The sequence below is a fragment of the Arvicanthis niloticus genome, unplaced genomic scaffold, assembly GCF_011762505.2.
Source record: "Arvicanthis niloticus isolate mArvNil1 unplaced genomic scaffold, mArvNil1.pat.X pat_scaffold_67_arrow_ctg1, whole genome shotgun sequence".
Taxonomy (NCBI): Eukaryota; Metazoa; Chordata; class Mammalia; order Rodentia; family Muridae; genus Arvicanthis; species Arvicanthis niloticus.
The window spans coordinates 1-54,991 of record NW_023046292.1 but is presented as its reverse complement, the minus strand read 5'-3'; the positions used below and the strand labels follow the sequence as shown (position 1 = coordinate 54,991).

Sequence of the window (54,991 nt, the reverse complement as noted above, 5' to 3'; positions counted from 1 at the left end):
ATGAACTTTTAGAAACAAAAAAAGATGGCCGCTGACCCAAAGGGGGTATCTACCACATTTGACCCCAGAACAACTTCAGCAGAGCATACAGTCTGAGGAATTAACCACCACACCACAAGAAGATTTGATAGACTGTAGGAGTCTAATTCCTGAAACCCTGGTGGAAAGTACGAAAGTTGGTGAGTTGACCACACATTTTTATGTAGTGAAATCTGCAGATGTGAGCCTCAAGTCAAGTTGTTCTTTCCCAGAAACTGAAGGGCTGACAGAACAGCAACAAGCCTCAGAACAAGGGTGACCTCTGACCCTTGTCATCAGGTGAAAGAATCTGCTGAGTTGACACAGTCATCAGCAGGAATGACTCCAGCACCTCTGAGCCAAACCTCAGAATCTATGGAGATGAGCTTACCACCACTCCAAGATACTCTTGGAATCAGGACTGAGGTTGTAAAAGAGATGAAGGAGACTCCAGAATTGGAGTCTTTGACATTGCCTGAAGTTGATGATACACAGGGGACTATTGTAGAAACAGAGTTAGAAGTGCCCACCATAAACCCAGAAGGGATGGCCCCAGAACCACAGTCCCCGGATATGAACATTGTTCATGTGACGATAGAATCATGTTCAGAAGTTACTAACAAATCAACAATAAGTGTATGTGAATACACAGAAAGCACCGAATTGACATTGCCTGAAGTTGATGATACACAGGGGACTATTGTAGAAACAGATTCAGAGATGGGATCTCAGGGGTTGAATCTAGAACCAAAAGTGCAAATCGAGGAATCAGAGTCTTTGGCAGAAAATTGAAATTTGAAGAATTAACCTCTGAACCATCTGTACTAGTTGTAGAACCTGTAGAGTTTAACTACAGAACCCACACCACATATTATAGATGTGATCCCAGGGCCACAGCTCCACAATGTACAGTCTATGCAAATAGATCCAGGACTAGAGTTACAAAGTGAGATATCTGTGGATTTAGTACAACAGTCATCTATTGGAGTGGTAGATCCGGAAAAGGCAAAACCAGAGCCAGGGCCACAGAGTTTTATCACCAAAGGAGTCAGTTGAAGGGACACGGATTCCAAATGTGAAATCTGTGGATTTGAATCTGGGCCAAGAGCAGCCAATTGTCAAGTCAGGATTAATCCCAGGGCCACAACTGCAAAGTGTCAGATTATCAAAGTTACATCAAGGGCAACTTCTTCAAGGGGAAAATTCACATTATAGTGTGAAATCGGATGAAGCAATATCACATTCCCCAATACCAGAAATCAGATCATCTGTTTTTATTCCGGGTCCAAAGGTTCCAGAACCACAACCACAACTTGTGAAATCTATGGAAGTAAATCTAGGACCATGTTTACAAGATGTGAGATTTTCTGATTCCATCTCAAAACCCAAGCACCAAGATTTCAAATATACACAGTTCGTACCAGGTTTTCCGCTTCAAGAGAGGACGTCTCAGGGATTTATGCCAGAATCATTTTCGCCAAAAAGCCAAGAGCCCAGGTTCAAATATAGGAAGCTTGCTCTGCCTACACAAGGATCAGAGTTTCACAGCACGAAATTTGTAACACAAACCTCTGAACTAGAGCATCCACACGTGATATCTGAGGTGGTCAACACAGGACCTCAGAAACAAGATACTAAATCTTCTGAGCTGGCTTCAAGACCAAAACTTCAAGGGGTCAAATTTGGGGAGCAAATCTCAGGATCCATGTTTGTTAGTGGAAGTTCTATGACTCCAGAGTTAGGGATACAGGATCCAAAAGTAACAAAGATGACTCCAGGGCTACAGGATACAAAGCAGGGATGTTTTAACTCAGGGCCATGGCTGCAAGATGTCCAATTTTTGGATATAATACCAGGAATTCAACCTCAAGGTATGAAAACTTCAGAGGTAAACTTGGAGCCACACTTAGAATGTATAAAAATTTTTGAGTTGACCACACAGCCAGAGACACAAGGGATAAAGCCAGAACTGACAGTACATGAGTCCCTGTTTCAAGATGTAAAATATGTCACAGGGAATCAAGTACCAAGCTTTGAAGACAAAATGTCTTATAAAGTGGGAGCTGAGCCACAGGCACCAATGGTGGAAACAATGAAGTTGGCTCCTGGGAGACACTTAGCAAATGTAGATCGTTCTGAGTTGATCAGAAGACCACAGACCCAAGGCATGGCATCTTCTGAATTGATCGAAGGACAGCTTTCGGGACATATGAAACCTGTGGAGAAGAGCACAGTTTCAAAGCAAGAAGCTCTGACATCTGTGGAATTAACACCAGGGGCAATTTTGGGAGGAGAAAAATCCACAAATTAAAGTCAAAGTCAGAGCTGGAGCATGTCAGATCAATGCTGTCAACCCCAGGGATGCAAGCAGGAGATAGGAAACTTGAGCTGCCTCTAGGCACCAGCTTGAAGGGTTTAAAACCACAGTTACTACTTTCAAAGCCAAAAGTTGAAGATAGGAAATCTGTGACCTTAACTGTAGAAGAATGTCTCAAGAGGATAAAATCTACTGTGGTATCCCCAAGTAGTTCCCTGAGAGGAGATATGAAGTCTGTCAAGTTGATTCCAGGTCCAAGAATTCAAGATGTGAAAACTAAGGGGTTGGCCCATAGTACCTATGTTCAAGATGTAAATGCCATGGACTTGAAACCTGAACCAAAGAAGCAAGGGGAGAGTCCTGTGACTTTTATACCAAGGATGTTGTTTCAAGAAAAGTCTATGGAGGTGTTTCAAGGGCCTCAACTGCAAAGTATAAAACCCAAGGGACTGACTTCACAGCCACAAACGCAAGACAGGAAACCTGTGATCTCCCCATGTTGGAAACAGCAAAGACTAAAACCTCCAACTGTAGTCAAAACACAAGGGATCCGAGGAGTAAAATTTGTAGATTTCACCTCAAACACAACAAGGGCCTCAAGGGATGGCACCCAGGAACTTAACTCTTAAGTCTAGACAGGATGACCAGATAACTGTAAAGTCACTAGAGTGGAAAGGTGGGATTTTTGACCAACAGAAAAAAACAGCTTGAATCAGAAAATACATTGCCCATGGAGTCAGATCAAGAACCCAAACTTGCAGATATGAAACCCATAGAGATCAACTCTCAGTTACCATTCAAAGATACAACCTCATGTGAATTGGCTCCTGAGCCAGTTGTTCAAAGTGTAAAAGCTGAAGAGTTCCAACATGAAGTACAGGTGCCAAGTCTGAAACCTTGCCAGTTGACTCCAGGGTCCCAGATACAACAAGAGAAAGCCTTGGAGTCAACGTTGGACCCACAGCTTCAAGGTATGAAAACTGAGGCACTGAATACAGAACCCCAAACTGGAAGCACAAAATCTATTCAATGGATACCAATATCTCAGTTTAAAACTGAGAAAGGTATAGGGTTAAGCTCAAGGTCACGGTCTCAAAATGCCACACCTACAGAACTGAAGCTTCCTATGCTATGGAGAGGTGTGAGGTCATCTGAACTGACTGGCAGGTCAAAAATTCAAGAAGAAAAATCTGTGGCATTGCATCTTGAGCCACAATTACAGGGCGTAAAGACCTCTCCATTAGCAATAGGGTTGCAGGAACCCAAAACTTTTAACTTGACTACAGAAGGTAAAGAACTTTCCAGGTCAGTCCAGCAATGCTTGTCTCATGGGTTCAAAAGTATTGGCAGTAAATCGGAGCTGCCATTTACAAGTATGAAAACATGTGACCCAACCTTACGATCAATGATCAGTAATATAAAACAAATGACATTCAAACCCGGGTTCCATAAAGAAGACAGGAGCTCTCTAGAATTGACCCCTGGGACACAATCACAAGAAGGGAAACCATTAAAGCCATCCCCAGGAATACAACAGCCTCAAGATTTGACATCTTCAGTGTTTAAACAAGAGTCACAGTCTTCAGAAGTGAAATCTGGGGTATTAGGCCAAGGGTCACAGTCAGAAAACAATAAAAATACAGGGTTGAAAACTGAAAAATCCTCTGAGTTGGCACTTCAGACAAAACCTCAAGGTATGAAATCTGAGATGAAGTCTGAGCCCCAGAGACAAAGTGCAAAATGTTCTGACTTGACACCCGAACAAAGTCCCAGAATATGAAATTTAAGTTAAGTCCCAGCTTACAGTTAAAAGAAAAACATTTAGTAATTTAAACATGGGGACCAATATCCGAAGGGTCAAGCTAGACTCTAAACCTGGACCACCATCCCAAGTTATAAAATTGGATTCAGTTCTGAAGACAAAGCCTCAAGAAATGGAGATGGAAAACTGTGAATCAGGCCCACAGTTACAAGATCTGAAATCTTTGAGGACGATCCTGGGTGTAAAAGTCCAAAATGTCAAATCTATGGGCTTCAGTCCTAGACCACAATTCGAACGTGTGCCATCTGAAGTCATTACAGAGAAGAATGTTCATGGTATGGAATCAGTAGAAATCAAACCTAGTCCAAAATTACAAGGTGAGGAACCTGAGTTCACCCCAAGGAAGTTGTTTTTAGGCACACTATCTATAGGGATAGATTCAGACTTTAACTTGCAAGATTTGAAATATCCCCAGCTTATCATGGGCAAGAAACTTCAAGATGTAGACTCTATGGAACAACACTTGACAAGTAGGAAACCTTCTGAGGTGATCACACAGATAAACTCTCAAGGTGTAACAGCAGTGGACTTCAATTCTGAACCACAGACGCAAAATAAAAAGCCTTGTGAGTTGTTTCAAGGAGAAAAGCTCCAAGATATGGAATCTATAGAGCTTAATCAGGGCCCAAAGTTACAAAGGATGACTGTGGAGTCAATAGCAGAGACAAAGCCCCAACATGGAAAATCTGTAAAGGTAAGCTCAGGCCCTCAGTTACAAGATAAGAAATATTCTATATCAGTTTTGCGGACAGAGCTTCAAGATGGAAGACCTCCAGAGATCAATTCTGGCCCACAATTACAGGGTGTAAAGTCTTCAGAAGGGATTTCAGGAGACACGGTTCAAAAAGAAAAACCCATGGCCCTTGTGTATCAGCCACTTGGGCAAGATGTAGACTCTTTTAAATGGAATTTCTCAAAGGCACTTGATGGGAAACCTTTGCAGTTCAAGATACCCTCTGAGTTACAGAAAAGGAAGCTATCTACGTTAAAAACAGAATTACACCTTCAAGGTATGGAGCCTGAGGCTTTCAACCCTGGATTAAAGTTGGAAGAGGTGAAATCTGAGTTCACATATCCACAAACAACAAAGGATAAGGAGGTCAATTATGATGCAGACTTACAGGTTGTGGGATTCTCAGAGTTGGCCTCGCCAATTTATAATGTGGTACCTTTTGGACTCAAAGCCAGAAATCAGAAGCAAGATGTGAAACCTCACAAATTAAGTCAAAAGCAACAGCCTCAATATATGAAATCAACAGAGTTCAGTCATGGGCCACATTTGCAATATACCAAGTCATCAGACTTGTGCACAACACTTCAAGACCTGAAATCGATGGAATTCAACCCAGAGCAACGGTTGCAAGATGTGAAGTCCTCTGAGTTGGGCCTGGGAGCAGGTACACAGTCTTTAGGGTTCAACCCTGGGCCACAGTTACAAGAGATAAAACCTTCTTCAGTGACCACAGAGGTCAAGCTGCTGGAAGAGTCATCTCCAAAATTCAGTCATGAACCTACATTGCAATGTAGGAAATCCTGTGCCTGGAGTCACAGTAAAAATGTTATGGCACCCAACACCGGGATACAAGATGTAGAATCATCTAAGTTGCACCCTGATCCAGACCTTCAGGGTGTAAAATCTAAGGTGCTCTGCCCTGGGTCACACTTGGAAGATGTGAATTCTGCATGTACTCCCAATGTAAATTCTCAATATGCAAATTCCAGTAGGTATATATCTGGGCCATATTTGCAAGATACAAATTCCTCTGCATGCATTCCAGATCCAAACACTCGGTGTATAATCTCTGAGTGCAATACTGGAATACATTTGCCTGGAAAGAATCCTTCTTCATGCTTTTCAGGATCAAAATTGCAATGTGTAGATTCGACTGGGAGCAACCCTAAGTCACATTTGCAAGACATAAATTCTACTGAATGCACCCCAGAGCCAAGTTCTCAGTGTGCAAATTCTTCTGCATGCTCCCCAGAGCCAAGTCCTCCATGTGTAAATTCTACTGAGTGCAATCCCGAATCACATTTGCAAGGTGTGAATTCTTTTGTATACACTCCAGGGCAAAATCCTCTGTGTGAAAGTTCTAATAGATATAATCTTGGGCCACTTTTTCAAGGTATGAACTTCTGTAAATTTCCACCACCACAAATTCTGCATGTCAATCCTGTTTGGTGCAATACCAGAATACATTTGCAAGATATAAGTTCTCCTGCATGTACTCTAAATCAAGAATCTCAGTCTGAAAATTCTATTGGCTACTACCCTGGGCCACATTTACAAGCTCCAAAACTTCAAGAACAACACTTGAAAGATTTGAAGTCTGAATTAACTCCAGAGTCAAACGATTTGGGTATAGCACCTGTGGAATACAACCCTGGTCCACAACATCAAGGTATGAATGGTATGAATTCTTCTGGGTTTAATCCTGAGTCAAAACCTCAATGCAAACGGTCTGTAAAGTCCAGTTCAGGGCCACAGTTACAAAACATTAAGTCCTTTGACTTGACCCCTGGCTTAGAGTCTCAAAGTATAAAATCTGTTCTGTTAAACTCTGAATCACCTTCTCAAGGTGTGAACTCATCTAACTTAATGATAGGGGCAAAGTCTGAAAAGGCCCCATCTTTGAAGAACTGGCTTGGGTCATGGCAGCAAAGTGCACCACCTATATTTACTTTGAGGCCTCAGTCAAATAGTTTGAATTCTGTGGTTTTACCAGAATCGCCTCCTGAAGATAGAGAGTTTCCAGAGAAGACTACACAGACTATGTTCTGTGAAAGTGATGTAGAACTGACTCCTGGCTGTGGTCTGAATGACCTGAGAAGTAAGGCGTTTTTGCCAGACCCTTGTTTTCAAACTGTTCATGCTGTGCAGTTGAAATTAGGGTCACAGTCTCAAAGCATCAGTTCTTCTGAATTGACGTCATGCCATAGTTCACAGCATCCTATGTCTTCCCTCCCACCAAAGCCATGTTTCCAAGATACAAATCCTCAGCAGCTGAGGATAGGATCCGAACAGCAAAGTCTGAATTGCCAATTGTTTCCTTCAGAGGAGAAAACAATGATGGCATCAGGACCACAGTCCACCAAGAAGCTCTTAGAAGGACCAGAACTGACTAGTGTCAAATTTTCAAATTTGTCACTGAAATCACAGCAGCAAAATATGAAATCTTTGGCATTTACTTCAGAGCCAAAGTGGCAAGGTGTAAAACATGTGAAATTGACATCAGTATGTCTACCAGAACCTGGAAAATCTGTGGAGTTACCACCAAAGTCAATTCTTCAAAATATGAAATCTGGGAACCTAATGGCACAGACAATTGATCCAGTCACAAAATCGACTAAAGCCACATATATACCAGAGCGACAGGTGGTGGACTTAGCAGAAATGATCATGAAGCCTAGGTTTCAGGTCCCTAAATCGGTGAACTTTACTTCACCACCAATTTATCAAGATGTGGAATCTTTAGAAAGGACAAAGGGATTGGGACAGAAAAGCACAGAAATGATGGAGAAATCTATGGAGTTGAGCTTTAAACCAACAGATAATGTCATAGACTCATTAGATAAAGTCTTAGAATCATTACAGATGCCCCTGAAGCTAGATCTTCAAGTACCAGAATTTGTTGATCTGACTCCAACACTAAGTGATCAAGATTCAAAATCCTCAGAGCCAAACCTACAGAAAAGCTACCAGATCCCAAAAACTCCGGAGTTACATTCTTGGTTATGGCCTCAATTTGAAGAATTCAAGAAGTTACAGACAAAGGAAGTTACAGCACCTGATAGAATGACCCTCGACTTGAAGAATCACGTTGCAGACAAGATAGAGCTGACTTGTGAAGCAAGACAGCAAGGGAAAGAATTTCTTAGAATGACTCCAGAGCCAGTAAATAGAGAGACTGGATTTACAGAAAAATCTCCAAGGTCATGTCCTCAAGACTCAGGACCTCTGGGGTTGAGCTGTAAGAAAAGATCTCAAAGGGAACAATCTGTAGTATCAACACCAAGGTCATTCTGTCTTGTCCCAGATTCTGCTTCAGGAATAACACCAGGGCCAGGACCTCAGACTCCCCAATCTAAAAATTTAGCCTCTATGCTGTGGCTACAGAAAGAATCCTCTGAGTTATCATGCAAGCAAGCCAGTCAAGTGGTGGGAAATACTGACTCTGTAGAGCTCACTTTTGCTACACGGCAGCCAGGAGGGGTAGCAGCTAAGCTAACAAAACCTCAGAATCTGAGCCAGGAGAATGCAAGCATCACTCCAATAGAATCGCTGGATCAAATGATAAACTTTGTAGGGGTTAGTCCAAAGCCGCGAGATCAAGTGACAGAATCTGCAAAGACACAGCTTCCAGTTCCTCAATCAGTTGTCCTCCAAAAAGTTTCTGAAACTGTACAAGTGATCCCTGGACCGCCACTTCAAATTATAAAGTCTGAGATGATTCCAGAGAGTATCCCTCAAGAATCAAAATACAATGATTTGACTCCCAAAATACATGATGTGGTAAGTTCAGAATTTGTTCCAAGCCTTTGTCTACAAAATGTGCAATCCAAGAAATTAATCATAGATCCAACACATCAGGTTTTAAAAATAAAACGCCGGCCAGGCTTTCAAATGATAAAGACTTCATTAACTCCCAAACCACTGGTTCTGATGGTAAAATCTGAAGAAGTGGCACCAGGACCATGTCCTCAGACTGTAGAACTAATAGGACTCACCACGAGATCTAGCATTAAAGTAAGAGAATGTTTGAATTTACACCCAAGACCACATCTTCAAGACCTGGTAAAACCTATGGAGTTAACTCCAAGGGCAGATATTCAAGTGACTTCTGCAGAATTAGTATTTCAGCAAACATCTACCCTTAAGGAACCTACAGTGTTAACTCATGAGCAAAGGCTTCAGGCTGGAAAATCTCTAGGCCTCAAACCAGAATCTCCCAAAGTAATGAAAATTGAGGATTCCAATCAAGGATGGGTGTGTCAGAATAAAGACTCAGAGATGATCACATCGGCAAAGTTACAGGCAGAGGACTACTTATCTACGTTAATACATAGCCCTCCAATCCCATTTCTCTCAAGCGTTGACAAAACAACCGAATTAGAGCACCTTCAGGGTTCTGGGGTGCCAGAAGTTTCAAGAGCTTTTGGTATGAAAAACCTTGGTGTTGGTATTTTGCAGTCTTCAAAGTCCTATACAGACACTATTATGATAAAATCTTCAGTTCTTCCTTTGGTCCTTCCAAATCTACCCTCTGATAAGACAGGGGACACCAAGGAAGCCCCATATCCTGAGATCTGGAGCATGAATATCTTATCTAAGGAAGAAAGCGAAAAGGAGAAGATGGAGGAATTCCAGAGGTATTCTTCATATTCATTAAGATTACTATCTGAAGAGTTTCAGGAAGGATTAGGGGCTCGAAGAAGCTCTATCCGTTCTTTCCCAGGCATAAAACAGAATGCCTGGGAAAGTCATGTCTGTAGGCAGCGACTGCCTAGGAAATACCTCTCCAATATGTTACTGCTGGGGAATGTCCTGGGAACCACTCAAACTATGCATAATTTGTTTGGGGTTCCAGCTGAACTGATGGAATTTTCTCAAAGCCTGCTAGAGAGGGTTCCAAAGACCATTTCTCAGACTTCAGTGGTTAAAAACTATATTCAGAGACATATTTTATGTCACAGTAATACAAAAAAAATACCTTTAAAGATGTGGACACGTGCCTCCACGTCTTCCATAATACAGCAATACTCTGGTATTAAGTTAAAAGTAAAGAAAAAAAGCTCAAAGCTCAGCGATCTATTCCAGGAAGTCACTGAGCATGTGTCTGTGTCATGTACCGGGGCCCGGATTCCTGCCTTGATGAAGAAATCAGACTCTACTCTTGAGATACTTTACACTAGGGAAGATTCTGTTTCCAGGGAGCAGAGTAAAATCTCACCATGTGGCTCACCAACTAGGACATTTGAGTCTCAGCCTTCCCTCAAGACAAGTTCTCTCTCCCAGTCCAAGACCGAGATCTCAAAACAGGAACTGCTAAGAGAACTAGAGCTAAAACTGGCAGGAAGACTCATAAACCAAATACCCCACAATGTCCCTCCACCTCTAGAGTCAGGTCTTGTTCTAAAGTATCCCGTATGCCTAGAATGTGGCCGATGTTCAGGATTCAATTGCTGTCATAAGTCACAGTCTACTTTTGGGCCGTACCTTCTTATCTACCCACAGCTCCACCTTTTAAGCACCCCTGAAGGCCGTGGTGAGACTCGGTTGCATCTTGGATTTAGATTACAAACTGGGGAAAGACCTCGAGTCTCAAACCATTCTGCACAAAACAGAGCAGATCCACGGAAGAGTGCTCAAAGGACAGCTAGATACTCTCCGCCAGCTTCCAAGAGTCCTAGTTCTAGCAGTTTCCAGTCCAGATCTTCCCTGTCTCCTGCTTCTGTACAAGTTCACACTCAACAAAAGCAATGGGATAGCCACTCTGGTGTGACAGAAGAAACAACAGCCAAAGACTATGTGTTCTCTCAGGTTCACTCCGTATCAGAGAGTGACTATCAGGATGAAAAATGGGTTAAATCAAGCCCCAGAAAAACCTATCACGTAACATATCCAGTGAAGACAACCACCAAGGGACCTAAGAAAGAAACCACAAGGCTCTACAAACTCATTCATCCTAGAACACTGAGAAGCAGAATTCAAACCACCCAAGCAAGCACTGTTTCTTCCAAGAGACCTAAGAAATCCTCCCAGCCCAAATTCATCCAACTGCTTTCTCACAGCCTAAGGCAGGCATTTCTAGCAACACATAGAGTGGTGACTTCCATGAAACAGAAACTTTTGGACAACATGAGGCCAGGCAATTTGCACTGTAGACAAGCTCAACAGCCCAAACAAGCGAGCCCTTTCCTACCCAGACCCTTGCAATTGCAGGAGATCCTGGTTTGTGGAAGAGATGTCTTTAACCAAGCTACATCAGTCCCAGAACCTTTGAACAGAGTTCAAAATGTCTACAGTAGAGCAAAGAAAGGCTGTAGTAGTGAAATATTCAATCTAGAGTCTAAAAAACGCTTCTACAGTAGGAGCCAAATTTCAGGCCCAAGAGAGGATTGTATCTAACCCACTCTTGAAAGGAATCCTAGGGAGTCACTTGGGAAAGAAACCCATATCAAAAGAAGAACAAGGCTTCTTCAGGGAGAGAACCCTATGTAATAAGCCATTTGAAAGGACCCTTCGCAGGCTTCCTCAGAGAAGTTATCGGAGAAGTCTCTCTGAGAGTAGAGATCATAGTCCTTGGAGAAGCAGTTCCTCTGACAGAACCCTCTCTGAGAGGAGTCATTGCCACTTCTTTAAGGAGAGAGGCCACAGTCCCTCAAGGAGGACCCTTCCCAGTCCCTCAAGGAGAAGAGCTCGAAGACCCTCAGTGAGGGGTCCTCACAGGCGCTCAGGGAGGAGCTCTGACAGGCACTCAGGGAGGAGCCCTGACAGATGCTCATGGAGGAGCCCTGACAGGCGCTCATGGAGGAGCCCTGACAGGCGATCAGGGAGGAGCCCTGACAGGCGATCAGGGAGGAGCCCTGACAGGTGCTCAGGGAGGAGCCCTCACAGGCGCTCAGGGAGGAGCCCTCACAGGCGATCAGGGAGGAGCCCTCACAGGCGATCAGGGAGGAGCCCTCACAGGCGGTCAGGGAGGAGCCCTCACAGGCGCTCAGAGAGAAGCCCTTATAGCCTTCTCAAGAGAAGAGGACACAGTTCCTATATGAGCAACAGTCTACACAGTGGGTCCGGGTGGACCCACTTCTATTAAGTGTATTTCTGCTCAGCCACTGCCTGCACCCTCAGCAATGAAAGAGCTATCTGCCAGGGAAGAGGAAGAGAATGTGTCTGTAATCAGATCAATAAAGGGGCGATTTGAACTCCATTTGCCTCTGTAAGACCACTTGTGGGATGGGTGGGACGCTGCTTCACCAGGAGCCCTTAAATCTTCAGACTCCACATTTGGTCCAACCCTCTGGCCCTGAAGGTCTCCCTATTCCCCAGTTGAGATGGGGGCGGGGTCTGAATGGAGGCTGAAGATGAGTCTTCACCTGACTCCTTTCCCACCACAGCCCCCTCGGAAGCCAAGTCGCCAGGCAGAAGTAGATGTTCAGAACAGAACTAGTCAAACAGCTGGAGAGACCACATCTGGGAGAGGCGAGGCGAGCAGAAGTGGCTTTGGTCTGGCCAGAGCCCTTGGGTGAAATTGTTAGGTGTGGAGACTTATTTATATGTTTGTTGTTCTCACATAAATGTGTGCACCACAGACCCATGGAGGTCAGAAGAGGCCATTGGATCTCCTGGACCTGGAGTTACAGGTGATTGCGAAGCTCCATGTGGGTGCTGGGAATCAAGTCTAGGTCCTCTGCAGAAACAAGTGCTCTTAAGCACTGAGCCTTGCCTTCAGCACCAGGAATACTCACTCATTCTTAATTATCTTCTTAGGAGATTGCAAAGTTTGAGAGCTGATGGTTTGACGTGAGACCTGAGAAGAGAGGGAAAGTATGGAATATATTACTCTTTAAAGATAAGTCGAATAGGAAAAGACTAAAAGGCTGCCAAAAAAAAAAAAAATGAAATCTACATATTTGTACTTAGAAGAATGGGCTATGAAGCAGTGGTTCTCAACCTTCCCAATGCTGTGACCCTCTAATACAGATCCTCATGTTGTGGTGACCCCCAACCATAACACCATTTTCATTGCTATTTCATAACTGCTATTTTGCTTATGTTATGAATCCTAAAGTAAATATCTGATATGCTACCCCTGTGAAAGGATCGTTGAACTTCCAAAGGGGTCACGACTCACAGGTAATAGACAGTTGTGTGCCACCTGATGTAAGTGCTAGGATTCGAACTCAGGTCCTCTGGAAGTAGAGCAAGCGCTCTTAAACTCTCGACCATTTCTCTAGCCCCTGTACATACGTTTTAGCTAGATGACAAGAGTTTTGAACGTTTTCATCACAGAGGAATGATAAGCTAGATGGGCTTAGCCTGATTCAAACATTACAATACACATATATATGAATATATATGTAAATATCCTATGAGTCCCCTAAATATGGCCATGTGTGTGCATGGGCACACAGTGCTGGGATCTGCTATAATTTAGATCTGGAATGTTCTTCAAAGCCCCATAAACTGAAGGCCTACTTCTGAGCTTGGTATTGAGAAGTGGTGCAAGACCCGAGGCTAAGTAACCAAAGGGTCCGGTCACTGGGGCCTGATTTCCCCTGAAGACACTGAGACTCTGGCCTCCTCCGAGCTCTGTTAACTTTCTGGCCACTATGAAGTTAGCAGCTTCCTTACCACTTTCCACTACAGTGCAGCCAAAACAATGGGGCCCACTGACCATAGACAGAAACCGCTAAACTTTTGAGTCAATAAATCTTTTCTTTTTTTTTTTTTTTTGTTTGATTTTTCGAGACAGGGTTTCTCTGTGTAGTTCTGTCTGTCCTGGAACTCACTCTGTAGACCAGGCTGGCCTCGAACTCAGAAATCTGCCTGCCTCTGCCTCCCAAGTGCTGGGATTAAAGGTGTGTGCCACCACTGCCCGGCCTATCACAGATTTTTAATGTAGCAATAGAGAACTAAGTAACATAGAGACTGATGTAGGGCATCAGGTGTGTCAAGAATATACTTGACCACTGAGCTATAACAACCCAGCCTCAAATATCTATTTTAGCTAACAAGTGGCAACTTTTCATTAACCTGAGGTTAGGAGGATGTGTGGATGTATAAAGTATATGTATATGTACATGTACATGTATATGACATATGGGAAAGAACAGACATGACCTTTTGTAACATGAGTAATTCCAACCATGTAAACAAGTACATAGAACAGGTATCAAGACAACATTTGTTATGGCTAGCTATATTTATGGCTAGCTATATTTTCAGATTCCCTAGAAGAATTGTTACTCTTAGCAGCAGTAATGGACAATAAAAGTCATTTTTAAAAAATTAAGCTTTCTTTAAATTAACAAGCACTGTTCTCAAGCTATGAGGCGTTAAGTTTTTGTTTATTTGATTTTTTTTTGCCTCTTTTCATAAATGAAGAGGCAAAGAGGGTAGGGAAATGGCTCAGAGGGCAAAATGTATCTTGCCATGCAAAGGGGAAGACTTGAGTTCAAGTCTCCCAAACCTACTACATACATACAGCTAGGCATGGCGGCATATAACTGTAACCCCCACATTCTTAAGGTGAGATGGGAGTCAGAGATAAGATGACCCTAGAAGCGCCCAGGCCAGCTGGCCTGGCACACACAGGGCTGTGGTAGACAAGATGAGGTGGGCGGGAGGCGAGGGCTCTCACCTGACGCTATCCTCTGACCTCCATACATGCACCATGGCATGTGTGGGTGCCCTAACACACCCCACACACCATAAACACATATATCATACATACACATGCAAACAAAATAAAGAAGCAATAAAGAACCGAGGAAAGGAGAAAAATGGGGCAACTCTCGTTCAAGTTAATTTCAACAGTGAGGTGGGCATTCTCTTCAGAGCGTGTGAATGTGTGCATGCGTGCTAAGAAAGCTCCAGTTGAAGGTTACCTGAGGGGAAGAGCTGGGGTCAGAACTGGGCGAGGGCATTGCTCCAGTCAGTGCTCAGTGCTCTTCCGTAGTCACTGACCAACAGTGACAAACACAGCAGAGATCCAGAAAGAATGTGAAGGGAAAGGACCAAGGATTTGACCAAATGGCTTTGGTGGGTTTTGTTCAGTCGTTTGTTCTTTTGTTTGATTGGTTTTTGTTTTTGGAGACATGGTTTCTCTATGTAGACCTGGCTGTCCTGGAACTCACTTTGTAGAACAGGCTGGCCTCAAATTCAGAGATCCACCTGCTTCTGCCTCCTGAGTGCTGGGATTAAAGCCGTGGGCCACTGCCCTGCTCAAGAGTTTGTTCTTTAGGGTTTTTTGTTTGCTTGTTTTGTTTTGTAGTGCTGGGGATCAAGCCTTGGTTCTACCACTGACATAATTCCAAGCCCCAAAGATGGGTGTGAAAGGGAAGCAGGGAAAGGATGACCCCCACACACACACCACAGACAGATTTCTGCAAAACAGGCAGATTTCTGCAAAAGTGAGTCTTTGCATCTCAAGGAGAGTCATCCTGGCCACACAATTCCTCTGCTCCATTTATAACAGTTGTGCAGAATATATTGGATGCACTGAGCAGAGTTTCAAAAGCTGGACACCACTGCTCTCCCTACAAGGAACAACCTCCATCACAAAGCAGGGAGGGGAGCACAAGCTCAGGATACAGAGGAATTAGAGCAGCTTTGGCTTCAGTGGGACCAGCAAGCCCAGACCACAGTGTGGTGGGGAAATCCTCTCTAGTCTCTGTATGTTTCCCGGCCAGCTGCCCAGTCTCTGGAGGAACCCTTCTCAGGAAGCTCCACCTGACCTTAGTGGGGAAGCGGGACATTCTCATGCCTCTGGCCCTGGTGAGAGGAGTGGGTTGAATCCTAATTATATAATCCCAACCAAAAGACAGCGGGACCTACCTTGGTAGAAAACTTGTCTGGTAACTGCCCTTCTCCAGGAAAAAGTACTTTTCATCACGACTCTTGTCACTCCACATTCGGAGATATAACCAAGGCTATAGAGCAGGGCAGTGATGGCACACACCTTCAGTCCCAGCAGGAGGCAGAGGCAGGCAGATCTCTGAATTCAAGGCCAGCCTGGTCTACAGAGTGAGTTCTAGGACAGCCAGGGCTACACAGAAAAGCCCTGTCTCAAAACAAACAAACAAACAACAGACAAACAAGCAAACAGAATATAGGAAGTAATCTGTGTCCCTTTGGAGAGCAATTTAAGAAAGTGACTGTGGTTTAGAGCTGAGTGGGTGGTAGTAACAGTTTGGGTGGGTCAGAGAACAGCTCAGGCTGAGTATGGTCCTCCCCCCCCACCACCTGTAAGCCCACCATTCCAGACTCAAAGGCGGGAGTATGAAGAAGCGTTCAAGGCTAACTCGGAATGCATAGTGTGACCCTTTTCTCAAAACCAGAAGAACAGCAAGAGGAGAGCTGTTTAGTGGGTCACAGTCAGCAAGGTCAAGTTAACATGTCTCTTTAGGCTGTGGTGAGAGGAGATGCAAACAGGCAGAGAAGAAGCTCCATGAGGGCCCGAGATGAACAGGCTGCTCTGTGCACTACTGTGCAAGCATAGGACCTCTTGACCCCGTTGCTTGGCTTTTGAAGGGCACAACAGATCTGGGAGGTAGGCAGATATCTCACCATTTTATAGAGAATAGAACTCAGAGACATAAGCCCACTTGTCTAAGGCCACAAAGCTGTGAAGGGCTCTTGGGTTGGTGTCCACAGACCCCAGGGCTAGGATCCCACCGTGCTCTCCAGAAAAGACAAAAGGCCTTTGGTCTCTTATAGAGCAAAGGAAGGAGCCAAGCAAGATAACCGAGTTGTGGAGGACAAAGGTAAGTAGAGTCTGACAAGAGGAAGATCTCTGTGGAGCTGGCAAGGGGTGAGGACAGTCTGAGGATAGGGCACAGTTCAAGCATCTGAGTTCATAATAGATTGCATCACCAAGGTAGGTGATCAAAGGTCACCTTTATCTACACCTCTTAGGCAGCTTCTGGTTCTATATGCCCTTGCTATCCATCAGTTCACAAAATTATGGCATCTAATGATAAGCATTCTCCTGAGACATTTGGGAAGGGAGACAGGCGGCCAACTCTGAGCCAAGAGGCCCGGTGTCACCTTGTCTTATTCTTCCTGTCACCCTGGACAGGTCACTTAGAAAATTAGGTGAAAGAAAACCAATCTATAGTAAGTCCATAATACCACCTCTTCTCTTTTTTTAGATATCCTCTCCCTATGGGGATAGCCTCTTCCTATCCAGCACTGGCTAACCAGGAACTCACTACATAGCCCAGGCTGTCCACTTCTCCCATCCCTTTCCATCACTGATGTCTAGGGAGAGAATGCTAACAGCTTTGCAGCCTCTTACTCTTCACTAAGGCAAAACCACACTATAAGGCAGGCAGACAAGGGAGGCCCACATCCAAGGAGCCCAGCAGCTGACTGGCAGTGAGCAGCTCCCCTCTACCCTGGACCATTTTCGCTCATCAAACTCACAAGCACAAGCTTCTTTGTTAATTCTGCAAATACTGTCACACCTCCACCAACACTCCGTTGGCTCAGCTCCGGAGATACTCGTTTTTCCCAAAGCCGGGTGCCTCTCGACCATCAGAGTCCCTAACAGGCGGCGGACCACCACCCCTAGCGCCAGCACATGCCTGCCCAGGGGACCTCGGGGTCCAGACTGTCCCCTGGCCAGAGGCATCTTTGTCCTCTCGGCACAGATGCACGCTCACAGGCGACTGAAACAGCCCAGCATGGCACCAAGTCGGCGTTCTCGCTTTTGCGCCGGGGGCCACTCTGGGGGGACAAAGGTCCGAGTCTGGAAGTTTGCGGGCCCGAGCCGGGGCGTCAAGCCTTCCTTACAGTACATCTCAGCAGAGAGCGCCTCCCGGGAGGCCGGCGTCGCCGCGTCGCTGGCAGCTAGTCCCAGCCGCGACTGCCTTTCATTCCTAGCCAGGCAGGCTCAGGCGGCAGCAGGCGGAGACCCGGGCGCGGCGGGAGCAGCCGATGGGGCGCGGCGGGAGCAGCCGATGGGGCGCGGCGGGAGCAGCCGATGGGGCGCGGCGGGAGCAGCCAATGGGGCCTGGCGGCGGGCGGGACAGAGCGGGACGCCACCGGCCCATTCAGCGCCAAGGTTGGCTGCCGCCTCCTGCTCCAGTGCCCAAGCTAGGTGGTGCTCAGGGGGCGGAGCTGTGCTTTGCCACGCCCCTCCCCCTTGGCCACTGGCGGGCTGTCTCGAGAGCCCCGCCTCCATCTCAGCCCCTCTCCCTTCCTCTGTAGTGGGTGAGCCTTTTGCCTACCTGACACCCCAGGGAGCCCAGATTCTTTCCGCACTAGGTGGATCACCCATACGAAATCCAGCTCTTGGCTCAGTTCTTAAGCGGGTCGGTGACGGGTCCTTCAAACTGATAACACACACACACACCCTACGCCAGGTCAGCCAGGAGCTGGAAGCTGCAGGTGTGCCCCTCCTTCAGCTCCATTCAGGCTGCTCAGACTAAGCCAAGGAAGCTAAGGAGCAGAAATTGAGACATAACCCTCTTCTTTCGGTGGGTCTCCAAACTCTAGGTGTTTGTTACCTGGGCCAGGTATGCAAGAAATACAGTACACTGCCATCCTCCAAAGCTACAGGAAGTCCACTTGATTTTTTTCTCTCCAGATTTATTTTTGTAATCTGCAAGCTTTGCAGCCAGCATCCCCTCCAGTGATATCCCAGAGCGGATTTGAATTTGGTCTCTACCTGACCTGATAGAATGAGAAGCAGACACAAAGGGACAGAAACCACAGGTCAACTCCCCAAGCCCTTGGAGATCTCTGCCTTCTGGTTCTCGGGCCTTTCTATCTCTATTTCTTAATTTCGCCTCTTGCGGAGGGTTTCTGTGAACTGTGGCCTCTTCCCTTAAAGTGACTGCGATTATCCTCTCATAATGAGAAAAGGGGTGCTCCACTTCCCACAGGTAATAGGTTGGGCCACAGGACACAGGGCACGTGGGGGTCTTTCCCACCTTCATGTCGGCTGGCTTGGTGGAGAACTTGTCTCTCTGCTCTCCATGCTCATCATACAGCAGGACCACTCCATCCACTGTGCAGACAGCAAATTTAGTATTGTTCTGGGACCAGGCCATGCAGGTCACCTTCGCAGAGCCATCCTGTGGAGGTGAAGAGTTAATGTAAGCACAGTGCTGGACTAGAATGTACAAAGCATTTCCAGTCTCATCAGCCACTACTGAGGCTTTGCTTTACATCCTTCTTGTCACAATGTTTCCCTCAAAATGAAACAAAATAAAAGAAACAGTTTTTGATATTCTCTGGGGCTTTGTATAACCCAGACTAGCCTCAAGGCTCACTCTATAACCAAGGGTGACATGAACTTCTGATTCCCTAGAGAACTTCCTCTCCTGAGTGCTAGGATTCAAGGCACGCACCATCATGTCTAGTTTATGCCATGCTGGGGAAGGAACCCAGGGCTTCCCTCAAGCTAACCAAACACTGAACTACTAACCCATCTCCCGAGCCCTTAATGCATTTTCTGAGACTCATGACACAAATGTAAGGCATCAGCTGTTCCAAAAGCAATGGCCTCCTTGGTCCCTCATCTCTCAAGTCTGCTACTGAAAAAAAAAATTCATTTGTCTGATAAATGTTTGTCTTTATAGCTACTCATTCAATTAATGTTTTCAAGCATTTCATCAAGAAAGGCCCTTGGCCAGGAGCTGGCAGAGAGACAAAGATCAAATCATAGATCCTACCCTGGGACCTAATAAGATGCTATAAAATTGTAAAGGCCCCAGAAGAAGAAAATGTACTGAATGCAGTAATGATTCTGGCATCTGAACTCAGGTCTTCATGCTTGTACACTGAATACTTTACCCATGAGCCATGTTCCCAGCCAAGTTAAGGTATTCTTTTTTTTTCCTTTTTAATTTATTCTATATACGTAAGCACACTGTTACTGTCTTCAAACAGAACAGAAGACTGCATTGGATCCCACTACAGACAGTTGTGAGCCACCATGTGGTTGCTGGGAATTGAACTCAGGACTTCTGGAAGAGCAGTCAGTGCTCTTAACCACTGAGCCATCTCTCCAGCCCCAAATTAAGGTATTCTCAAAGATCAGAATATAACCTTGTAAATTGAGGTGTCTATAGCTGTAGATTTAAAGTTTGGATTCTTTGTTTGTTTGTTGCTTTTGTTTTTCAAGGCAGAGATTCTCTGTGTAGCCTCAGCTGTCCCGGAAATCACTCTGTAGATCAGGCTGACCTTGAACTCACAGAGACCTACTGGCCTCTGTCTTCCAGAGGTGCTGGGATTAAAGGCATGCTCCACCACTGCCTGGCTAGAGTGTGAATTCTAAAACTGAGCAGCCTTTGGCTTGAATGGCTTTCTGCACAACCTTGGGAAACTCAACCTGAGTCAGTTTTTCTCATCTGTTCTACGCAGGCAGCAGAGCTGAGGACACGGCTCAGTTGGTAAATTGTTTGCCATAAAAGCTGAGTTCAATCCCCAGAATCCACATGAAAACAAAAGATAAAGCCGGGAATGGTAGTACATGCCTGTAGTCTGAGTGCTGGGGACACACGAAAACCCCACAGCTTGCTGGCCAGCCAGTGCAGCCTCCTCAGTGAGCTCCAGGGTCAGTGAGAAACCTGGCCTCACAGAATAAAGTCATCAGGGGGGATGGATGCCTGGCAGTGATCTCTAGCTTCAACATACATGTGCTCATACTCATGTGTGCCATGCATACACACACATAAGCATGTACACAGACACACACACATAAGCATGTACACAGACACACACACACACACACACACATACACACAGACACACAGACACACACACACACACACACACACACACACACACACTGTGGGTAACAATATAGCCTGCTGATGGGCTAAGTTAGGTTTACATTCCTGTCCCCTGGACTTACCTCTGTGTCCAGGGAGGACAGATGGGCCCTGTGAGAACTGAGACACTTGGAACATGTCTGCAAGATGTGCAGTTACAGCAGAGTGAAGCAGGCCATTTTCTGGGTTCTTGGTGTGCTAGGCAGACCGGGGTCTACATGAGAATGAAAAGCAAAATTCTGATTTGCAGCCTTCAGAGACAGGCTGCTTCCTGCGCATTGGTCCTACAGGTCCTCAAACTCCTCGATGACGCAATCCTTTAGCTTAAGGGTTTGGTTAACATCAAACCCAGAGCAGCAGCTACACTAAGCACACACACTTTCCCACTGAACTACACTTTAGCCTGCTCTGCACTACTTCAGAATGAGTTAACAATGGTTTCAGTGAGCTACAAAACCACATTTAATCAAGTCAGACTGGCCTAAGGGACCAACAGATGCAATTCTCTGCATTTTTCCCATTGGAGTCTTAACTAAGAGGTCCTCCTTTACTTCTCTTTGCTTTGTTTTTTTGAGGCAGGGTCTCACTCTATAGCTTGGTTAGCCTGTAGCTGGCTATGCAGACCAGCAATCTCTTGATTCTCTTGTTCTGAGTGGAAGGGTAGACTACAGGCATTCAATACTACACCTACTGGGTTTTTTTTTTGTTTTTTTTTTTTTTTTGTTTTGTTTTTTGGCAGAGTTTCCCTTTGTGACCTACATTGGCTTCAAACTCATGATCTTCTTGCCTCAGCCTCCCAAGTGCTGGAATTATGGTGAGAAACATGTCTTGCAGAATGAAGATCACAGCTGACTAGGAACTGGAGTCTTGTTTAGTCTAGTTTTACACCAAAGATCAGGGTCTCAACAAATCAATGCAGCCAGCAGACCAGTGTTTGCTTTGACTTTACTCTATAAAAATATACAACTTAAATACATATGACACTCTGTATACAAGACATAAACAACTGGTAGATTTAACACTTTCAGTTATTTCAACAGAAAGCAAATATGTAAGTTACCTCCTTGTGAGAGCATTCACAGTCAAGGGAAAGAATGTGCAGGAAGCGATCAGTGCAGGGAGCTAACCCAAATTGTCTAAGTCTTCAATGACAGTCCTTTCTCCAAGGGCCCAGCACTGAACTGTGTGTTAAGACTCAGACCCACTGCCTGGCCATACCACAAGTAAACCCCTTCATCCTCCCCAGGGACAGTTAATGGAGCAATCGTTGTCCAAGGGGAACTAACCATGTCTAAAACTGTGCTCAGCCCCAGGATGAGAAGGATGAATAGCTCTTGGCTTGAAAAGCTTGCAGTGGAAATTGCTTAGCTCAACTTTGCAACTAAATTCATCTTTGAAAGTTTTACAAAAATGCTAGGGACTTAGCTCCATGGGCGGCTGCATGAGAGACTTACCCTTCCAGAACCTATGAGCTGACCCGGAAGGGAGCACTGTCATCGCCAGAGGCAACATGCCAGCTCCTTGCTTCCTAGCTTCAGATGGCAATCCCTCTGTCCTCCTGCCACGTGTCCCTGACTCAGTGCTGGCAGGAGCTCCTTGTTCTACTCTGAAGAGCTTTCAGCCATTTAGCTACCCGACCTATGGCTCACTGACCATCTAGCTGCCTGACCTATGGCTCACTGACCATCTAGCTGCCTGACTTATGGCTCACTGACCATCTAGCTGCCTGACCTATGGCTCAATGAACTAAGGCAGAATTAGTTATGAAGAAGTATTTATTACTTGAGATTTCAATCAATGAGAAGATACTAGAGTAAGTTTCCTGAGGTAAACATAAGCCTTAAAGAATGTTGTACGGTGTATACAAGGACAGCAATCTTATCCTCAACATCTGGACTCGTAGGTTAACAGGCTGGTAAAGCCACAGACACATTTAAATTTAGAAATAAAGTGGCAGTGCTTAAGTAAGATACTGAGAGTGAAGACCAGCAGTTCCCAAGGAGGCACAGGAGGAGAACACAGATGCCATGGGGAGGGTGCTCTAAAGTGCTTGCGAAGGCTGGAAGACTAAGTCTGAAATGCTTCCAGGGACTTCCAACAGGTGAAGAGGTGATACTGGTTGGTGACTCAAATGGAGAAGGGCACAGCTTTTTTTTTTCTTTTAATAACAGTTGTTCAAATATTTTATCTCATTTTGGGGGGGAAACAAGGTTCTTTAAAAAACTTTCAGCCACTGAAATGACTGAGTTGCAACCCTTGCTGATGCTCTAAGATCTTACTGTGCAAATAGTTTTCAAAATGTCAAAGAACAAAGCACACACCTGCACCAAGAATTTCAGCAAATGCAGAAGTCTGTACCGGACCATGAAGCCAGGATTCAAAATACTTTTCATTCTGAGGCATGCTTTGTTGTTTTTTAATGCTCTGCTGATGGATTATAGAAATCAGAAAACTTCTGGGACCCTGAGGCTTCACTTTTTCATTTTATTACTATAAATAAATAAATAAATAAATAAATAAATACTACTCAGCCTCTCTAGATGTTAGTAACTAAGTTGTCAGAAACAGAGTCTCAAGATCTAAGAATCAAGCCCAGATTACATTTCAGCAAGTCATCTGAGGGATCCTATTTGGATAGGAACACTAAAGTATCCTGCTATAACTGTTCATCTGCCCATGTTGTTGAATGAGGTGAAGACTGGGCCCTACACTCAGACTGACAGCACCATGTACAATCCCTTATCCTCATGACTCTCACTTTCTGTTCCAAGAGCAGTAGATAATCAGATACGTTAGGCATGAGGGAAGCCTCAGGCAGAAATGAGGCCCACAAGAACTTTGAAATGGAGTTCAATCATCTCAGAATCATGGCCTCACAGTGCCGCACCCAGTGTTTGCAGCTGTCACCTGTAGGAAGAAGAACACGACTTCAGCCCAAGACCACAGTCCAGTGCCCCAGTGATTTTTTCCTGTTAGGAGAGTCAAAATTCAGAATTACATCCAAGCACAACTCAAGAGTTCCCTGAGATGAGAAGAAGCTGTGTTGAGAACACCACGCTCTTCCAGCCCCACATGCAGATCTCTCTCAATAAGGGGAATGAGACAAGGTTTGCAGATGTCATCTTAGAAAGATTTCAAGCACCCCCTAGGCACAAGCAGCAATATCCAGCACCCTTTTGCTGGCTGGTCAGTTCTGAACCCAGAATCTGTCCTCACATCTGGGGTCATGCCGAACAGGTTAAGTTTCTCTAACCTGCCCAGTGGAAGGGGTAATAGTCAAACACCATCTTGCGGAAGGTCAGCTGCATGGCACCACCCGTAAGTCTGTTTGCGGAGACACCTATGAGAGAAAGGCACAGGTGAACAGCGCTGGAGAAGCAAAGAAACCCGGGCATCACCTGAAGCCCTCTGGGGATCTGAACCCTGATCCTCTTACAAGAGTAACCAGTGTTCTTTACAGATAAGATAGCCCCTATCTGTCCATTATATACTAAAAAGAATACAAAGATTCCTTTGTTCAACTCATGGATAAGGAACAATAATAACTTTAAAATTAGCTTCTTTGGCCGGGCGGTGGTGGCACACGCCTTTAATCCCAGCACTTGGGAGGCAGAGGCAGGCGGATTTCTGAGTTTGAGGCCAGCCTGGTCTACAGAGTGAGTTCCACAACAGCCAGGGCTACACAGAGAAACTCTGTCTCAGAAAAAAAACAAAAACAAAAACAAAAAACCCCCAAAAACAAACAAACAAACTAGCTACTTTGAAGCTATCAGTGTTAACTTAGATCTAAACCTACAGTCACTGATAATGCTTTGGGGATTTCTGATGCCTTTTAGGAAAGGTCTCATGAATCTCAGTCTCATGCTCACAGCTAAACGTGACCCTGAACTCCTGATCCTCCTGCTTCCACCTCCCAACGGCTACAGTTACAACCTGGGCATCTACAACAGTGTGCTCTTTGTATTTGGAGGAAGGGTCTTCTTGAGACTGGGTCTTGCCATGAGGCACAAGCTGGCCTCAAACTCATGGCAGTACGTGTGTCACAGCCTCCAGAGCAATGGGATCACATGTGGATCACACCACCAGCAAGAGCACTGTGTGGCCAGGGCTGGCCTCAGACTCAAGGGACCCATCCGGGATTAAAGACATTCACCACCACAAGGACCTAAGCAACACTGAGAAGAAATTACTACACAAAAATAGTTGTTCTCATAATCACTTCCTGTGGTTAAGCCATGTGGAAAAGCCATGTCTACACTGCCACTGCCCACGTGGAGGCGGAGTTACTTCAAGATGGAGGAGGAGCCAACCACATGGGCATGCTGCTTGGTGGAAAAGACAAAAAGGCGGGCACATTCATTCCCCTGCCGGTGAATCCTGGTCTCATTACTAGAGGCAAATATACAGCAGGTGTGGCTCAGTGGTGCAGCACCTACACGGCGCTCATAGAGCTGAGCCGCCCCTCAGCACCTCCGACGTAAGCAGGTAAGAGGCGAATGGCAAATGCAGCCTACGGTGAGGTGAGCAGAGTAAAGCAAGACAAAGGGCCGTCCTGTGTGAGCATATGAAATGGCAAGCGAGCGAGTGAACAGGGAAGGTCCCCTCAGCCAGTGCAGCATCTATCTCACTGGATGTAGGAAGCCATGGTTAGCGGTGATACATCCGCCATTCCAACATGGCGCGGACATTGTGTGCTCCCACTAGTAAACAACTAACTGCGCAGGTGCAAGAGGCAAAAAGCGCCGCCAAATCACTGCCCATCCCGGGGCGTATTATGGGTAATGAGTGAACAGCCAATCAGAAGTATTTAAGCTGTGCCTCTTCCTGTCTTTCCGTCTTTCCGCTTCTGCTTATACAAGAGTAAAGCCTCGCTGTAGAATCACCCGAACACCGCCTCACGTGTCTCTTTTCGCGGGCGAAGGGGGACTCAGGAGGCGCCCGGAACAACTGGAGCCTGACCCTGGCTGTGCGGTAAATGGGGACAGACGGACTTCATGCACTTCCTACGCGAGGACAGTCAAACAGAGTAAGCAAAAGGTTATTGGCTTCTGCGGGGATCATAAGGAAAAAAGTCAATCGTTCTGAATAAATATAAATTCACATGTATGATACTATTTTAAGTATGCCACTAACATAATATAACCTCTCTACACATATAAATACAGCATATATAATGAGACAGGGTTCCATTGTGTAGCCGGAGCTGGTCTCGAATTCATGGAGATCTGCCTGCCTCTGCCTCCCGAATGCTGGGATTACAGCTGTGTGCCACCACATCTGACTATCACAACACAGTATTAAAATAACTCAACTGTGAACATTCTGGTTCTGGATGGAGCTGGGGGGCAGAACACATGTCTGTTCTGGATACACACAAGGTCTGTGTTCAATCCTCAGGAGTTTTTTTTGTTTGTTTGTTTGTTTTTGTTTTTCGAGACAGGGTTTCTCTGTGTAGCTCTGGCTGTCCTGGAACTTACTCTGTAAACCAGGCTGGCCTCGAACTCAGAAATCCGCCTGCCTCTGCCTCCCAAGTGCTGGGATTACAATCCTCAGTTCTAACAAAGAGAGAAATCTGAAAACTCTGAGGTTTCCTACAACTGAATTTATTTCTCCTAAAAATCTTGCCAGTGGTTCTGCACCTCTGGCAAACACCAGCATTTGGAGACATGGGGATGACAAGGGTCATGCTGGTTGGGCTCAATCTATGAAGCTCTGCATCTGTGTGGTGGGAAAAGGGCCTGCCGTGTGTCCTGTGTGACAGCTGGCTCCAGCATGCACTAAAGGCTGGAGTGTTCTCCCTTGTGCCAACATAGAGCTACCACAGGAGGGCTGGGTACCAAGCGATGCCTGAAGAGCCTTCATCCGAGGCTCTGCCCAGGACCAACAACAATGTGTGAGTGGCCAGGTTCAGGCCTCTGCGCACCTGGCTCTCTGGACTGGCTGTCATCACAGATATGCAGGTCCGGGCGAGAGATGAGGAGGTGGTAGGAAGACTCCTTCACATCACGCCTGTCTGTGAACACTCCTGTGGCTAGCACTCCAGGTCCGAAGGGATCCAATACCCTCATATAAACAAGCATGCAGGCAAAGCCTATGTACATACAATAATCATGATAATAATAATGTATAAGGAAAGAAAGGAAGGGAAAAGGCAGGCAGGCAGGCAGACATGCAGACAGACAGACAGACAGATGTCAACTCTGGGCTCTGAGAGGCTTCTTTTGATGCTTTCTGTAAGCATAGTCCACATGGATAAAACCCCGATTTAACAGCACCCCTTCTGTCTTATAACTGCTGTCTAGTGTCTCACTCAGCACTCCCCTGAGAAAGCAGCTCAAACCCCAACAGCTCACACCAAGTCTAGCGCCCGTGTCCTCAGGTCTGAGTCACCTCCTCTAGAGTGTCCTCGCTAAGTGCACCATCGTGCTGGTGGGTGGTGCTCTCAATGCACGGGGTTTACCTGTCACAGCACCTAGGAGCAACTTGTCAACTGTCTACTCTCTAAGGCGTGGGATGTCCCAAGGGTAGAGACATGCTACTTCCTCCCTCTAGAGGCTAGCACCCCATCTGACACACAGGGGACCCCAGTGAGCAGAGCAAACAAGTGAGACAGGCACAAGCAACTCCACACGTGGTGAACCCTGTAAGCAAGCCAAAAAGGCTTCCATTCCCCACAACACCAGCACAAATTAGGGCTAGCCACCTGCCCCGCAGCCAAGCAGATGCCCAGTGTGCCTCTGACCTGCACAGGCTCAGGAGCCAGGCTCTTTCTCTGCTGAGCCGACTTCTCCATGGCCGCACTCAGGGACTCAGCATCGCCTTGAGCTGTGAGTCAGTCAGCACCAGAGCAGGTCGTCCAGGAGGAAGGTCAGCTTGGAGGCGACCACGATGCAGTCTTTGGTCTGAGGGGTCACAGAGAACACAGTTAGCTCCTGGTGTCTTCCAAGGCCTCAGAGTGACTGTGCTGGCGTCCCCGGCAGCCTTCGCCTTCCAGGAGGTGAAAAGGACCATCAGGCACTTTGGAACACCGACTTCTTACACAGTGACTCCGGTTTGCTTGATTTACCAAAGGCACCAGCCGACCCCCAGATGCTCACGCCCGTGTGTGCATAATACGGGTGGAAACCAAACTGGCTTCTGAAAGCACCGGAACAGGGTGACAGAAGCTTCTCCCACACTGGTGAGGCCAAGGAGGACAGTGGCCCTACAGCGACTTCACAAGTTTCCTCTCCTCGGCGGGGATCAGTGATACAGGTCAGACGCAGGTCACTCTGCTGCCAGTTGGGGTTGACACTATAACCTTGGAGCTGCCACAGTTCAAAGGAAGCAGGGAAGGCCTTGGAGTGGATCTTGATGGTGATGGAATTGACCATGATGAACAAACCCTCCACCACCTTCTCAGCAAAGCCGTACCCACTGCAACAAATGAGGGAAACAGCGGTCAGAGCCAGGACACCAGCAATGGCTGGGGGAGGTGGCGGTCAGAGCTGGTACAGCAGCCAACATGGCTGCTTATTTTTCTTTCTTCTTCTCTCCTTGCTGTTGTTTTTTTACCCCTAAGGGTTTTGGTTGGGGATTTTCTTACTATTTGCTTTATTTCCCTTACGTGTGAGTGCACTGCCTCACATGGTTGTTGTGCCCACAGAGTCAAAGGAGGGAGTCGGGGGGTACCTGAACCTGGCTGGAATTACATGTCATGGAACAGTTGCCATGCGGGTGCTCGGGACAGAACCCAGATCGGCTAAAAGAGCAGCCGGTGCTCCTAACCTCGGCGCCACCTCTGCAGCCTCTGAGAGTCTATATAATATAGATGAAATTGTGTGAAAAGGGAGTGGGAAGATGAAAGAAATGCAGACAGGTCAGGGGGTTGATAGCACCGACTCTGTTCAAGAATGTGCCCTCCTGGGCTGGAGAGATGGCTCAGTGGTTAGGAGCACCGACTGCTCTTCCAGAGGTCCTGAGTTCAGTTCCCAGCAACCACATGGTGGCTCACAACCATCTGTAATGGGGTCCAATGCTCTCTTCTGGTGTGTCTAAAGACAGCAACAGTGTACTCATATAAATAAAATAAATACATCTTTAAAAGAAAAAAAAAAAAAAAGAATGTTCCCTCTCCACCTTGAGGTAGCCAGCAGAGAAATAACACTCCTCCTTCCCTGAGACACCAGAGATGGCAGAGAGAGAAGAAAGCCGCCAAGAAGGCCTCAGGCTGTGGAAAGCACTCTTTTTACTTACTCTTCCACAGACTCCCACACATCCACAAAGCAGTCGGTTATCTTCACCTGACCCGCCCCACCTCGCCCCACCCCCTCTAGCCCCATCTTCCCAAGAAATCCTCTTCCTCCTCCAGTAAAACAGACATTCTTCAAAGCAGAATTTCTTTTCTTTTGTCTTTTTTATTTTTATGTTTTTAAGGACTGGAAGGCATCTGATGATCCACCCACAAGGGGTTTGGTAAAACTTGCATTGTTGCCTTGGCCAAGGAACTGTTAAGCTAAAAGCAATTCTGGGATTTTTTTCATCACAAGAATCAAATAAATAAATAAATAAATAAATAAAATCTAGAGCCATGTGGCAGAGGCGGTGTCGCACGCCTTTGATCCCAGCACGTCAGGGGCAGAGGCAAGTGGATCTCTGTGTTCAAGGCCAGCCTGATCTACAAAGAGAGTCTCAAGACGACCAGGGTTACGTAGAGAAACCCTGTCTGGAAAAACCAAAGACGGGGAGGATAGATATCTAGAAACTAACACTAAAGTGTACATTTATATGCAACTCAGCCTCACAGGACTAATCCACAGTCCCTATGGAGTAGGACAAACAGACACAGTTCCCAGAGACAGAACACCAGCCTTACACACAAGTCCAAACTACAGTGGAGTCTGGAGCACGGCCATGGCATACGCCTTCCTGTCATGGCGCAGGCCTTGATCGCTAGCACAGTGACGGTGACAGAAGGTGGTGGCTCACACCAGTATTCCCAGCCCTTGGAGGCAGAAGCCAGAGGATGTCTGTGACTCTCAGACCAACCTGCTCGGGGATCCTCTTTCCATCTCCAGCACTGACCCTGCAGGTGCACCCCACACCTGCCTGGCATTTACACAGGTGCTGGTGACCCCAACCCCAGTCCTCATGCTTTCCGAACCGGTGCTTCACCCACTGAGCCATCTCCCCAGAAAATGACAAAAAGAGCGCGCCCGGAGAACCACTGCTTTAACCCAGATGGAGGCAGGCGGCTCCCTGTGAGTCTGAAGCCAACCAGTTCCAGTATGTTCTCAGCATACTGAGAACATGTCTCAAAAGAGAGAAAAAGAAAAAAATAGATAGAAATGAAAAAGCTTTTAAGAGGTTATATTCCCTTAGAAACAAAAAGAAGCCCCCTGCCTACCCCCTAAAAGGAAACGCGAACACAGGCGTGAGGAAGCGTATAGATGTTAAAGCAGGTACAGTGTGGTCAGCTGTGGGAAGATTTGACAATCGCCTCCATTACCACCTAAGCACTTCCTTCCGAAGGTGTTTACTCAGGAGAAACAACAGCACACGTCCGTCCACACAGACACATCTGAATGCATGTTCACGAAAGCCAAAAAGTACAAGTGAAAAGACTGCCCACTGGCTGGAAAGCTGAGCATGTTGGCATAGTCTGTAAGCCCAGCTCTTGGGATGGGAAGGCAGAAGGATCCGAGTTCAAGGCCAGCCTGAGCTGCACAAAGGCAGCCTGGGCTACCAAAGATCTCTCAGGGTTGGGAGGGGGCTGAATTACAGCATGTGATGGAATGCAACTCAGTGCTAAGCTGTGTGTCCCCCAGGTCCATACTGCTGTTAGGAACACAGTAAAACAGGGCATCTGGGCTTTGCTTTCGAATCCTGGAGTACAAAGGAAACAGTGTTGGCAACATGGTGGTAATTGCTGAGGTCTGGTATTTGAAACACAGGGATTTGAAGTACTAGTCTATGTGCTTCAGTTGTAGGCCTGAATTTTTCAGTAATCAAAGTTTTACTTTAAGCCAAAAAAAGTGAGACACACTTTTCATTCATACAGGTTCACACACATTAATAGGCTGAAGCAGGAGGATCCTAAGTTTGAAACCAGCCTGAGCTAAAGAGCAAGACCATCCATCTGTCCATCCATCCATCCATCCATCCATCCATCCATCCATCCATCCATCTGCCATCTTCAGCGAGGCTCACAGTGACTAACTTCTGTCCTGAAGCAAGGGCGATGTGGAACTGGCCATTGGGGGAGGGGGGGAGGGTCCTCACAGGTTTCCATCTCCACCTCCACCTTATCCAGACACTGGAATACAGAGAGAACTAAGTGTCCACACAAAACTCACACAGCACCACAGAACAAGAGGACTGTGCTACAAGCCTCGAACCACCAACACAAACCACACTTCAAACTTCCTGTCTGGATCCCAAGGGAATTTAAGGATAGTACTTAAGCAGTAAAAACCATTATTAAAAAAGCAAACGCACACCAGGTAGTGGCGGTGTACACCTTTAATCCCGGCACTTGGGAGGCAGAGGCCAGCCTGGTCTACATACTGAGGCCATTTAGAAAGGCCATGTCAATTAAAACCAAAACAAAAGAAAAGGCTACTTTCAAGTAGAAAAAGCCATTACCAAGCAGGTTGGATGTGTCTTTAACTTGGTCCGCTGGATCTGAAAGAGGAAAGCACACAGGCCTGTGAGAGCCGCTCTTCAAGAAAACAAGCCTGCTGGCTAGGGACAGCCACAGTGCTCAGACCCCATTCTCACCCGGATAGAGGCCCTGTTGCAGTAGACGCTGGTGATGGCCAGCCAGGTAGGAAGCTCCAGCACATTCTGCAGAACCTCTTCGTCCAGCTCCAGATGGGTCAGCTGACCCTGCCCTTTCAGAGTGCTCAAGTTGATTTTGTCCAGGGAAAGATTCTTAGTGAACCTGCAGAGAGTGACAGTAAAACATCATTGTTCCCAGGGCACCGTGATAAATCAGAATGCTGTAGTCCATCACTGCATGACGTTCTCCTTACGATGGTCACCATCTTCCTGACAACGTGCTGGGAAGTCAGGGAAGAGGCTGGAGGAATGGCGACACAGCCTTCTATTTCTGCATTCCCACATAAAAGTCCCCTAAAGACAGAGAACTAGGCCTGATGTATGTGCACACCTGTGATCCTGTAAGTGTTGATGAAGATCAAGGCCACAATGAACTTGAAGCCAGCCTGGGATACTAGTTACCCTGCCCCAAAGACAACAAAATAACAAAGGACCCCAACTAAACAGAAACACCAAGGACAACAGCTGGTGTTTCATTTTCCTTTCAAAATGTATTTACTACCATGTGTGCATGTGACTCATGTGTTTGCACAAGCATGCCATGGCACACATCTGAAGGTCAGAGGCCAACCTGTCATCCATAGAACACCAGGTTCCATGGAAAAGCCCCTTTACCCTCCATTGGCTTCACACAGCGAACACTTAAAGAGACCGAAAGGAGCTGAAGGTATGTTCAACAATTCAAACTGCTGGCTGCTCTTTCAGAGAACTGGAGTTTGGTTCAGAGCACCCACATCAATCACCAAACTGCCTGTTAATTCCAGTTCCCGGGGATCCAATGCCCTCTTCCTGCCGAAAGAGCACCCACAAATATACACATGCCAACACGTACAAATAATAAACACATCTTTAAGAAATTCTGCTCACTAGTGGCCCCACCCTCACTGCGGCAGGACTTGTGTGCTCCATAGCTTTCCTCAGCCTCCACAGAGTCCACCTGACCTGTCAGAATGCACCAGTAAAAAGCCACCACAGCCAACGAGTTATGTACTAGATCCAGCCAGTTATAACCAATTAGACTCAACAAATGGCCTTCCAGAATCAGCAAGTGATGACCTACCAGTCCAACTCATGAGCTACTAGATTCCATTAGTGGAGACCTACGAGATTCGATCACCGGTCTACGAAACTCAACCAGTGACCAACCGGCTGATCGGGTGGTGACACAGAAGAATTAACTATCCATTAAAAAAAAAGTTTGCAACCATGTGAAACGTCATCATCTGACATAAAGGAGCACATGGGAAGGAACTGGCATGATAACCAGAGAGCAAGAACTATGAGTGAGGAAGGAGGCCCATGGGAAGCTCCACCTACACAGAAGACACTCACTCCAATAGACCACCTCCTCAGTAGGTGCTCTAAAGTCCCACCAGCTCCCGTGGGTGCCAGCTCCCAGTGTGTGCACACAGTGCTGGAGAGCCACTCCTCTCAGGTCTCTGATACGATTTTGTGCTTCCAAGATATGCAGCCCTACTCAGCGCTCACTTAGACCTCTTGTCAGGACTGTGTGCAGAGCAGACAGGAGAGATGAAGCAGCCTCCCTCCAGGACAGAAAGCAGGCTGGCTCGCCATGGACTCCAGAACTTCAGAAGTTAGAGTCTCAAGCTCCAGACTGCATGAGGCACTCATCCCCGTGTCCCTGGCCTGGAGGTGTGTCATTACTGCGCTCACTGCTTGCTTGCCTCTGCAAGTGTCCTCTAACAGTCGCAGGCTGTGTTAGCTTCTAAGTAATGCTGGAGCTCAGAAAAATGACCTCCCAAATAGGACGCCTAGCATGCTGGCCATCTCTATTAAAGCCCTGGAAGGACAGCGGACGCCCAGAGTGGCTTCACCGACACTCCTTTATCAAGAACACACATAAGGGGAACGATTGCCTGTGGGTCTTTCTCCCAGTTTCCATTAACTAACTTCATTTAGAAAGGAAAGACTCTGGGGCTGGAGAGATGGCTCAGCGGTTAGGGCTCAGTGGTTAAAAGCACTGACTGCTCTTTCAGGGGTTCTGAGTTCAATTCCCAGCAACCACATGGTGGCTCACAACCATCTGTAATGAGATCCAATGCCCTCCTCTGGCATGTCTAAGAAAGCAACAGTGTACTCATATACATAAACTAAATAAATACATTTTTAAAAAAGAAAGGAAGGAAGGAAAGACTCAAGAAGGTATCACACTTAGGTAAAGTTTTGTCTCTGAACCCAATTCAGATCCTAAGAGAATCATTTACCCAGTGCACTGTCAGGCCCTGGGCCCCTCAGAACTTTACCACCTGTCAAAATCCTCCACTCATTATGGTCACAGGCTATCCCTGTGTGACTATCCCTGAGGATGAAAGCATGTGAGAACCGTTTTCACCTACAGCACACACACGTAAGCTGGGAACTGAAGGCAGCCTTGTGCATGCCAAGTACAATATTCCAAATCCCTTTGGGGGGGAGGGGTATGCTAGGAGATAGAGGCAGGAGGATCTCTTGGAATTTGAGGCCAGCCTGGTCTACAGAATTTAGCTCCGGGACATCCAGGGCTACATAGAAAAAAATCTATCTCCAAAAAGCCAAACACCAAAAACAAACAATAAAAAATTCTTTAAAATCAGTTAAGTATGAAGCAGCTTTGTTCTTCACACCAGAGACCAGCTGTCTACCAATGGATCCTTTCCTCTGACAGCAAACAAAAATGTGGTGAGAAAAAACGTCCATCTATATGAATCACTTGCTAAAGAACAAGACAAGAAAAAAAAAAGAACAAGACAAGAAAAAGCAAAGGAGTCTAGTGCATGGCCCTAGGAGAGAGGAGAGGAGTCCCAAAGGAGGGGCGGTCCTACGGAGGAAAAGCAGGCACAACAGGAAGCTGGGCACGCCTGCTATCACAGGGCAGGCTTCTGCCAAGCCCCACATACAGTCAAGGGATTCAAAGATCACCTTCCTTCAAGACAGACAAAACCAGGATGAGAATTAGTGAGATATAATCTCCGTTATAATCGGCCCAGGCTGGTCTCAATCAGCAATCCCGCCTTGACTTCCGAGTCTCAGACTGCAGGTATGTGCTGCCATGCCCACCTAGGAGCTTCAAAGAAGACAGAAAGGAGGAAGGGGACTGGATAGAAATCAGCAGATACAAACACTCGCTGGAACCCACACTGACAGTAGAGAACCAACTCCCACAAGCTGTACACACACCAGTGCACACCACACACACCCCGAAATATTTTTAAAGAAAATAATAAAATAACTTGAAAAGCCCACCCAAGGAGGACCATTATTCTATGCATATATAAAAGGGAAAGTATCTTTAACAATATGCTCCCTTTGATAAGAAATAAACTATAAACACAAAATGCAGAATAAGCTATATTTTTTTAGCACTGAGGAGTGATCATACTAAAGAGATATGACATAACTAGTTTCTGCATTGTGCTCTCTCCAAAATATCTCTCGAGTTTGATATAAAATAAATGACATTTCCCAGGGCTGGAGAGATGACTCAGTGGGTAATGGCGGATGCTCTTGCAGAACCAATTCCTGTTGTCACCATCCATGTAGGGCAGCCCACAACTGCCTGTAATTTGATTTCTAGGAGACCCATCACCTTCTTCTGGCTTCATGTGCCCATGTGGTTGCCGGGGAATTACTCAGGACCTCTGGAAGAGCAGTCGGTGCTCTCAACCGCTGAGCCATCTCTCCAGCTCTATTTATATCTTATAATCAGGTCTTCTCAGCTTTATTCTGATGCTCCTTTATCTGTTAACCAACCATACAAATACCAAAATCTATAGGGGCTCATCCCTTAACTACAATAGCATGTTTGTTTATAAATATTTACATATCTTTGAATGTATTTGGTTTCCTGAAAGTGGGTCTTGAATATAGTCCAGGCTGACCTTGACGTCCTGACCCTCCTGTCACTGAGGCCTAACAAGTGCTGGCATTACAGGCTGAATCACCACACTCGGATCCACTCCTCCTCCTACTGTAAACAGTTCCTCCAAGATGTACCCGGCACAGGATGCACTGGGAGCCTCTCAGAAACGGTTAGAGGACACTTGGGGGTGCAGCTAGTGGTATACAACCTGCCTAGCATATTCAAGGCCCTGACCTCAAACCCTAGAACTCAGATAAAAAAGGGGGGCAGGGGATAAAGGATGTCCCCCTTTACACTCACACAGAGCATGCTCATTAACCTCTGGAAGTAGAATAAATCTCAATTTTTGGGTAAAATTATAGTGCAATGTAATCAGAAACCTTTCTGAACCTCACCAACCCAATGAGATCAGCAAGATCCTTCTTGAGAACACCAGGGCTAATTCATGTCCCCCAGCAACAACAACCAGTCTCTATCTACCAAGACGCTGGCTGGTAATCACAGAAGGTGACGTGTTATCAGCTGGATGATCGACTACAAAAGTAAGGAGCATGCATCAAATATCAAAAGCAGAACACTGCTACTCAAAGTCCTTCGGGTAGGGGAAAGGGACTTGGATCAATGACAGAGTGCCTGCTTAGCGAGTAAGACCCTGGGCTCTGTCTGTCCTCCTCAGTGCATTACCCGGCCACAGAGATGACCATGTGAGGACGCATGGCTTACAGGTGGGCACACTGTCTGGGTGATGTTTCCTCGGCAGTTCTCACTGAACATACTTACACAGCTCTAGATATAACACATACAGCACACTTGATGATATGCAAGCACACTCTGCATATCTGGTCTGACACCAATGAAAATATTGTAATAAACAGATCCCACCTCATAAGCTTCTCCAGAAAAGCAGCAAGAATTCCTTAGAAGCAAATCTCATGCCCAACACACAAGAGGCCCCAGGCCAGAAACAAATAAGAATTCAGAACACAATGGTACCTTTAATCCCAGAACTTGGGAGGTAGAAGCAGGTAGATCTCTGAATTCAAGGGCTGCCTGGTCTATAGTTCCAATCCAGCCCAGCCAGGGCTACATAATGGGACCATCTTTAAAACAAACAAACAAAAAATACTCCCTAAACTGGTATTTCCAGAATCTTACAGCAAAGATAAAGAATAGGTTTTAAAAGGTGGTCCATGAAGCCAGTTGTTATGGGGAGGGGCAGGGCACGCTGAACTGAGGCTCTGCAGATGCTACAAGAACTCCAAGCCACACTCACTACCTACACAGAAAATTTCAGCACAAACTCAGCCCATCAGAGGGCTCCAACCAGATTAGACTGAAGCCTTTTCATGAGACCAACTGTCCTATGTCAGCCTTGGGAGCCAGATGAAAACCCTCAAGGAACTATGGGAATCTAAATCTTTTAGAAGAACCTTGCTGTGTATGTACCTCTCTGTACTCCACAGTCCCTGGCATAAACTTTAGTCCGCATCCCTCACGGGCCAGGGTGGCTGAGAAGGCTAATGGCAGCCTGGTATCCGTTGCATGCGGGTGTGTGGGGAAACATTTCCAGGCCATCTGTTACTATTGCTGAGCACAGAGGCTCAGCAGAAATCAAGTTGGAGAAACAGACATCATATCATCTCATCTCATCTCATCTCATCTCACCTCACCTCTCCTCTCCTCTCCTCTCCTCTCCTCTCCTCTCCTCTCCTCTCCTCTCCTCTCCTCTCCTCTCTCATCTCTCATCTCTCATCTCTCATCTCTCATCTCTCATCTCTCATCTCTCATCTCTCATCTCTCATCTCTCATCTCTCATCTCTCATCTCTCATCTCTCATCTCATCTCATCTCTGCCAGAGAACTGCAATCTGCTACAGAGGCGATGGGAAGGCTCTCAATCATCCTCACAAACGTGTCACACGATTTTACAAAGCCAAAGTTTTTAATTTTTTAAACCTGCAGACTTTAATTAATTCAAAATCTCTAATTTTCAAATAAAGAAACAAGTGACCAGAAATGAGAATGGGCTGCCCAGGAGGCATAGCTGGTGATGCTTAAGCCTGGAGCCCAGCACACCACAGACATGCAACAGAACCCAGCGTCCTCTGCACTCAACTCCACTGCCCTGCCCCAGGAGCCTGCTGACAGCAGAACCTGCAACAACCCCTCTGCTCCAGATCCACAAATGCACTCTGCTCTGTCACTAAAATATGTAACAAGACCCTGTCTTAAACCTCCAAAACTGATGAGCCTGGAGAGATGGCTCAGTGGCCAAGAGCGCTGGTTGCTCTTCCAGAGGACCCAGGTTCAATTTCTAATGCCCACATGGCAGCACATAAATGCATGTAGCTCCAGCTCCAGAGGATCTGAAACTCTTTTGGCCTTCTCCAGCTCAGCATACACATGATGCACAGACATACATTCAGGCAAAAGAGAAGTACACACACAAAAATCTTTTTAAATAATAAATTAAATCCCCAAATACTGAAGACTTTTTTCTAGTTAGTGTTTTCTGATTTAATTCCATTATTGTCAGGGAACACACTAAGTTTTTGATATCTTGAATTTTCTCATTATTTTATTTTCTTAATTATGTGTGTTTTGGTTGCATGTATGTATGAGTACCACATAAATGTCTGGTACCCACAGAGGCCAGAAGAAGCTGTCATATTCCCTGGAACTGGAATTACAGACAGTTGTGAGCATCCATGTGGGTGCTGAGAACCGAATCCTGGTCATCCAGAAGAACAGCTAGTGCTCTTAACTGCAGAGCCATCCCGCTAGCAGCTCATTATCTTGAAATTTATTCAAAGAGTTTACTGATCAAGATATGGCCTACCTGGTATACACCCTTCTTGCGCATTTGAAATGAGAATTCTGCAGGTGTTGTGTGTGTAGTATTCTACGAACCTCTATATATAACATATAATTAGAAAACCTCTACGTATGATTTAGATCATACAACAGTCACCAATGTAGTCTTGTAAAGAAATAAGAGAACTTTCCTGTAGACCCTAGCTTCTATTTGCTTTCATTCCTCTTTAATCTGAAGAACATCCATCAGTAAGTACACCTTGTTTGGGGGCCAGAATCCTCAGTTTTATAACTAAAAGTATCTCTAGCTCATCTTCTATTTTGTCTTAGTTACTTTTCTATTGTTGGGATAAAACACCAAGATCAAGAACACTTTAGAATAATGGCTTTATTTTGAGCTTACAGCTCCAAAGGGCTAGAGTCTATGACAGAACAAAAGGATAAGCTGGAGTAGCAGCCCGGACCTCATATGTTAAACCACAAGCAGGAGATAGGGAATAACTTGAAATGGCATGACACTTTTGAAATATCAATGCTTACCCCTGTGAAATACTTCCTCCAGCAAGGTCACACTTCTAGTCCTCCCCAAACAACAACAGCTGGGGACCAAGTATTCAAATGCCCAAGACTTACGGAGAAAGTCTTTCTTTCAACCGACCACATACATTTAAAGGACATTTTAGCTGGGTATGAAATTTGTAGAGTTTTTTTCAGCTATTAAAGTTTCATCCACCACCTTCTGCTGTTAAAGTAATCACTCACTGCTTTTTATACAGTTAACTTGCAGGTGCTTCCATGTTTTTAATCTTTCATTGTCACTAATACGAGCATTAGGTGTCCAGGAATGATTTTATTATTAGCTTGAGATAGTCTCTCCTCTCATGTAATCCAGGCTGGCCTTGAGCTTGTTGTGTAGCCAGAGGTGACCTTTAACTGATACTCCTGCTTTCATATTCCCACTCTAGGCTTTGTGAATATCAGCCAAGCAAGCTATCCCCAGACCAGAAATGGTTTTCTTTGTTCTTACCCTGCTTTGGCTGAACATCTTGTATCTAATAAAACCTGCCTATGATAACATTTCCATGGAAATACAACCACATGCTATACAACCCATCCATTTGCAATGTATGAGTCAGTGACTTAGTACTGTCAGTTGTTCAACCATAATAAGTAAAACCAACTTTAGAGCAATTTCATTATCGCCTCACTGAGAAAACCCATGCCCTAGCTGTCACCCCCAGCAGTTCTAGTCAACCATCAGTTTATATCTCTATAGTTTCGCCTATTTGGGATATTTAATACAATAGGAATCTTACATGGTCACTCTTTCTTTATTTAAAATAAATAAATAAACTCTATTGCCTGTACAGATAAGTGCATGTTCATGTCTATGTGTGTGGTTGCATGTGAGTATGCATAAGTGCCACCACACTTGGTTTTTCAGTGATTTTTTTTGATAGCTGGTGGCTAGAAAGGAGATATTCAGCTTTATCTTCACATGGCTGACTGCGTAGGAAGTACCATGCAAAAAGAGCTAGGATACTTGTTGAAATTTAAAGTCAAGGAATGAAGGAACCTGATGTTATCCTCTGATCACCACGTGTCTGTTCACATCTATCAGTCCAGAAATCTACTCTCTAAGATGCTCATGACTGCAGACCTAACAACACCTGATGCTTTGGGTGAGGAGTGGAGGGTTACTGTGCTGTTGGCTTTTTGTTGTTTATGATCTCATGCATCGTAGGCTGGCTTTGAACTCTCTGTACAGTACATAACCTTGCTTTGTTTGTGTTTTGTTTTGTTTGAGACATCTCACTTTGTAGGCCTAGCTATCCTCACTCATTATATAGACCAGGCTGGCCTCAAACTCATAGAGACCTGCCTGTCTCTGCATCATGACTGCTGGGATTAAAGGTATCCCATGCCAATCATCTCTCTGCCTTTTTCCATTTTTAAAGACCTATTTGTTTGTATTTCACATGTATGGTGTTTTATGTATGTCTGTACACCACCACCATGCATGCCTAGTGCCCAATGAGATCAGAAAAGGGTATTGGATCCCCTAAAACTAGAGTTACAGATGGTTTCAAGCCACCATGTGGATGCTAGGAATCTGACCCTGGTCTTCTAGACAGGCAGCCAGTGTTCTTAACCACTGAGCCATCTCTTCAGCCCCAACCTTGAATTTCTGAACCTCCTTCCTTGAATGCTGAGATCCCAGGCATGCACTACCACTCCCTATATATGTGGTGTAAAGAGTGGGGCTCAGAGCATCATTTATGTTAGGCAAGAACTCTAACAACTGATCCCTACCCCTAACGCCATTATTCAAATATTTTTCTATCTTGTTTTATTATCTGCTGATGCGTAACAAATCTCCCTATGCCTGTTATCATAACACAACAAGCATGCTATTAAACCAATGAACTCTATGTTATAAATCTGGTTGAGGAAGGTGCTCAGTTGGTAAACTGCTTGCTGTTCAAGTTAAGAACCCAAGTTTGGATTCCCCAGTGCTCACATAAAGCCACAGCATTGATTGCCATGGCATCTGTACCCCCAGTACTTGGTGAAGGCTGGGAAGGGCTGATCCTGGGGGCTTGCTGGCCAGGAAGTCTACAAACAAGTGTTCCAGGTTCAGTAAAAGACCGTTTCTAAACAGTAAGGTGGGAGAGCTACTGAGGAAGACACTCAACGTAACCAGACTCTTGGGGAAGAGAGGTAAGGTCTCATATAGCTAGCCTAGGTTGACCTCAGACTCTCTTTGTAGTCAAAATAAATGACTAAAAAACAAGCTAAACTTTGGAAGATAACACTTCCATTCAGTCAAACTTACTAATATCTCAATACTCGTGTTCTCCAAAACTTTCTTTAAAATTAGATTTATTCTATTTTATGAGCAAAAGTACTTTGCCTTGGGCTGGAGAGATGGCTCAGTGGTTAAGAACACTGACTGCTCTTCCAGACTTCCTGAGTTCAACTCCCAGCAACAACATGGTGGCTCACAACCATCTGTAATGGGATCCAATGCCCTCTTCTGATGTGTCTGAAGACAGCTACAGTGTGCTCATATGAAAATAAATAAATAATATATTTTTTAAAAAGACAAGAAAAAAGAAAGAAGTGCTTTGCCTGCAAGTATGTGTATGTACCAAGTCTATGTAAAACCATAGAGGTCAGAAGGTGGCACTGGATCCTGGAACTGGAGTTTCAGACAGTTGTGAGTTCTTTACCACAACAGCCTCTCTCTAACAGCCTTCAAAACTCTTCAATTATGGGCTGGCAGCCAAGTTACATAAAACCAATTATTACTCTGAACATACATGTAAAAAATTACTCAAGTAGCCAATGGAACACATCCAACCAACACATGCATCTCATACCTGTTTTCCTGGAACGTTGGTACGAACTTCATGCCCTTCACCTAAATAGCTAACATTATTTTTTAAACTTTAATTCGCCCCCTTTACAATTAATACTGATTGATAACATGGAAACTATTCTTTAGTATTTGTTTCTGGCACCAATAATATGTGCTCGCCTTTAATGCATAGACAAAGGAGACCGACTGCTGGATACCGGGCTGAACTGGAGTCCTCTTCCCCAGAGCTAAGGTTTCCTGAACTCTCAAGTCCACACGTGAGGATGCTAAGACAGGAGGACTGTGGGTCCCAGTCAACCTGGGCTGTCGAGGGATACGCTGGCTGTCTCAAGCACGGTCCTCAGTGCACCTGTCTTCTCTCACACACACCTGACTTTCCTGTACCACTCCTCAAACTCTAGTTTCTTTGCATGGTTTTTTGTTTCTTTTTGCTGCAGTTACTTAGTGACTGGATGCGTATGCACAGTGTATATATACTTAATGACTGAATGCGTATGCACAGTGTATATATACTTAGTGACTGGATGCGTATGCACAGTGTATATATACTTAGTGACTGGATGCGTATGCACAGTGTATATATACTTAGTGACTGAATGCGTATGCACAGTGTATATATACTTAGTGACTGGATGCGTATGCACAGTGTATATATACTTAGTGCCTGGATGCGTATGCACAGTGTATATATACTTAGTGACTGGATGCGTATGCACAGTGTATATATACTTAGTGCCTGGATGCGTATGCACAGTGTATATATACTTAGTGACTGGATGCGTATGCACAGTGTATATATACTTAGTGACTGGATGCGTATGCACAGTGTATATATACTTAGTGACTGGATGCGTATGCACAGTGTATATATACTTAGTGACTGGATGCGTATGCACAGTGTATATATACTTAGTGACTGGATGCGTATGCACAGTGTATATATACTTAGTGACTGGATGCGTATGCACAGTGTATATATACTTAGTGACTGGATGCGTATGCACAGTGTATATATACTTAGTGACTGGATGCGTATGCACAGTGTATATATCTTAGTGACTGGATGCGTATGCACAGTGTATATATACTTAGTGACTGGATGCGTATGCACAGTGTATATATACTTAGTGACTGGATGCGTATGCACAGTGTACATATACTTAGTGACTGGATGCGTATGCACAGTGTACATATACTTAGTGACTGGATGCGTATGCACAGTGTATATATACTTAGTGACTGGATGCGTATGCACAGTGTATATATACTTAGTGACTGGATGCGTATGCACAGTGTATATATACTTAGTGACTGGATGCGTATGCACAGTGTATATATACTTAGTGACTGGATGCGTATGCACAGTGTATATATACTTAGTGACTGGATGCGTATGCACAGTGTATATATACTTAGTGACTGGATGCGTATGCACAGTGTATATATACTTAGTGACTGGATGCGTATGCACAGTGTATATATCTTAGTGACTGGATGCGTATGCACAGTGTATATATACTTAGTGACTGGATGCGTATGCACAGTGTACATATACTTAGTGACTGGATGCGTATGCACAGTGTACATATACTTAGTGACTGGATGCGTATGCACAGTGTACATATACTTAGTGACTGGATGCGTATGCACAGTGTATATATACTTAGTGACTGGATGCGTATGCACAGTGTGCACAGTGTACATATACTTAGTGACTGGATGCGTATGCACAGTGTATATATACTTAGTGACTGGATGCGTATGCACAGTGTATATATACTTAGTGACTGGATGCGTATGCACAGTGTATATATACTTAGTGACTGGATGCGTATGCACAGTGTATATATACTTAGTGACTGGATGCGTATGCACAGTGTATATATACTTAGTGACTGGATGCGTATGCACAGTGTATATATACTTAGTGACTGGATGCGTATGCACAGTGTATATATACTTAGTGACTGGATGCGTATGCACAGTGTATATATACTTAGTGACTGGATGCGTATGCACAGTGTATATATATTTAGTGACTGGATGCGTATGCACAGTGTATATATACTTAGTGACTGGATGCGTATGCACAGTGTATATATACTTAGTGACTGGATGCGTATGCACAGTGTATATATCTTAGTGACTGGATGCGTATGCACAGTGTATATATACTTAGTGACTGGATGCGTATGCACAGTGTACATATACTTAGTGACTGGATGCGTATGCACAGTGTACATATACTTAGTGACTGGATGCGTATGCACAGTGTACATATACTTAGTGACTGGATGCGTATGCACAGTGTATATATACTTAGTGACTGGATGCGTATGCACAGTGTGCACAGTGTATATATACTTAGTGACTGGATGCGTATGCACAGTGTATATATACTTAGTGACTGGATGCGTATGCACAGTGTGCACAGTGTATATATACTTAGTGACTGGATGCGTATGCACAGTGTATATATACTTAGTGACTGGATGCGTATGCACAGTGTATATATACTTAGTGACTGGATGCGTATGCACAGTGTATATATACTTAGTGACTGGATGCGTATGCACAGTGTATATATACTTAGTGACTGGATGCGTATGCACAGTGTACATATACTTAGTGACTGGATGCGTATGCACAGTGTACATATACTTAGTGACTGGATGCGTATGCACAGTGTACATATACTTAGTGACTGGATGCGTATGCACAGTGTACATATACTTAGTGACTGGATGCGTATGCACAGTGTACATATACTTAGTGACTGGATGCGTATGCACAGTGTACATATACTTAGTGACTGGATGCGTATGCACAGTGTACATATACTTAGTGACTGGATGCGTATGCACAGTGTACATATACTTAGTGACTGGATGCGTATGCACAGTGTACATATACTTAGTGACTGGATGCGTATGCACAGTGTACATATACTTAGTGACTGGATGCGTATGCACAGTGTACATATACTTAGTGACTGGATGCGTATGCACAGTGTACATATACTTAGTGACTGGATGCGTATGCACAGTGTACATATACTTAGTGACTGGATGCGTATGCACAGTGTACATATACTTAGTGACTGGATGCGTATGCACAGTGTACATATACTTAGTGACTGGATGCGTATGCACAGTGTACATATACTTAGTGACTGGATGCGTATGCACAGTGTACATATACTTAGTGACTGGATGCGTATGCACAGTGTACATATACTTAGTGACTGGATGCGTATGCACAGTGTACATATACTTAGTGACTGGATGCGTATGCACAGTGTACATATACTTAGTGACTGGATGCGTATGCACAGTGTACATATACTTAGTGACTGGATGCGTATGCACAGTGTACATATACTTAGTGACTGGATGCGTATGCACAGTGTACATATACTTAGTGACTGGATGCGTATGCACAGTGTACATATACTTAGTGACTGGATGCGTATGCATAGTGTACATATACTTAGTGACTGGATGCGTATGCACAGTGTATATATACTTAGTGACTGGATGCGTATGCACAGTGTATATATACTTAGTGACTGGATGCGTATGCACAGTGTATATATACTTAGTGACTGGATGCGTATGCACAGTGTATATATACTTAGTGACTGGATGCGTATGCACAGTGTATATATACTTAGTGACTGGATGCGTACGCACAGTGTATATATACTTAGTGACTGGATGCGTACGCACAGTGTATATATACTTAGTGACTGGATGCGTACGCACAGTGTATATATACTTAGTGACTGGATGCGTACGCACAGTGTATATATACTTAGTGACTGGATGCGTACGCACAGTGTATATATACTTAGTGACTGGATGCGAAAGCACAGTGTATATATACTTAGTGACTGGATGCGTATGCACAGTGTATATATACTTAGTGACTGGATGCGTATGCACAGTGTATATATACTTAGTGACTGGATGCGTATGCACAGTGTATATATACTTAGTGACTGGATGCGTATGCACAGTGTATATATACTTAGTGACTGGATGCGTATGCACAGTGTATATATACTTAGTGACTGGATGCGTATGCACAGTGTATATATACTTAGTGACTGGATGCGTATGCACAGTGTATATATACTTACTGACTGGATGCGTATGCACAGTGTATATATACTTAGTGACTGGATGCGTATGCACAGTGTATATATACTTAGTGACTGGATGCGTATGCACAGTGTATATATACTTAGTGACTGGATGCGTATGCACAGTGTATATATACTTAGTGACTGGATGCGTATGCACAGTGTATATATACTTAGTGACTGGATGCGTATGCACAGTGTATATATACTTAGTGACTGGATGCGTATGCACAGAGTATATATACTTAGTGACTGGATGCGTATGCACAGTGTATATATACTTAGTGACTGGATGCGTATGCACAGTGTATATATACTTAGTGACTGGATGCGTATGCACAGTGTATATATACTTAGTGACTGGATGCGTATGCACAGTGTATATATACTTAGTGACTGGATGCGTATGCACAGTGTATATATACTTAGTGACTGGATGCGTATGCACAGTGTATATATACTTAGTGACTGGATGCGTATGCACAGTGTATATATACTTAGTGACTGGATGCGTATGCACAGTGTATATATACTTAGTGACTGGATGCGTATGCACAGTGTATATATACTTAGTGACTGGATGCGTATGCACGGTGTATATATACTTAGTGACTGGATGCGTATGCACAGTGTATATATACTTAGTGACTGGATGCGTATGCACAGTGTATATATACTTAGTGACTGGATGCGTATGCACAGTGTATATATACTTAGTGACTGGATGCGTATGCACAGTGTATATATACTTAGTGACTGGATGCGTACGCACAGTGTATATATACTTAGTGACTGGATGCGTACGCACAGTGTATATATACTTAGTGACTGGATGCGTACGCACAGTGTATATATACTTAGTGACTGGATGCGTACGCACAGTGTATATATACTTAGTGACTGGATGCGTACGCACAGTGTATATATACTTAGTGACTGGATGCGTACGCACAGTGTATATATACTTAGTGACTGGATGCGTACGCACAGTGTATATATACTTAGTGACTGGATGCGTACGCACAGTGTATATATACTTAGTGACTGGATGCGTATGCACAGTGTATATATACTTAGTGACTGAATGCGTATGCACAGTGTATATATAGCATGCACATGAGAGCACACATACGGAAAGAAGAAAAAACAGCCTGTAGGTGGTGGTCTCTCTCCCACCAAAACCCAGTGCCTTTATCTACTAGTAAGTCATGGTGTCTCCCTGCCTTAGACTCTACTGGGGCTGCCAAGAGGGACGGTCCCTTCTGTTGTGGGGCCACTATCCAGCTGGAGAAAGAGCTGGGCTGTGGTTAAAACCATTCTCACTGATTATTCTTTAGCCAGGTTCTATAAAGCGAAGGTAACTAAACATCCTCTAATGGGTGAATGAATTCTCTAGGGGATCAATCCAGTGTACACATTCTGGCTCTTTTACCCTCTGGTGGTTTGAATGAAAATAGTCCCTGTGAGATTCATCTGTTTCAATGTTTGGTCCCCAGTTTAGAAAGGATTAGGAAGTGTGTTCTTGTTAGTAGGTATGTCTCTGGGCAGTGTCTCTCTGTCTCTGCCTGCTACCTGTGGGTCAGGATGCAAGCTCTCAGTTACTAGTAGCTACAGTACCATACCTGTCTGCTTCCTGCCATGATGATAATGGACTAATTCTCTAAAACTGTAAGCAAACTCTCCCACCCCCCTTAAATGCACTCTTTTATTAGAGTTGTTTTAGTTGTAGTCTCTTCAGCGTGACCTAACAGTAACTAAGACACACTATGCTAAGGTCCCAGTCTCCCCCACATCATGCGCCATTCACAAGAAGATGTTTCCTTCCTTCCTTCTCTTTTCAAGCTCAGTGATAAGGCATTCATCCCTGCTCCATTACAAGATCTACCCGTGTAGACGCAAGGCAGCATGACAGTCGGCCTCAGAAGGCAGAAACAGGGCAATCTCAACACAAGCTGGCCACTGAGATTAGCCCTACTAGGGAGTTCTGGGTCTGACTGACAGTCAACCTCAATGAGTAAGTCTGAAGAACAATGGAGGATAACCCCCAATGTCAACATTGAGCCTCCTCTTGTGTACACATATCCACACATACTCCAAGTTGTGCATGCACACATGCACAGCACATACAGGAACATGAAAAATAAACATGAGTTGGGCAGGGAAATGGCTTAGGTAAAAAACCTGCCACACAGGAGGATGACCTGAACCTGGCCCCAGAATTCACATAAAGTACATACATGGAGGAAACTGATTCCACAAACTTGTCCTCTGGGACTCACACACTTTACAATGAATGTGTAATCACAACTTGCATCAACAAATAGAACAACTCATCTGCCTCTCATCTCCAAAGACTATTTTGGCTTCTGTGAAGCTTAAACTCCATTAGAAAGTAAACTGGATTTAGGATCACCTGAGAAATATACCCCTGGTATATCTATGAAGCTGTTTCAGAAAGGTTTAACTGAGGAGGGAAGACCTACCCTGAATAATGATGAAACAGAATGTTGAGTGCCAACTTCTTTCTCTTTGCTTCCTGACTGTAGATGCCATGTTGAGGTGAGAAAAGCATCTTTGCTAAATCTAGACTCTACCTCAAGCTAAAACTGAGTTGAGCCCAACCCTCAGGTATGCACAGTACTTTCTTGAGAACCATAACTCACTTCTATTGTTCTGCTTCTTTAACAGCAAGACTTTCTGTCCCACTTCTTGATCAAAAAGTGATACCATGGTAACACAGCTCTTCTAATTTGGGTTTTACTGCTATGACTAGACACCATGGCTCAAGGGACCTCTTTTAAAGGACAACATTTAATTGAGGCTGGCTTACAGTTCAGAGGCTCAGTCCATTATCATGGCAGGAAGCATGGCAGCATGGCACTGAAGGAGCTGAGAGTTCTACATTTTGTTCTGAAGGCAAACAGGAGAAGACTATCTTCTGGGCAGCTAGGGGGAGGGTCTAAATGCCTAGACCCACAGCAATATATTTCCTTCAACAAAGACACGCCTTCTAATAGTACCACTCCTTGGGCCAAGCACATTCAAACCACCACAGCTGCATGCCTAGCTTTGAATGGAGGATTGCTCCACTATGTTATCAGAAATTGTCCTCTTGTGAAGCTTAACAAACCATGACTTGGGATCCATTTTGGATCCGGAGAGGAGTCTCCTTGGCTATGCCCCAATTTTATAAAAAAGTTCATATCCTTTCATGCTTGTCAACAGCCTCAGCATAAAGTACCAACTTGTGGGTTTTTCCCCCTTTATAACTCTCCTGTTTTATGGACTTGGGGACCACCTCTTTAGGCTTGTAGTCACAAGATTTTATTCCCCTGGCTGGATCTGTTAGACTCAATAAAAACATAAAATTCATAAAGAGCTCATCATGGTTGTCTTCTCTTTGTTGAGAACAGCTTGGGTTCAGCAATGTGACCAGCTACCTCATGTTCCTGCCACCACCCCTCCCCTGTAATGACAGTCTAGATAAAAAAAATAAAATAAAATAAAATAAAAAACCAAAACCACTTTTTCCTTAATTTGCTTTGTTAGATATTTTTTTACAGCCAAGTCAATAACTCAGCTTAGTTCTGAATTGTATATACATGAAATTAAGTAGTTTATTAACCATACTACTGATGGTGTCCATTTCCATATTTCTAGTTGGGGGGGGGGCTCCTTATGATTCAAATTGGTGTAGCTATTCTTCCACTCACCCATTTTGCTTGGAGTAAGTTTCCTGAGAAGCAGTTAATCAAATAGCTCCCAATTTTCCTTCTGCCCTACTGCCCACTGTGAACCTTTACAAACACTGGTATTCTAACTACAATCATCCTGGATTTCTCTGGCCGTAATTCATAAAAGCAGGAAAACATCTTGCTAAGCATGACCTCTGAAATAGTCTCCTGGGAACTGCTCCTCCCTCTTGGCTTCTGATGTGTGCAACTGCTCGAAACTGAAGGAAGTCAGGCTGGGAGGGATCCAGAAGCACAGGCTTGGAGCTTCTCCTCCAAAGCTTCCGTCCTCATTCAGGAAGACGCCGTTCTCTTCAGGGGCTCAATGAGGAATCTGAGTTCCTTATAACAATGAAATCCTAAGCTTTTGCAAGAAACAATGATTCTGATAGCAATCACGGTTACAGTTATTAACCAACATTTGCTGTCTTAAGCACTGTCAACCTCTGACATGCAGCTATCACACTGCTCCCAGGAGCTGCATGAAGGATATGCCTAACATCCACTTCGAAGATAAAAAGCCTAAGGCTTTAGGAACTAGATAGCCCTCCCGAGGCCACTCTGCTTGTGGGGGGTGGGACATGGGAGGGAGCCAGTATTTAATAATGGATTTGTATAGCCTCAGTGATCATCAGTCTGTTCTCCTTGCTGCATTGTTTCCTATTGAGAGATGCCTACTAAAATTACTCTTCTCATAATGAGATGTAATGATGCCAAGCACTGGGGTCTCTGGAACTGGCACGCAAGGCTGACTCTGAGAAGAGAGTGTAGTGAGTGATGTTTGCCTGGTTATGTTGATTTTTTTTTTTTTTTTTTTGTGGCTTCCAGCTTTCTTTTTGCACCTGCTCTGAGCTGTACACTGGATGACAGCGTGCTTGTTTGTGCCAGGGTTGAAGGAGGCAGAGTCCATATTAATAGGATCAGAGCACCTTCTCTGCAAAGTCACAGCAACAGGCCTAGCCTGTGCTGACCCTGCAACACACAAAGTCAGACCGCTAACGGAGGGGAAACAATTTCTAACTCGCTTTCAAGTCCACTGTCATCCAATGTCAGGAGTGATCCTCATTACCATAGCAGGGACAGAACGACCAGCTTGCCCTGCTTTTTCCCTCCCACCGCTGCAGAAGGTAGGCCACAAGTCTTTCTTCTTGGGTACTGATGACAGCAATTTGTCTTTCTGGGTCTCCTACCCATGCCGAAGCAGTAGCAGCTGGGACCAAGAAGCCCTCCTGATGTTAGCAAGTCAGCAGATTGCTTCTGGACTGTCCATGCTTAAGTACTTTCCCGTTAAGTATCATATTGATTTAGGGCCTTCTTACATGTGGCCCAGGACCCTAACTGGACTGTGTTTGGAAAATGAGGAGGAACTGTGTAATGAGAGGAGCTGCCCAGCAGGTCTGCACACACAGCCTTCAGCTCTCCGATGCTGCTGATTTATTTTTATTTATTTAACAAATGTAATAAGACATCGATGCTTCTGGGATGACAGAAGTGTCAGTGGGAAGAGAGACCTAGCGATGAATCAGTGGGGATGAGGATTACATGGATGGCAGACAGAAAAAGAGGTGGGCCTAACACAGAACAGCAAGGGAATTAAATTTATGGCAAAAGGAAAGATGGTGTTACTTTAAAGATCAAGGAAGTATCAGCCTGATGTAGTCAAATTTCACTCCTGAGGCCACTTCCCCTTGCTTTTGGCTTTCACCCCTCACACCGGGATTGCTGATGTCATCTCCCCATACTTCCTCCATCCTTCTTAGTTAACTTCTCATGCAACTGTCAGCTGTCTTTGTCTTTTACCATAGTAAAGTACAAATAATATAATAATATAATATAATACTTAGCAGCTCAACCATCTTAAGGCCCAGCATTTCCATTCAGTACTTCCAGAGACATCTGCATCTCCACTGCCTCCACCTTAGTCCTTACCACCTCATTTCTCTTGGACTAGGACACACCCCCATCTCAGCCTTCCGGTTCCCCCAAATTCTACCTTGCAGTCAGTTTCCCACTCAGCACTATGACAAAAGACCAGTCACTCCCTGCCTGACTTATAGCTTCTCATCCAGCCAACTCCATCACCTCCTGACATCCCTTACTCCCAGCCCTTCACTTCCTCGGTGGCCTTTCAGTCCTAGGAGCGTCTTCGCCTACCATGGCTTTTGACGATGCCATCCACTGACCTGTGTCCTTGTCTCTATTCTTCATGTGGTCTTTGCTCTCTATCTGCCTGCTCCCCTTCACACGTGCCCTGCACAAAGAGGCCTTCCTTGGAATTGCAAACTGGAGAAGCAAGCAAGCATGTGATCACTCATATGCTTGCAACAATCGCTGTATTGGGTGTGCCTAAACAGATAAAAACTGACAATGGCCCAGGGTATACAAGCTCCAGTTTCCACCAATTTTGTGAGAAATTGGGATTACCATTGCCGTGCCAGGGTAGAAATCACATTTTAAAAATAACATGACTGCTTCACTGCGTCATCTTGGCACAGGGGCCTTGCTGCTCTTCTCTGGAACATTCCACCTTAGGTAGGTGATCTCTGAGTTCTAAGCCAGCCTGTTCAACAGAGCCAGTTCCAGGATGGCTGGGGCCACACAGAGAAACCTTAACTTGAAAAACCAAAACCAAACCAAAAAAGAAAATCCCAAAATAAGACCAACACATTCAGGAACATGAAAAATAAACATGAGTTGGGCAGGGAAATGGCTTAGGTAAAAAACCTGCCACACAGGAGGATGACCTGAACCTGGCCCCAGAATTCACATAAAGTACATACATGGAGAAAACTGATTCCACAAACTTGTCCTCTGGGACTCATACACTTTACAATGAATGTGTTGGTCTTCCTAAGGTGGAATGTTCCAGAGAAGAGCAGCAAGGCCCCTGTGCCAAGATGACGCAGTGAAGCAGTCATGTTATTTTTAAAATGTGATTTCTACCCTGGCAGGGCAGTGGACTCGGATAATCTCAGCACTAGGGAGACTAAGGCAGGAGGATTATGAACTCAAGGGCCACACAGTGAGACCACATCTCAAAAAGCAAACACGTAGGCTGGCCGTGTTGTTCAGTTGCGGAGCACCTGCCTAGTATGTGCGATCCCCAGATCCAATGCCCAGAATTCTTCCTGGAGAAGAACCAAGTGCAAAACAGCATGTGTGTGGTTTTACAGATGAGGAAACTAAAATTTCAAGAAGCTAAAAAACTTGCTGAACACACAGCTCTGAGTTCGCAGACTCGAACTAACTCTCTGCTACAGTGCATGCTCTCGGCTAATCTCCCAAGCCAAGCTCGGCTCACTACTGAGATCCATCCATTCGTGCCTGTGCTGCTGGAGACTACTCCAGGCCCTGAAATATGCTGGACCTCTAAGCCGATATACTCTGCCCTCAAGTTTTTAAAAATTGTTTTAGACTGATTTTACTCCATGTGTTTGACTGTGTTTCACTAACAAGTATGTTTATATACTAACTCTAAGCCTAGTGCCCTCAGACTGTAAGAGAAGACATTGACACTGCAGCTATAGATGGTTCTGAACACCATGTGGGTGCCGGAAACTGAACCCAGGTCTGCAACAGAAACAACAGGGTTCTCTCTTAACCATTGAGTCATCTCTCCAGCCCCAAAGTCTCTGCTTTTGATAAATGTTCTAGAAAAAGAGGCCATGAAGAGACTGGGAATATGCAGGGGAGTTCAAAGGGAGAAAAAAAAAAACAGAGAGAAATTATGTAATCATTTTATAATTAAAAATTTAAATATTTTAAAATATATTTTAAAATTAAAATAAAGTACTTATTATAATGAGAGAGGCAGAAGCAGGCAGATCTCTAGGAGTTCAAGGCCAACCTTGTCAACATAAGTTCCAAGACAGGCAGGCTTACACAGAGAAACCTTGTCTTGAAAAACAAAATAGGCTGGGCAGTGGTGTCACACGCCTTTAATCCCAGCACTTGGGAGGCCGACGCAGGCGGATTTCTGAGTTTAAGTCCAGCCTGGTCTACCGAGTGAGTTGCAGGACAGCCAAGGCTATATAGAGAAACCCTGTCTCGAAAAGCCAACCAACCAACCAACCAACCAAACAGAAAACAAACAAACAAAAAAAACCAACAAAAAAAGAAAAACAAAATAGAATTCTCTTTGCCAGGCATAGAGGCTCAGCCATGCAATCCAAGACTCAGGAAGCTCAGGCAGAGCTGTTTCCCAAATCCCAGACTAAATCAGCTACACAAAGAGACTGTCTCAAGCCAATACATAGTTTAGCAGGTGGCAGCTTCTAACAGCAAGCCCAAGGGCTGAGTTCAAAGCAAAGGACCACGTGATGGAAGGAGACTCCACATGGCACAGGCACACTCACACACAGACACACTGAAACAGCACACACAAATGTAAGACAGAGAGAGACACTGTCTTAACAATCATAGGAAAGCTATGCAATTCAAACTTCTATTTCTGTAGGAAAAATGAAATGATGTGTCCATGGGTTGCTAAGATTACAGAGCAGAAGACCAAATACTTGGCAAAACCCTGGGTATTTAGAAACAAGCCCTTTACTCCTTCACTACATAGTAGTCATTTCCACAGCCTCCACATCCAACCCGACTAGTCCTTTTTCTGCGATGGCTGGAAACTTGCCATCTCCACTGTCCCTTTGTAAGTTGACTATTATTCTGGAATGACATCATGCGTTTAAGGATGGGCCATCCAAGTCTGGGCTCTCTGTGGCTCAGTCAGCCCGTGCTAAGCAGTGTGCATGGCTTCAGTCCTCAGCATCACACAGACTGAGCAGACAGCCGGAGTGTGCTTCACCAAACAGAAGGCTTTTAAAAAAACTTTGGTTTCCTGTGGGTTTTGAGACAAGGCCCCATACTGTACCCCAGCCTGGTCTCAAAACTGTAGGCAATCCTTCTGCCTCAGGCTCCTAATTGTTGGGAGCCACCACACGCAGCTTTTCAAAGTAAAATTATACACATCTTTCAGAATGGCCACAATGAGAGGACAGAAAATGCCACATACTGTCAAGGATCTAGGTACTTGGATCCCACACGCCTCAGCCAGCAGTAGCTATGCCGGTTAGCACATCATGTAGGGATATGCTCATGAAAGCCATCACAGTCTACAACCCAGAAGATCTAAAACCCTGTCTTAAACAGTCTCCCGACAGGTGTGTGTTCCAGAAGACATGTTCCTAACGGCTCTCACTGGGAAAATACATAACATTCAACCACAGCAAGTATAAGGAAAGTGGATTATATTCCTACTAACAAAAAAAGCATACGATCATGCAGTCTGCAACATGATGTAAGCATGCTCACAGCTAAAAGAACCAGGCAAGGGCTAGGGAGCCGGCTCGGCTGGTCAAGCACTCGCTGCACCAGCACGATGACCTGCGCTCAATCCTCAGCATCCACACAGAGACCCAGCTGTGGTAGAGCAGGTTTCTAGTGTGCTCTAGGGAGGCAGAGACAGGAGCATCGAAGGAGCTCACTGGACAGCTGGCCTCACCTTAATCAGTGAATTTCAGGTCCCAGGCAGAAAACTGATGGACAGCTACTGAGAAACGATATATACACACAGGTACAC

At 45.0% G+C, this 54,991-nt stretch overlaps 1 protein-coding gene and 1 long non-coding RNA gene across 2 annotated transcripts; both read right to left on the bottom strand.

Moving 5' to 3' along the window:
- Nucleotides 1–12,580: 12,580 nt before the first annotated feature.
- LOC143433913 (uncharacterized) lies at nt 12,581–18,168 on the bottom strand. Its single transcript, XR_013070377.1, has 2 exons — nt 17,308–18,168; nt 12,581–12,688 (listed from the first exon to the last, which is right to left on the bottom strand). It is a non-coding gene; the product is annotated as an uncharacterized LOC143433913 (long non-coding RNA).
- Nucleotides 18,169–18,826: 658 nt separating this feature from the next.
- Nucleotides 18,827–31,580, bottom strand: LOC143433824 (bridge-like lipid transfer protein family member 3A). The gene is made up of 8 exons (XM_076706424.1): nt 31,422–31,580; nt 31,287–31,325; nt 27,406–28,079; nt 26,587–26,754; nt 23,917–24,003; nt 22,985–23,570; nt 20,747–20,877; nt 18,827–18,962 (listed from the first exon to the last, which is right to left on the bottom strand). The coding sequence occupies exons 4-6, from the start codon at nt 26,741–26,743 to the stop codon at nt 23,518–23,520; spliced, it is 297 nt and encodes a 98-aa protein (XP_076562539.1). The 5' UTR covers nt 26,744–26,754; nt 27,406–28,079; nt 31,287–31,325; nt 31,422–31,580; the 3' UTR covers nt 18,827–18,962; nt 20,747–20,877; nt 22,985–23,517.
- Between the last annotated feature and the right edge of the window lie 23,411 nt (nt 31,581–54,991).

Coding starts and splice junctions, on each gene's coding strand:
- LOC143433824 (XM_076706424.1), bottom strand. CDS start 26,743: ATGCTTGTTTATATGAGGGTATTGGATCCCTTCGGACCTGGAGTGCTA. Junction 24,004..26,586: donor CAGCCAGTCCAGAGAGCCAG/GTGCGCAGAGGC, acceptor TTTCTCTCATAG/GTGTCTCCGCAAACAGACTT. Junction 23,571..23,916: donor TTACCCCTTCCACTGGGCAG/GTTAGAGAAACT, acceptor TTCTTCCTACAG/GTGACAGCTGCAAACACTGG.